Below are 72089 nucleotides of genomic sequence, written 5' to 3'. Positions count from 1 at the left end.
CGTAAAATATGTTTAAATATGATATTTTAATTTATGGAACTTTCGTATTTATTATTATTATTGTTGTTGTTGTTGCTGTTGTTGTAGTGGCAGTAGAACCAATTCTCTATTGAGTATTATATTGTACTTAATATATAGTAGTGCCCCCCTCTGACGTGGCTTGGTCGTAAAATATGCTTAAATATGATATTTTAAATTTATACAGATTTCGTATTTATTATTATAGAGACAACTCTCTGTTGATTATTATATTGTACCCAATATATAATGGTGATTTCAAAAAGTTAAATTGCATGCAATCTGTTAGAATTGAAAACAAAACATTTAGCACTCCAACCGTAGTCATTACTGCTTGAGCTATCGTCAGATGGATAAGAAAATGTTCAAATTTAACCAACATTGACCTATAAATGTATATTTGCACATATGTACAAGAGTACTTCAAGTCGACCAACGCTTACCAAGGTCAATTTCTTTTTTCAATGTTGACCCCTTAGCAGCTATTTTTGCCAACTAAAAACCAAGTCGAATGTGTTCAACGGGTTCAAATCCCCTATATATCAAGTTTCAAGTTTGTAGACCAAAAAATTGAGAAAAGAGTTTAGAGGAGACCATTTTGTACACACAGAAACAAGATCAATTTTATATATTATATATTAATATATTATATATACATGTTCGTGGGTTAGAATGTTTTAATTTCAAATGCTACACAGTTATGCACAATGTAGAAAATATGCATAAATAGAACTTATTGTAATAGTTAAATGAAACCAATCATCCAATAAGAAACCATAAAATAATGAAATGAATTAATGAAAGTTCGTTTGTCAAAGAAATATGTAAATTAGTTCATCTTTATGAATTCACTCACATATCAATGACTGAGTATATTAAGAAGTTCATTTTAATAATTTTCAAATAGAAAAAGTAGGTTTTTAATATCAGTGTCAAAGCAACAGAAAACTCATCTTCATATGTGTACACATAATCAGGTACTTATGCAAAATATGGATTGTGCTCTGTTTTAGATTCGATTTTCAAGTTAATTTCAATTTTTGCAGTAGTTTTTGTTCATTGAATAATGGATTTAAAATCATACATTCACAAAAGACAAATTTTATATATAAAATGGAAGTTTAGATAAATACATATATATAAAATGGAAGATTATATACATAGGAAAACAGAATGTTTCTTAATGTTTTGAGAATCCTTGTGAAACAATGGCGGAGAGGTCATTAGTAGGGCTGTGACAACAGCATATTTTTTTCATTGTTTTGACTCTTGAGTATATATCCGTTAATATCATATGTTTTTATATAGACTGATGTGGTTCTCGGTTGATTGACCATGTTTTACAGTGTCGGATATATACTTGAGAGTCAAAAGAATGAAAAGAATATTCTGTTGTCACAGCCCTAATCATTAGTTGAGATATTGAAGAAGTCCGAGTCAATAATTTAAGGGTCGTAATCAAAGCTTTTTCACTTAATAACGAAAAAAAAATTACATTTATTTAAAAGTTATTAATAAGAGTTAATGTTTAGCTAATTCTTATTGTAATAAGTTTGATGAGAAACGTTAGGAGTTTTTAAATGAATAAATTGTTTTTGATGAACAGACGATAATATGAAAGAGTTAATGAGTTGTGTGTATATGTGTCCTTTAGGGTCAAAGTTGTTATGCTTGCATGTGTGTGTGTGTGTGTGTGTGTGTGTGTGTGTGTGTGTGTGTGTGTGTGTGTGTGTGTGCGTGCGTGCGTGTGTGTGTGTGTGTGTGTGTGGAGAAATATATTTATTTTGCTTTCCCATCACCCGACGAGGGAGAACTGGTGTAAAGCAGATGTTACCTCTGCCGTGGACATTGCCTCAAACGTTTTATAGAAATAAAACTCTGGCTTGTCATGCATTCAAAGTGGATCAAAGTGGCAAATTGGATAAATTCAGAAAAATGTATCCGATTGCCTTAAAATATTTTTATTTGTTTTTATTAATTCAGATGAATGCGTGTGTCATGTGTGCAGAAAAGAGTTTAAGCTATGGCTGTGTTTTATGTGTTAGAACATGCAATACAAACTCCATATAAAGCAAGACAAACAAGAAACATTTAAAGTTTGAGATAATTTTTATACACAATAAAATCTTAGCTTTAATGTGAGTGTTCGAAAGTTCGTTTTTATGCATCAGAAGTGTTGGGGATTTGCATAAGTCCCCAGAACAATAAATGAAAAAGAAATATTACTTTTTTGTAGGCAATGTGACAGTCTGTATAAAAAGAAAGAGAGAAAGAAAGTAAGGAATGTGAGAGGAAAAGAAATAGACAACGTGTTGTGAGCGAAATAAGAGAAAAAGAGAATCAAGCAATGTTCTTTGGTGCCTAATATAGCCTGTTGTGTGTGCTACTGTATTCACTCTGCGTGCATGCTATTCATGCCCCCTCTCTCTGTCTACCAAAGAAGTTCTTTTTGGCCTTTTTTATATTTTTAAGAGGCTGCAGAAACTGACATAAATAAGCTTTTTATTCAAGCCCTTGATTGGTCAAAAATTCATATTTTTAATAAAGAGAGTGTTTTCTAATATGTCGGCCCTTTTTCAAAAGTCCTACTTTTTGAACCCAAGGGGTTTGGTGTGGGTGAATGTGGCAATGACCACACAAATGAAATTTTAGCAACATCCGTGTATGAATAAAGGGAGAAAATTGAAAGAAAATTGAAAGAAAATTGAAAGAAAAACGTGTACTTATTCCTTTTTAGGAGGGGGATATCTTCTCTTTAGTTTTATGTGGAATTGTAGCAGTCGTTAGCAGAAAAGTGGTTTTCAGCTTTCACTTCTCGCTTAACACTCTGTCTGTCATGTGCTTCCTTTTTGGTCTTTTTTTTTATTTTTCTAGTTCGCAAAACATCGGCTATTTATATCTTCTCTGCTGACTCGAAAAACATGTTGGCTGTCCATATCTTATCTGACTCGAAAGACAGTTGGCGAGATGGGTCAGAGGTAAGGGCTTAGGCTCATTACCATGGGGTCCCGATTTCGAATCTCGCTATATTCAACCACTCTGATGAGTCGTAGACGACGAAACACGTGTCAATGGATAATTACATTTTAAAAATAATATATATACCGCTCCCCATGTGGGGGGTACCAAATTTGTTAAAGGGAACATTATTCCCAGCTCGCATTTAGGTAAAAATGCGGTTTCGTAAATAATTGAATTCATTCAAAACATATCGCTAAAACCAAAACAAACAACATTTAAGTAAATCGCGATATATCCAGACAGTTGGCAAGATGGGTCAGAGGTAAGGGGCTTAGGCTCATTACCGTGGGGTCCTGATTTCGAATCTCGCTATATTCAGCCACTCTGATGAGTCGTAGACGACGAAACACGTGTCAGTGGATAATTACATTTTATATATATATATATATATATATATATATATATATATGCATACTAGCATTTCAGCTTGGCGTTGCCCAAGTGTTTGGAGGTGTATGTTAAGCAAAAAAAAAAAAAAGTGAAGAAGTGGTAGTAGGAAGGCAGGTTCGAACCCATACCGTGAAGGAGGAAAAGAATGGGGGAAAAACGTGACGTCTTTGCTGTTACGACCACCGTCGAACCGGAAGTGACATAGGTTTAAATTAAGGCTAGACAATCAAAAAGAGGGGATGACTTTTGAAAATATTGGCAAAAAAAGCGACCCATTCCTGTAGAAAAGTGCTCAGTTGAGGGTGAAAAAATTAATGTTTTTAGCCAATTTTTCGGTATTCGTCATCTGAAAGGTCGAGCTTGAAAACGATACTGATCTTGTGTAAATCCGTCGCCTCTGTCGAAAGTTTTAGGCAGACATGCAAACGTACATACATACATTTATATATTGGTAGCTCAAATTTTCAACCCAAACAGATTAAAAAGCTTGTCCTATCTCTGAATACCCTTTATGTAAAATTTCAAATGTTTAGACCAGAAATTGCCTGAGTAATTTGGTAGAGACTGCAGATATCAATGTTTTTTTAACTTTGACCCCTATTATGACTCCTTAACATTTATTGTTTTGGGCTCAAATCAAGTTATTAAGTTAGATCCATGTCCAAGAAACCTATATCTAAAATTTCAAGTGTTTATACCCAAAATTGGCGGAGGAGTTTGGTAGAGTTCTCAAAGGTCAAATCATTGAACTTTGACCCCTTAACAGCCAAATTCCTGGCCGAAAACCGATCACATAGATTTTTCCAAATCTCAGTACCTTGTATATCAAATTTCGAGTATGTAGACTAAAAATTAACAGTTATTGCATAGGGAAATGTACACAGACAGACAGACAGACAGACACACAGACACGTTCACTTTTATATATATATATATATATATATATATATATATATATATATATAAAAGGTCGTTCCAAAAGTAAAGCATCTTACTGTTTTTAACTTAAAAATTTGAAGAGCTAAGAAGATGAGAGTGGTACTATTGAAACGAGAGACCTTATGTGCTCCAGAATTTATTTTCTGCATAGTCGATGAGTGGCAAATGATAACAGAGATATTGTTATGTGATTAATGATTTATTTAACATATATACATTATTTAACATATCCATGATATTACTACATTCTATTTCCGAAACGAAAACATTGTTCAGAAAATTGTTACGTACAGTAATACATTTGTTACTTGTATCTTTTTGTCCTATTTATTTCATGGCCATTTCTTGTTGTTATATTTTGATTGTTTTGCGTTTAATTAGCGGGAGATATTGTTTATGTCTGTGTGTCCAGTTTGTGATGAGTTGATGTGATTATTGAAATGAACTTGTTTATGGGTGGATGTTCAGTACGCTCTTATTTGGATCCTGTTTCATCTTTTTGAAGATCAATCTTGTAGCTGAAGGATGTATGATCCCGGTTCTGCACATTCACTCATAAACGTTGCTGGTTTCGATTTCCTCATTTGGTTATCCAGCATTTATACATATTTTTCAGGGACGACTACTGGCAAATCATAAACTGTTCCATCATAACACATTTTCTGCATATCCTGTCTATGTTCTAGTTGTTTGTGCATATGGTCAGGGTTGGGAAATCTTAGGTTTGGAATTTTTGCAATTATGTTTGATCTCAAAATGTGATTGTTTAAAAGTTTAGCAAGGCTTGAGAGTTTGTGGTTTATTGATGTTGTTCATAGGCATGGCATTGCTAAGTTAGGGTCTGTAGCATCCACTATATCTGGCTGGAACAAACTTCTGGCAGGCACATTTCAAAGCAATCACCGTTTTCAACTCGCATGTGTTTCAAGAACACGCAAAGACACAGCATCATGATTTGCATATCTGCATGCATACAATGAAAGGACTACAATTACGCTCCGTGCATAGCGATACAACTAATAGTCCGGAATATTGCATTTTCTTTTTAAATAAACAGAAAAGAGGGTTGCCTTTTTTTTTTGTTGTTCTTGGCCTTCGGGCCGTGATCAAAGTGTAGTATCTGTCTGAAGATGCTGCACTGAAGGTAATTTGTCCCAATCAATAAAGGAGAAACCTTCTATACTGGGACAATTACTATTTTTGGACCCAACCAGAGTGCCCCAATACCCTTTTTTTCGGGGAGCTGATTTAACCCAACTTTAAAAACGACCTCATGTCACATTTTGGTTTGGTGGGAAAGCAAATAAATACTAAAAGTCCGGAATATTGCATTTTCTTTTTAAATAAATAGAAGAGAGGCTTGTCTTTTTTCTGTTGTTCTTGGCCTTCGGGCCGGGATCAAGGTGTAGTATCTGTTCCGGCAGATACTGCAAGCAAAGACCATATGTGGGGGCAGCCCCACATATAAGACCTTAGTCAATGTAGGGGCAACCCTTCATACCAATTGTCACTATCCATCTCCCCTACTCCCTGGGGAGTTTGTCCCCATTTCCTTCACTCCTCACATTAAAAATCGGCCTTGTGCCTAATTTGCTCGGTGGGGGAGCAAATAAATATCCTGTTGTTCTTGGCCTTCAGGCCGGGATCAATGTGTGGTATCTGTTCCAGCAGATACTGCAAGCAAGGACCATATGTGGGGGTAACCCCACATATCAGACCTTGGTCAATATGGGGGGTGGCCCTTCATACCAATTGTCACTATCCAGCTCCCATTTCCCACCCATTGGGAGCTGGTCCCTTTTTCCCTCCCCTCTCCCTCTCTCTCCACATTAAAAAACGGCCTTGTGCCTAATTTGCTCAGTGGGGGAGCAAATAAATACCTCAAAGTGTAGTATCTGCTGGAACAGATACTGCAAGCAAAGACCATATGTGGGGGCAACCCCACATATAAGACCTTGGTCAATGTAGGGAAAACCCTTCATACCAATTGTCACTATCCAACTCTCCTACTCCCCAGGGAGTTGGCCCCCATTTCCCCTTCACTCCTCACATTAAAATTCGGCTTGTGCCTAATTTGCTCGGTGGGAGAGCAAATAAATACCAACCCCACATATAAGACCTTGGTCAATGTAGGGGCAACCCTTCATACCAATTGTCACTATCCAGCTCCCCTACACCCTGGGGAGTTGGTCTCCATTTCCTCTTCACTCCTCACATAAAAAATAAGCCTTGTGCCTAATTTGCTCTGTGGGGGAGCAAATAAATACCCTTTTGTTCTTGGCCTTCGGACCGGGATGAAAGTGTAGAATCTGTGCTGGCAGATACTGCAAGCAAAGACCATACGTGGGGGCACTCCCACATATAAGACCTTGGTCAATGTAGGGGCAATCCTTCATACCAATTGTTACTACCCAGCTCTCCTACTCCCCGGGGAGTTTGTCCCCATTTCTCCTTCACTCCTCACGTTAAAATCGGCCTTGTGCCTAATTTACTCAGTGAGGAAGCAAATAAATACCCTGTTGTTCTTGGCCTTTTAACAAGATCAAAGAGTAGTATCTGTACTCAGAATACTAGGCTTTCTCTTTTTTAAAGACCAGCGACCGCCCACTTGACCAATCTTTGGTTAAGTTCAAGGGTTTTCTTGTTTGTCCTCTTTGGGTGAGTGGTCCTTTAGGCATTGTTTTGTTTGCTTGTTTATTGATATTTTCGCTTTTCGATTTTTTGCAGATAATCCAGTGTCTGGCCCCAACTTAAGCAGCTGGCAGGGCTAGGGGAAACCGACGTGCCTTTTTAGGCGAAGGTCTCCCTGGTTTCCAAATTGGCGGGTTGGGAAAAGGCACTGGGTCAACACCTAGAGGAGGCAGGTCTCTGCCACCATGGGGGACGCCCCTGGTGTAGGGACCGTGTCGGGGGCACGACACCTGGTGGTACCCCAGTGCCTGCGTTGGGAGGGGTTACACTCGCGTTGACTGCCACCTTTTTCTTTGACATGCCCGCCTCTGGAGGTCCAAAATTTGACATGGGTGAACCATTGGAGGAAGGGAGTGCCCTAGACGAGAGTATGCCGTTAGGAATGTCCAGTGGGGTCCCAATGTCTGGAAGAGTTGCAACCCAGGCGAGAGGCTCTACTCAAGATAGTCTCAGAAGCTAGTTACGGGAATCCATGGGAGGAATATGGACAGTGCCAAGAAAAAGAAGCCCCCATCCATTTGCTGGCTAGGAAGAGTGGGCTAGGCAGATGAGGACCTCACAGTCTGTACAAAACAGCCCAAGGAAGGAACATACACAGTTGTGGAAATGACAGTCTGCAGAGGTTATACTTGCAAAGGATGCACCAAACAAAGTTCTTCCAATACTGAGAAAGAGCAGCCAGTGAATAAAAGTAAAGAAAAGAGTCAGGAAGAAAAGGGGCCAACTTGGGGACCCCAGCAACAAAAGATGTTGGAAGAGTACAAAGAGAAATATCAGAATTTGACGGAGGGTAACAACATAAAGCTGGCCCCAGGTACTCTGGAGAAGTTACAAGAAAGGATTGTCTCTCTCGTTACCTTCGACGAAAAAAAGAAGGGCTAATGATAGTGGAGCAAAATATACTGGCAAGGTATATTTTGTTAGAAGGAGTTTTGCAATGTGGGATCTTCTTCTTCCAACAGCAGAAGATGCGACCAAATTAGCAAAGACCGATACCAACTGGAAGGGCCTAAAGTTTAAACCAGAGTATATGGCAAAGAGAAGGATCAAAGTGATAGTGCTGGGAGTCCCATGCTGCAAGAGTGCCGAGCATATCAGTGCAATTCTCTCGCAGTATGGTGACGTCGAAGAAGTACTTACAGCACGCGGCCCATGAAACATATTCACAGGGAACTATCACCTAAGAATGTGCATTGACCGGGCAGGGTTTAAGGCGATTCCGGCTCAGCTCACCTGTGAGACATGGATGATGTCTATCATCGTGGAGGGGAGGAGACCAACATGCTGGGACTGTCACGTGCCAGGCTATATGGCAAAGTTTTGCCCCAAAAGGGTCCAAACAGCAGCGCCTTCCCCAGTAGAGACTCCAGAAGTGAAAGAGAAGACACCAGTGAAGCAGGTAGAGACAAAAAAGGCGAAAACAAGCTGGAGTACGGTGGCAAGCCGAAAAAAGGCCACCGCCATCAAAAGAGGGAAGGAGACAGAGGAGGAGAAAACAGGGACGAAAAGGAAACTCACATCCCTCCTCAGAGATGGAAGGTGACTTCGCTGATGAAGAAAAAGAGAAATCCACCAAGGAAAAGAAGTAAAGAGTTAAAGATGACATTGCTTATCTAGAACCCCAATCCTCAACCCAGAGGAATGAGCAAACTCCTCCTCTTTTTAATACCCCGTGAAAGAGATGGAAGTGCCAGAGGAGGAGGAGGAGGAGGAGGAGGAGGAGGAAGTGAATGAGAATAAAGAAGAGAAGGAAAGAAAGGAGGAGCAGGAGGAGGAGGAGGAGGAGGAGGAGGAAAAATCAGGGGAAACGACGGTAGTCACACCCACACCCTCTCAACCGAAAATAAGGACCGTCAAGACGAGGAAGATGCTCTTTTTGCCAGGAGATAGAATCTGTAAGGTGGATAGTGGCGACGCCCAAGCAGACCTGAATGCAAGGCAAAAGAGGTGTTTACAACAATTCACAAGCCTTACCCACGTGGACAGAATGGAGGTCCAAAAACCAACCAATTTTCCCGAAGTACTGATGTTAATCACCTTTGTGAGAAAGGAGAAAGGAGCTAGGGTGAAGGCGCTTTGGAGAATGATAAGGGAGGCAAGATCAGCTATTCCAGGGATGAAATTGGTTGAAGAAGATCACCCATCACTAACTCTGATTCAGACAAAATGTGAAGGGAGGGTCCCCCTTCATGTTCACCCTTCCTTCTATAGAGCATTGAAGTTAACATTTTCCCCTTGACATTGGGGGTCTTGTCTGGAACTGTCAGCACACAACAGAGTTGTTGGCCGGCTGTATCGGGCAGGCCTGTGGCGTCCTCATCCCCGAAGACTTTAGACCCGTACTAGACGAATATTACTAGTTAGGGAATAATGGCAAATTTAAACCTAACTAGTTTAAATGCGAGGGGCATGAGATCCAGAAGCAACAGATTCTGTCTGAATCACCGGGGGAGGGAGATGTGAATGTGTCAAAAAAGTGTGGCCTCCTGTTCAAGTACCTACTTGGATAGGACATTAGTTAGAAGAGGCGACATAGATTTCTTATCTTGTCCCACGTTCCACTGGCTAGGTCATTCGGACCATAAATTAGTAATGGCCTGTTTGAGAGTAGGTAATAGGACTAGGTTGGCTGGCTACTGGAAGTTGAATGCTTCCTTACTGAAGATGAATGACTTCCGGGAACAACTGACAACACTAATTCAACGGGAGTTAGTGGAGGCGGTTACCAGGAGTAACTGGTGGGTTAGACTTAAGGATACCATTAGGCTCTTTTGTGTCCAATATATCCTTGTGTTAACTAGGGCACAGACCAAAGGCACCTAGATGATAGGCTGACCCGGGCGGTGGCTGGTGGGGACCCCCTAGAGATAGCAGTAGTTAAGGGGGACCTCCAGTGCTTGGCTAGTGAGCATTATGAAGGTCATGTAGTTAGAGCTAGGTTAAACAGAGTCTCTAACAAAGCCGTGAACGTTGACGTTGTTGAGCGTAAGGCTGCCTTAAGACGCGGCTCGGATGGGTACATTCAGAAGGTGAAAAACCTGGAAGGACATACCCTCGTATCGACTTGAGAGATTTGCAATGGGTTTCGGCAACATTTGGAGGAGTGCTTTGCCCAACTACCTAGACTCCGCAACCAGGAGTTTGGAGCTATTTAGTCAGCTCGCCCTACCTTACTGCAGTCCGAGCAGCTAGCTGTGATGAGATGGTTATGGAGCATGAGGTCATTACTGCGTTGAAGCAAGTTGGCTATAACAAATCTCCAGGGCTCAATAGTCTATTCTACGAACTGTATTTGAGGCTGTCGCCCATGTTTGTTCCTCTTCTGATGGGTATGTTTAACCACTGGTTTGCTCAGGGATCCATCCCTGGGAAGGTAACCAAAGGAGTGGTCACACTTCTGAAGAAAAGAGAGCGGCATGGTGGAGAGGACTTAGATGATTATAGGCCCATCATTCTGCTAAATACAGAGTTGAAGATTTTGTCTGCAGGTTGTTATCGGCGACTTGGTCGAACCGCATCAGACTTGTTCTGTAAAGGGGAGATCGATTCAAAACAACTTGCACTTGGGGCGCACGATCATAGAGGGGTTAGAAGATGACACAGGAGCCGCGCTGATCAATTTAGATCAGTCCAAAGCGTTCGATAGGGTCGACCATGGTTTCTTGGAATCTGTTATGGAGACCGCCGGCTTTGTCTGAACTTCTGCAAGTGGATTTCCATTCTGTATCGTGATCCTGCGGTAGCGGTACAAGTAAATGGTAGGTTGTCGGAGTCCTTTAGGGTCTCTCGGTTGGTTCGCCAGGGTTGTCTGCGGTCACCTCTGTTCTATGTCCTTGCGTTGGAGCCCTTCCTTCACAAATTAAGGGACGAGGTGGCTAGATCAGTCCTGCGCAGCATAGCTCTACCTGGCGGCAAATTCGCCAGGGTGTCCATGTACGCTGATGATGTCACCATTTTGGTTGGGCAAAGGATCGATATTAAAGCGGTGATGGAGGCGATCACTGAGTATGAAAGTATCACAGGGGCGATAGACAATCACAGCAAGTCCGTTGGCCTGTGGTTGGGTGCCTAGATCGGGGTAAACTCGCTTCCAAGTGGGTTCGGTTGGATGGATGGCCTGGTACGGATTCTCAGTGTGTGGTTCAGGCCTGGACTCCAGTTGGACAAACATTGGTCGGAAGTACAGACGAAGGTTGAGTCGTCAGTAAGGACTTGGATTCGCAGGGGCTTATCCCTGAAGGGTCGTGCGGAGGCATGTCAAACTTACGTCTTTCTGTTGATCCTTTACCACTTGTCAGTACTTCCTCTGCCTGCGGACCATTGTAAGGCTTTGGAGCAACTTTTTTTCAAGCTTCTTTAGAAAGGGGGAAAGCCGTATGTCTGTAGACAAGTCTGTACACAGAAACTCAGTGAGGGAGGCTTGGGAATGCCTGACTTATTAAGTCATAAGTATGCCGAAAGATTGGCGTTCCTGAGTCAGACACTGCTTAAGGAATTGCACTGGATACCAGTTGTGGAGCAAGCTTTTCCACAGCTCATATCCTCCCCTGCTGCTGAAGGTTACAGAAGACCGGTGGGGGAACGGCAGTTCCTCTCCAAATGCCGAGCCACCCTTAGGGCATTGCCAGGGTCCAGTGACCTCGCACGGCCTAGGAGGAGGCTATATCGGGATTTAGTGGTGGGTACTGCTAAAGATCCACTAGTTGAGTGGCTGCACATGTCGAGGGAGGAGGTCCTCTCTCAGTGGAATTGCACACCAGCCAGGAGCTTTTTAAATAATCCAGAATTCTCTGGCTTGTCCAGAATGCGTTGCCACTTTTTGGCATGCTTGCCAGGGACTGTAAGAGGGATGAATACGTTCCCTTTTGCCCCCTATGCGAGGATGACAAGGTTGAAACAAGGGATCACGCCTTTTTTATTTGCAGCAGAGTTCAGAGGCTCTGGGAGTATGTCGGAGAGGTAACGGCTCGCATCGACCCGAGCGGTTGCTGCCACTTGATTTGGCATACATCGTCGACAACATGGACCCGCCGTTTACTAGGGAAAAACAGTTGGTGTTTCTCGCGATCCTAGCTGTAGCTAGGTTAGTGATGTGGGTTACACGTCTTAACATTGTCTATGGGGTTAAATCTGTTTCAGATCGGGATCTGGTCACTTACTTTAAGCATCAGCTTAAAGTAAAGATCAGATGCAATTGGAAAAGATTACATCACATAGACTTTGATAGGAGATGGGTGCACAAGACTAGTTTGTGCATCCGACGAGGTGCTAGGTTTAAGTTTGTTTTCCCACCCTAGTAGTATTGGTCAGGTGGTGCTAAGGTTCTATGGAACCCAGCCCTGAGCAAAATTTTTAAAGTAGGGTTAGTTAGGTTGTAACCACTTCGAGTGGAAAATACTTCATTAGGTGCTAGACTAGGGCAAGTATGATAATTGATCCTGTCCTCGATTTTATGTTTTATTGGCACTAGGAGAGCTTCCAAAGATGCCCAGTCCACCCTTTGTTTTGTCCCCAGTCTATTGCCCCTATATGTACATTTATCTTGGAAGACGCCACCAATTCCCTATATCGCCCATCCCTATCTAATTTGTTTTCAAAATATCGTCCCTAGGTCCCCCACTCCCCACTAGGGAACGACCTGCTTGCTTTCGACCTTCGGGACCGGAAGACAGTGGGCGCTCCATATATAGAAGTAGGTTGGGAGGATCCCTTACTAACCTGCCCCCATAGGTATTTTGTTTAGTTGTTTTATTTTTCTTTCTTTTTAAGTGTATCTTAGTTTCCCCCCTCCCCATCATCTCATCCCTCATTTAGTTTTATTTAAAAAAAAAAAAATCCTTTCTGTTTGTATATATAATTTTTTTTTTGTTAAACATGTAAATATTCATTTTTTTCAGATTGTATATAAAGCCGACTCATATGCTGGGGAGATTTTAAGTAGATAAACTCCATGGTAAGAATGAGGTATTATGGTGATAGTGTTTTAGTTTAGGGAACTCTATAAAGTCTTTTCAAAGATCTAGCTCTTAGTTAGAATGACCCTCGACCCCCACTTCTCCCCTACCGGCTCCATGTCTAAGTGCTTTAGACCCCAAATGAGGCTCTGGCAGTAGATAATGCCAGGGCCGGGGCCAAACACTAAATAAACTGTTGTTCTTGGCCTTTGGGCCGTGATGAAAGTGTAGTATCTGTCTACAGATGCTGTACTGAAGGTAATTTGCCCTAGTCAATGGAGTGGAAACCCTCTATACTGGGACAATTACTATTTTTGGACCCAACCAGAGTGCCCCTATTCCCTTTTTTTCGGGGAGCTGGTTTAACCCCACTTTAAAAAAAGACCTTGTGTTACATTTTGCTTTGGTGGGAAAGCAAATAAATTCTAATAGTCCGGAATATTCTCGAACTCGACTATATAAGCTTTTGTGCATGTAAATCAAACGAGTCAGTCCAATCCAGCCAGTTAAGGATGCAGTTTTACCGGTAAACAACAATGCTGCCCGACTCCGCCATGGTGCGGTATAAAAAAATCACCAAGATGACTTTGCGCGCATCATACACTTAAATTCTCAACATGGAAAGTACCATATCTAACAAGAATTAATTCTTTTCAACAAGATATTTTGAACTGCTGTTTGCATACATAATGAACACACACACACACACACATGCAATACACATACAGGTTTTAATGACCATTTACTTTTCCTTGCAAAAAAGTAATCACACGTGTTCCCTCTCAACATGAAAATCTGTAATCATGAACTTTTGCCTTCTCTAGGAGATACTCATTGACAAGGACTGTCTAATGAACACTTGATGCAAAAACCTTGACGTGGAAATAATTTGAATACCTTTTCTTAAACATGTTAATAAATGTTATTTTATCCCAGTACAGCGATCTAGAGTTCTTATTCGATTGTCATTATTTTTCCGAAGTTATTCACGCCTTTTAAATTATTATTGATGCAGCTGTGAAGTGATAAAACCCTTCTGTAAGTCAGAATCTGGTGAAATTTATCTTTAAAGGTCCCAGTGATACTCTACCACTTTAGACTTATAGATATCCCTGCACTTGCAACCTTGATCTCTAATATCGACGAATTCCGACTATGAATTGGTGAATGCCGACTTACCCCACATATCCTATATCTGGTGACTCCACCGTAATCCTACAGATCTTTTTCTGCTTGCTTTACCTTAGTTATTCTTCTTTTGACCACGTTGTCAAGTTCCTGTCTTTTTGGAGAACTGGGGTTTTCTAGGTGCATCTTGTATATTTTTGTTGAACGATAGTCTCACATTGATAGTCTTTATTGCATTGATTGGTTTTAGTGCAGGAGTTTGATGTGCATCTTCTTTTTTTGACTATATAGTGAAGGGTAATTAGTTTGAGCTTTTCTAGTGAGAGTAGTCCCAGAACTGCTGGTCCTTGCACAATGTAAAAAATTTGTTGTGCCGGTGTGATTCGTTGTATTTACATTGTAAGTGGTTACATATTAGTGAACGGACGCTAGTGGTTGTAAATACATATGCAGATTTGTTTGCAAAAGCTTACTTAAGCTATTCTTGTCTTCCTTTTGTCTGTCCACTCTCTACTCGGTTCTCTTCCTTATCTATTTCTTAACACTTACATATAAAAATTAGGTTAAAAATGCAATCTGTAAAGATAGCAGGAAATATTTTTTGCAATTGTAATTTTTTTGTGTGAAAATATTAAATAAACAATGGTTATATAAGTGGTTCGAGAAATTAATTTTTCTTGGAGTTATATCGATTTCGTTAATACGGACTTTAGGGGATTTTTTTGTAATGTTTCTGAAAAAATCAATTTTTCTTTTTACAATTTACGCTACTTTACTGCTTTAATTTTCATAAAACATAAATAAATTAATTCATTTTTTTTTTACTACTGAAAACCATAACTTTAGTAAAGATGATTTTTGTTTAAACAAAATAATACATTTCAACTAAGATTTAAATAAAAATAATGTATTCATTATATTTTGTGATCATTATTGGATAAATACTGAAGATTTAATTAAAAATGGTTAATTTCATGATTTTTGGTGAATTTTTAAGTAAAGGGAGGGGGTCAAAATGTTCATACATTTTGAGCATTGGCTATATATTTTGCACGTACCACGATAATAAACTATTTCTTGTTCATAATTTAAAAGTATCATAAAATAAATGTCGAGAAACTTAAAAATAAAATATTTGATTAGATTAGGTTTCATGGCGATAAAATGAAAGAAAGAAAAAATAAATAAATAAACTAAGAAAATAAGAATTCTAATGACAGATTTTTCCCAAATTTCAAAGTAATTTTTCTTTGTTTGACAGCTCTTTGTAAGGGGAGAAAACTATAGAAAAAAATTGCTAAAAATTATTTCCCTTGAAGTTCTGTTTTATTTTCATGTTTTATTTGTGCTACTAATCTCTATCTGGTCGGGCTTCTTTTTCTTCTCTCTCTCTCTCTCTCTCTCTCTCTCTCTCTCTCTCTCTCTCTCTCTCTCTCTCTCTCTCTCTCTCTCTCCAGATTTCCTTGTCTTCCATCAACTGCCTCAAATCTTCATGATCACAGTTGGCGTCATGTGCAATTTGCTGGATGTACGTAGATCTAGGTGTATCAGAATTTTTGACACCCCTAACACGAAACTGAGAATAAAATATAAAAATCTCGTAATTTCTGTTAAAAGTGGGTTGTTTATTTTCTTTATGGATTATACTTCCAAAATAAACTATTAAAGTTGTTTTAAAAGTAATTAGAAATATTTTTTTTTTAACAGTAATGAATTTTCCGAACTCAATATTTTTCAATTTTTAAATTTTAAAAATCTATCAAAATTTTTCTATTGATTCTATTTTTACGATATTTTCAGGGTCAATGTGAAATCTTATGTTATTTCCAATAAACCGAATATAATATTTTAGACAAACGTTTTTTTTTAATACACGCCACCCCCTCCATTTTCAAGTGTCTATTAAAAAGTAAATTAATTTACTCACCAAAAAGTAAAAAAATTACTCACAAATTGAAGAGAAATGGTCAATAAATAATATATTCAAATTTAAAACAAAAAAAAAACGTAGTGTTTTTAGAATTTTATCTGTTAAGTTTGAAGTTTAAAACCTTTTTTTTTTTAAAACCACGTTATTTTTTAATTTTTTTTAATGGAACCTTGGTCCTTTAATTGAAAAAAAAAAATTAGGGCTTGAATTACATTTTTCGAGGAGTTATAAGCTTGGAAAGACAGGGGGGTTGAATAATTCACGCCTCCCATTTTGAAATGTATATAAAAAAGTAAATAATTTATGTACCAAAAGTCTTATATATCACAAATTGAAGAGAAAAGGTCAATAAATAATATATTCAAATTAAAACAAAAAAAAAGTACCGTTTTTTTTTAAAGAAATTTACCTGTAAAGTCCGAAGTTTGAAACCTAAAAAAAAAAAAGATTTTTTTTTTTTTTTTTTTTTTTTAATGAAACCTTGGTCTTTGCTCCTTTAATTGAAAAAAAAAAAAAAAATTAGGGCTTGAATTACATTTTTCGAGGAGTTATAAGCTGGGAAAGATGGGGTGGAATTATTCCTTATTTTCACGAAATTTCTGAGTCACCTAACGTAGATCTAGCACGAGCATAGGACGGGCATAAGAGTATTTGTTCCGCAAAACAAAATTAAAATAATATTTTTGCTGCACTGAACGCCGAAACTGATGAAAGTTATAAAATGTATCTTTGAATGATTTTCACTCGTTATGATTTATTTAGCTTTTGCATTTCCCCCCGATGATTTATCCTTTTTAGGATAGCACTCATTTGTATAAGACATTTAAAATTCTTTCATAGTCGATATTATTTAATTATTATCATTTGATTATTCGTATTTATTAACTGTAATCGTGTTCGTATGGGATTATTGTGTGAGTGTCAAGGCAGGAGATATAACATTTCTAAATAACGGATTGATATCTTTGTGAGCTTTAGTAGTGATAAAATCATAAAGACGAAAACTTTTGACTAAATTTCCAGTGATATACCATGAACTATATTTCACTCTTCTAGATATGTTTTTTTTTTAAACATTTTTCTTTCGATTTTTGGTAAAACATGCAAATAACTTTTTATTTGTTAATAAATTATTTTGAAAGCAATTTTTCTTTAATAAAAGTAAATAAATGCCGAGCCACTCTAAAGATCGGTTGTAATTAGATTTTATGGTCATCAAAAAAAAAAAAAAAAAGTGTTAAAAAAAAACGAAGAACGTAAGAAATATAATTGAAAAAAAAAAAAAACCCCTTGAATTTGAACCTAATTTTACTTTACCCAAACATATGCATGCAAAGGGAAACAATCATTAGAATTTTGTTTACAATTAATTCCCTTTTATTGTTACTACCACGCTCGATCCAAGATATCTCTGAACATGCAGAGCAATTCCCTTGTTTATTTTTTAGTTTATTTTATTATTGCTATTTTTTTTTTGTTTTTTATATGGAGGTCACCACTTATCAAGGCCCAGAGGCCACTCAGGGATAAGGGTTATTGCGTGTACAGTAATCAATGAGATAGTATTGTAGTAATCATTAGTATTGGAGATTTGATAGAGTGTCTTAAGAGGGCGGTTTGTCAGGAATTTGTTTATGTTGGATTTGAAGACATTCAAGTTGTAGTCAGGTGGGAAACAGGCAAACGGAAGAGAGTTCCACAGTCGTGCACTTCTGAGAAAGAAGTTCTGCTCATGGAATCTACGTTTGGATTTAGGCACAGATAAAGAGTGGGGAAAATTATTGACAGTAGTTTCAGCCAGACGAGTGTTTCTCGTGAAAGATTGGCGAGAGGGGACGAGAGATTGGAGCTCAGACGAGCACTTGCCATGGAAATAACGATAAAACAAAGACAGGCTCACAACGTCTCTTCTGTGGGAGAGAGGCTGCAGGGAAGAGAAAAGAGCACCTCCCACTAAGCTACAAAGTCTATTTTGTACTCTGTCAAGGCAGGATAGGCTGTTTTTAGCAGCTTCTGCCCAGATGTGGTAGCAGTACTCCTCCTTGGACGTACTTGGCTTTTATACAGATAGAGAATTGCATCAGTAGTGAGATATCCTATTTACTTGTCCCCTCACGAGGGCAGAGTTAAACACAAGGTCAATTTTTATTGTGGGTAAAATTCAGCTCCCCAAAAGGGGCACTCTGTGTAGGAACAAAAATAAAAATTGTTTCAGTCATGGAGGACTTCTACACTGGTCGAGGACAGAAAAGGTGAAGTATAGCATCAGAACAGATACCACAGTGTGATCTTGGCCTGAAGGCCATGAAATGGTTTTTAAAACTTTTCCCAATGAAAGCATTTTTTCTGCTAATAATTTACTGGCTAATAATACCACACATATTTTGAAGTATGAACTTATGTAACTCTGACTGAATCGTGAGTAACAAATCTTTACATTTGGTGATATATATCCAAACGTCAACAGGTACAGCCAGACCCTAATATGTTTCAATGACAGTTAGAGAACCTGATTCAGTCGACTATACAGCAATTAATTGAAACATATGTCTCGTTGCCACCTCCAAATTTTTAATTATAACACTCATTTGGTCATTTATTAATCATACTCTTAATGTTATTTTCTTTATTGTACCTAATATTTAATTTAATTTTTGCATGTTTTCTGTCAGTTTGGCCTCCTGTTGCTTTCAAGATCGGTCCGCTTTCCGAGAAAATGTGCATTAGTTTTTTTTTGCTTTTTGATCGCCAAATTTATCGGAGAGGGACCTATGCTTCCAGTGGCGTCCGTGCTTCTGTGTTTCTGTGTGTTCATGCGTCCGTTAGTCCAGACTATTGCCAGATAACCGTCCATTAGTTTTTCCTAAAATTTTGCCACAAATTGTATTTCAATGAATAGATGTATACAGTGAAAACTTTTTTTTACAAAAATTCCCGTTGCATCTCCAGGGGCTCAAAAGAAGTCAAAAATGCCCCCAAAATGGCCAAAAATGACACATTTTGCCCCATAACTTTTGATCCATCCATTAGATATTTTTGAAACTTGGCCAAAATGTGGAGCCCATTATTCTTAATATAAATCCAGTATGGATGACTCTGGCAAAATTCTAGTTCGCATCTCCGGGGACTCTTAGTGCTAAAAACGCCCCTTTTGGTGGCTCTTTTTTCATATTTCTCAACAAAAACTTGATATGTCTGTCTATATAGTGTTTTTTCACGGTGGTCAACTCAAATATACATGTGTTATAGCCTGAAACTGCACTTTTATCCATTTACACTGGGGTTCGGTGGCAAAATTCTGGTTCACATCCCTCTGGAACTTTTAGGGCTAAAAAAACATGCCTTTTTGGAGCTCTTTTTTCATATTACTCAAGAACTTGATATGTATGTCTATATAGTAGTTTTCCATGGTGTTAAATTCAAATATACATGACAAGGTGTGAAACTGCATCGTTTGTTCATTTTCACTGGGATTCGGCGTTCTCAGGAGCTCACAAGAGGTCACAAATGCCCCAAAATTGCAAAAAATGACCCCATAACTTTTGCCCCATCCATTAGATTTTTCTGAAACTTGGCGAAAATGTGAAGACAATGTTGGCCTTTCACGCTTCTCACATTCATCATTTCTTCACTATATTTTGTGATGTCATCTCACATGCAGCACAAGAGGAGGCCACACACGCGCGGCTTGTTTTTTTTTCTGATTTCTTCTTATTAATTCCGTCTTATTTTTTTTAATCTATGATCGTTTTCAATAACTGTGCCCCCTTTCTTTCTTTCTCTCTCTCTCTCTCTCTCTCTCTCTCTCTCTCTCTATCTCTCATCAGATCTATTTCTGCAAGTACTTAAACATCTCCTCATTCTGTCTTGTTAACATCTGATACTGTTAATCAACAATGAATAGCAACTTTGAGCTGTAGTATCTGTTCTGATGCTAAACTTTACCTTTTCTGACCTCGGTCAATGGAAGAGAAATCTTTCATGACTGAGACAATTTTCATTTTTGTACCACTGTTTTGGGGAGCTGGATTTCACTACATTAAAACCGACCTTGTGTCTAACTCTGCCCTCGTGGGGAGGCAAGTAAATAGGAACAATGAATAGCCAATTCAGATATCCTGCTTTATTCATCTTGAAGTAATCCCTCTCTACCCCCTCCATTTTTACTCTTATTTACCCAAACAAGTCACAGTACCATTTGGACGTAAGTGGGGGTACCACTTGGGACCATATATACAGGGACACTATGCAGGGAGTTAAACTTCTGCATGTAAGTACAGTCAGGGAAACAGAGCGGGAAGGAATTCGAAAGTCCAGCAGTCCAAGGGGAAAAAAAAACTATTAGAGTAGAAGACCTTCCAGCATTTAGGGATTTCTGCAGCACCGCTTGCTGGGTTAGTCGGGGGTATTTACGTCGAGAGGGCGCAGGGGGGTTCGTAAGAGCACATCCCATTAGAATAATATAAAACAGACACTGGGGTGCAACATTGCGGCAAAAGGACAGTGGTTGGAGTTTGATAGTGTGGGAACTATGAAACTCTCTTCTGGACCTTGTTTAAGAGTGAAATATTAGTGATAGATGCACCGGCCCAGATGTAGCAACAATACCCCATGTATGGGTGAATAGTAGCTTTGTAGAGATTTAGGATACTCTCAGGTGTGTGTAGTTTTCTAGAACAGTAGAGAGAGTCCACATTCTTTGCAGCAGCTTTGGCAATGTCTTCAATGTATTTGTTCCAATTCATGTTATCTGTGAATGTTGCTTGTTTTATCTCATTCTATAATTTTTCTAATAATACCTTTTAGGGTTGCATATCAATCACTAAAATGAGCATCCATTGAGATCAGCTAATAGTAACTTTATAGATTTTCTTAAAAAAACAAAAAAACTGAACTCTGTGTATGTCTTAGTATTGCGGTGACGAAAATTAGTCTAAATAGCATTAATATTCTTCATCCAAACATTCTGCAAAGATAACCAATGCTTTCGGGGTCACTAATATGCAGTGTGATTACTGAATATTGAGTGTACCAATATATGGTGTAGTTTATCTTACCTGGTATCTTGAAGTGTTCCTTTTCGTTTCATCCCCCCCCCTTCACTTCGGAAAAATAATGAAACGATGGGCTGAGTGTTGAGCATACGTTCGTGGGTTCCTTTCAGGTTGGAGAACTGTAATTTCGTTGACCAGGTCAATAATTTTTTGAATCCTTTTATTTCTATATCTTAGAAATTTTCTGCCTTTTCTGAAGAAAAATATTGTTTAATCAAAATCCTATGAAAGTTCTCGCTCATTAATTATCTTTGAAGTTTTATGAGATTTTCAATTATATTCTACCACATATCTACTGAACACTGGGTAATAGGTGTTTATCTCCCTCCAATCTCAGGAAGATGTGGCACAAGGTCGGAAGATGGGAATTGGAAAACTAGTGCACAAAAAGGAGTATACGTTGACCTACAAAAATGCCGAAGCAGCCCCATCGGCTTTCCCTGGTAGGAGCGCCTCAGATGATTAGCAACAAACTAATGCTGCCTCGAAGAGAAGAGGTAAAGTCTAGGAGGGTTGATCTCCTAGAGCTGTTCAGGACTATACCTCAACTTGTTGGATTCAAGGTCATCCCCCTACTCAAAATTGTTGAGACACTTGTAGTCTGTCTAAACTATACGAACGAACTGACTAAACCAAGATGGCCGACTCCTATTTATATCACCACAAGCAAGGGAGGTAACCATGTAACTGAAGCAAGGGAGGTAACCAATGTCTACATTAACATTGCTGCTGTCCTCAAGTGAATAATTTATTTCTGATTTAACAAGTCCCTTAGAAGCTCAGACGAAGCTCCTGCCTTGGTCAAACAATCAGAGACCTGATCACAATCCTTGATCCATTCTATCTGTATCTCTTCTCTACTCTTCATTTCCTTCAGCCTTGCTACATCTATTCTCAATCGTCGATCGCTTACCAGATTGTTGGAATTCAATGTCTCCACAAGTGATGCATTATCTGTCTTGCAGAGAACGTCTGGCAATTTAGATAACTGAAATACCTCTTGTATCATAACCGCAGTCAAAACACCAGCATCAGCTCCCTCATTCAGAGCAAGAGTCTCTGAGGCCAATGGGCTTTTTGTCACTCTGTCCAATTTCTTTGACCCCCAACACATGGGGGCCATTTTGTCAGTACTTCCTCCAATAAAGACAACAAAACCACCCTGTGAAGATCCATCTTCCAGACTGGCATAAGAGGCATCAGTATAACACAAAATGTGTAAATCTGAGGGCTTTCCCAATTTTGGAAATGTTATAGAACCCTTCTTGGATTTCAATTTTGATAAGGCTTTATTCGCCTCAAATAAGGCTTTTACTTTGGGATGCTTTCCAGTGTTGCTCATTTTACACACATCAAAAGCTATATCAGGGCGTGTTTGAGTTGAAACCCACATCATCTGACCTGCAAGTCTCTTCAACTCATGCTTTTCTTCTTCATTCAGTTCATCATTTTTCCTCAGTATCCTCCCTTTGCTTATTTCTATTGGAGATATGGAAGATACATATAGATCTTGTTCTACAGTGATCCCATTTTCCTGTTGATTAACATTCAGTCCAACATATTTGAATGTTCCACTTTCATGAGATCCCACCTTAAATTTTTCTTTCAATGTTGCAATCACATCCCTTTCAAACTCTGTGTTTCCACAGAAAACAAAATCATCCACGTGCATAGCAAGAATTCCAGTCAAATTTCCTTTAATATCATGCCACAAAAACAATGCATTATCATAAGCACTTGCTACTCCTTTTAATTCAATCAAAGCCTGAGTAACTCTCTTGTACCATGCCCGTGGAGCATCATTCAATCCATAGATGCATCTTTTTAATTTCCACACTTGAGATTTAGGACAAACATCAGATGGTGGCCTCAGGTACACATCTCTCTCTAAAATACCACCTTGCAAAAAGGCTGAGGTAAAATCTATGGTCTGCAGCATCCAATTCTTTATTGATGCGGTTAGCATGACCATTCGCATAGCTTCACGGCTACATGTTGGGGAGTCCGTTTTCAGATTACTATTTTCTTCATAGCCTCGTGCTACAAGGCGAGCTTTCATTGTTTTCTGATTATCCTTGAATTTTTCAGTAATCACCCATCTTGTGGATATTGTTTTTTGACCTGTGTATGGCACACATTCAAAGAGGCAATCCCACAACCGGTCGCAGTGGAGCTTTTTTAAATCTAAGGCAAATTTGACAGTTTTCACAAACCTCCTCAATCGCCTTTATAAATTCCTTGTCATTGAATTTGCCACTTTTTTTAACCAAGGAAACAAGTTTTTCCTTCGAGGCATGAGCAAACTGTCGATGAAGTTTTTCTGCTTTTTTTTTTTTCTGTGAAAGAACACTGACCAAAATTCTGAACATGTAATACAATGTTCTTAGTACCACTATGATCCAACAACTTATTTGTTAAGGGGAGACAATAGTGCCCTGAAGTTGTGGTCTTTAGTTCAATACATTTATCAAAAATCCAGCACATATCTTTCCGGAAATCTAGCACTATTCCTGCTGTCTTCATTGATTTGTGACTTAATAGAAGAGGCAAGTCGTTTTTCACAATATCTGCTTCGATATAAACTCTTATACCTCCGAGTGTAACCGGAAATTTAGCAACTTTAATTGCTGTGACAGCCACTCCATCACCAAAACAAAAACTCCGGTCTGAGTTCGTATACTTCACTAGTTGCAGGTCACTTTCATTTAAAGTATCTAAATAAACATCAAGCCACACTTCGCCAGCCAGTTTGCGAGTACAAGCAGAATCCAAGACTGCCATTCCAAATGTTTCCTTTACAAGATTTGAGATTTTTTCATTTGTACTGTTCAAATAAATATTTTCTTGAATGAACAACGTAATGTGTATTTGTTCTGTCGCTTCCGTAAACCTGGGCGTATTTCTAGGACACTCTCTAATTAGATGGTTCGGAGACTGACATTTGTAACACAACAACACGTTTCCACTTCGGTCACATGGATTAGATTGTCCTCGACGAAAACGCCTTTTGTTGTTACCCGGTTTAGAATAATTATAGTTGACGATTTCGGGCTCTGATTTCACTGCCGGTACATTTTCATCACGATAAATGTCACCAAATACTTTCTTTATCGATTCCTTCATGTTTTGATACGTCAAAACAGAACACGTTGTCCACGCTAATTTTTCGTTCTCTTCCGATATGTTAACCGCGTTCAAAACAAGAAAAGCTTGCACTCCTTCCGGTAGAATAATGTAGAATTTTTTTAATCTTTGGTACAAAAACTCATAACGAACAAGAAAGTCATTTATACTGGTACCTGACGATCTTTTATAAGTGTAAAATTCCTTAAAAGTCATGTAAGCGCGCGTGTGTTCATCCTTTAAATATATGTCATCCAGTTTCTTTATTAAGATCTTCAAGCCATCTCGTCCGCCGATGTCACTTGTTGGCAATTCACGGACACATTCTCTAATATTCGGTGGTAGCGTCAAAAACACTGCTGGCCCTTTTTTTTCCTCAGAAAGATCCGTGAACAACGACCACATTTCAACGTCTTGTTTCCAGTTCTCGTAAACATCCTCCCCCTCCAACAATGGAGGTTGTTTGTTCGAAGTTGCCATATCCGATATCCGATCTGTCTAGTGCTACAGACAAGCTGTACAAAAAAAAAAAATTTTTTTTTTTTTTTTTTTTTCGTTTTGTCGCACACAGAGGGATATCTCTGCTACCATTTGTTGAGACGTATCCTCGACTTGGTATAAATATAACTTACTCAAGTGATACCAGGTAACCTTGGGTAGTAAGGTGAGAATTTATTGGTTTTATTAATTGAAAATCCTGCTGCAGTTAGTATTTAATATAAAAACAAATCACAATTCTCATTTTCTCAGTCAGATGAAATCTATGGAAACGTTCTACCATGGAGTTACTTTGTGGATGATATGCGGATGTCGCAATATGTTTGATGTTCAGAGATTTTAGATTCTCTTTTATTATCACATTTATAACTCGGTTAACAGTGACTGATTTGATTATTGTTTATCTTTTGTGGAAATCTCTCCAGATAAGGCATGAAATCACTTGATATAAGGAGTTAACAAGAACAAAAGATGATTGTCGCAAACACAGGAGATGTTTATCGAACTTAGTTTTGAGAAGACCAAGATTATAGATACGATATAGTAGTCCCTCAATCTCGATTAAGTGGGTGTCAAGGATATTTATTCTGGAAAATTTGTCATCCACTCCACCATTGATTCCTTTTCTAGCCTTTTAATGATGCGGATAATAGATACAGATATTCTGTTTCTTTAAACTTTGTCAGTATCAAGTTATACTCCCGTCTTATTAATGAATATACTAAGTATATAGCTTTATCCCTGAAAGCTTCGTTCTTTGATAATTTAAGCGTTATATCATGTTGTATAATCGTTTAAATGCTAGTTTTAAATGGCGAAACTTTTTTACTTGATAGTTTTAATCGATATAATGCACTGTATATCTTCCACCACCAGTCAACTCAGGACTACAGATATGCGTTGAAAACTCTTTCTTTTGATAACCCAAAAAGCTAGACTCGAAATTGATACAAATATACATGACATCCGAATGTAGTTTTCTGGCACCTCTTTATCCATGACCACCTCACAATATTTAGTCAGAAGATTTAACCTGGAAAAGTATGTAGTTTTTTCACAGAGGAGCTAATGTTATCCACTAGTTGAAGTGGGTATCAGTGTTTTTGATCACAATAGGTATACTACTAACTGCTGGCATGATCGTTTGATTCGACTCGTCTAATTATGATGAGGATGTTGATGTTTTTTTGGTCATTGTCTAGTAGTTATTTGATTCTTGTGCTGAGCTATCTTGAATTACGACACACACGTGTCTACTTATCAAGGGACAACAATCATTTTTGTATGCTTCACATGTTTATTCATTTTTCTAGACATAAAAATAGTGAATCGTGGTTGTTTAAAGTACCTCAACTTCACTCTCGATGAGATTGAGGAAAGTGAATGTGGAGAAATGTCTGCCTTCTTCAAGATGTAGCAGAAGAGGAAGAGAGAGAGAGAAAAGCAGAAGCGACCTCACCCCTTCCGGTTCTGATATAATTTCCTACGACTCGGTTGTCTATAGTGACAAGGGGAATGTGGATAGCTTGGTAGAAGTCGTGATGAACAGAATCCTTACAATCGGTGAGTGGGGGAGTTAGAGCTGAGTTTCTAATTATACAAACATGCTACATGAAGAAGTTGGCTTTAGTATTGCTGGTAGCCTATATTCGGTTATTTTGTTGTCTTGCTTTTTATATGTGATATCCTGTGATATTGAGCAATGCAGGCAGTTTTGTTAGGTACTCTTATGAGCAACATCTGCAGTATAAGATCAATAACTAGAAGAGTGTTAAATTGAATCTCTAAGAAACTCGTCAATCGTTTGTTTGATTGGCCTGTTCTTAACAATGACTACGAATAGTCATTTCTCAATTTATTTATAAAACATTGAGTTTCATTGTGATTGTAAGGGGATACTGTTTTTATAACTCTTTATTTGGACTAGTTTCGAAATATTTTTCTATTTAATGTGAGTTCATTTTTGCGCTTGTGATAATCGAAGCAGCTGAAATTTGCATAAATCTCCTCTAAGAAGATAAAAGATGTCTCTCAGTAGACGGAACATTTTTCCCGGTTGATAATCTGATAGCTATCAGTACATAACGTCGGTCTAATAGCATACCAAACGGGTCAATCAACTTAGTCTGTCAAGGTCTTTTTTTTTTAATTTGAATTGATTAATTTGTAATAATTAGGGATATGACAAGAAAATATTCTTTTCATTATTTTGACTCTCGAGTATATATAAGTTAATATCTTATATGTTTTTAGATAGAGTGATGTGGTTATCAATTGATTAACTGTGTCTAACTGTGTCGGATATACACCCGAGAGTCAAAGCAATAAACAGAATATTCTCTTGTCATAGCCCTAGTAATAATTTTCTGTTTGCCATTCATCACAGTTTTCGATTTGGAGTCTTACGGCATCGTCCATCTCAGGAAACCAGAATTATGCAATGACCCAATGTATTGTGACTTGAGTGAGATTCGACATGGATCAAGACAATAGTTTCTGTATGCCGGCTTTAAGGAAGAATCATTTTGTTAACCCAGTAAATGATGTCGTTATCGGTGGTATCATTAATCGGTGCTTGGTTGAGAGCAATGAAGTGTATCAATTGTGATTAGGCTCTATCTTGTTTTTGAGCTTAACACATACGCTGATGAAGAAAGTATATACTAGGGGCGTTCCAAAAGTAATGCATCCTATTTTTATTCCACCATGGGTCAGAGGCGATTGCAAATTATATTGTTATGATTACTGAACTTATGCATCCACGAACTAAACTTTTTATTTTTCTATTGCGGACATCGACGGTGTGAGACTAAGAAAGCAACTCCTGTCACGAAGTGCATCAGAAGCAGAGATACGTCATTGAATTGTCGAAAATAGTGCATTGAGAATGGTGGTGACTCAAATTCTGAAGTACAAAAAAGTCGCTCGTTTTAATGGTACCACTCCCGTCGTTGTAACTTTTTAACATTGAGTTAAAAACATAGGAGGCTTTACTTAAGGAACAACCCTCGAATGACAAAGTGAGCTCATGCACAGCCATCGTTCATCTCTAGACAAAAGTGCATTGATAATTGTAGTGACTATGTAGAAAACAAATCTTGAGCATAACACATCATTTGTTTTAATGGTATCACTCCAGTCTTCATAGCTTTTTAACTTTTTAATTAAAAAAAGAGACTTTACTTTTGGAACTACCTTCGTATAATTAGGACGTCTACAAGTTTTGAAATTGGAATATTTTAAAATCGTCAAAGAGAGTACGATTCTATTCAATTTTTTTTAAATAAACAGTGATTTTTTCAGTAACATAAATTTTCCGTCATCAGGGAGAAAAAAAAACTACGTTGAGTATTTATATAAAAAACAGATAAATTTCGCATGAAAAAATATAGCTAAATGTTAGTTAAAATACGTGATGAATCAGCTGATTTGTTTCTTTGGTTACGTGAGTTGATAACGTAATGAGATAGTTTAGAAATGCACATAGAGTTTTAGAGCGGAGTTAGTCAGAGTGGGAGAGTTGGACAACTTAATACGGAAGATATCGTCTCCGATTTGGAAGCTAGGAGAAACGCGACCATAGCATGATGTAGAACATACAACGCATTGCAGGTCCGATGGGAAGTCGAGAATAAAGTTTATATAAAATAAACTTGGTATTTGGCGTTCCTTCGAAGGGAGACATTTGTTTCAGGACTGCAAGAAACAGACCTGAAGAGCGAGAGACCTATTCGTCTCTATGAAAATGTATGTTTTTCCTTGTTCTAGACCAAGCAGACAAATATGTTTATTCGTAGTTGTAAAAGGTTGTCCCACGTTGTTATAAAAGATTTGTTTGTTACGATGTAAACAGTTATATGTGAAGCAACCACATATACATACAACTAGAGTAACATTTTAAACACTAAACGTTCACACACACACACACACACACACACACACACACACACACACACACACACACACACATATATATATAAATGTTTAGAGGTACAGAATTTAAATAAAGTTTTAAATATAATGGGCGGAAGTCTCTCGAGAGCTCTTTCAGCTATCACCTCATCAGGAGAAAATCGATAGCGTAAAAATAATACTATGTCGAAAGTAAAGTGTTCTGATGGGGAACTATTCAATGTGCCAAAAATTGCGGGGACACTAAAATAAAGTTTATTAACGTTTAAAAAACGATTAAAATAATGGCACAACGAGGGGGAAAAACGGGAGAAAAGATTCACAGTTCCCCAAAGAGAAACAATGTGTTAGATGTTTCTTTCTGCCGGCACAAAGAAGGTTTCCGCACCGCAATAGAGACAGACTCCAAAATCTTTAAATGGTTTCTGGAGTCTGCTCTATGTAGCACCTCGAACCGTTCAATTTTATATCTATCGGCACAGCACGGGTTGTCAACCAAATGCTGGCTAATAGCAGAGTCCAAGGCTGCAGAAGGAGGGAGACTACCAGACCCCATCCTCCCTTGTCTGATCTTCGATGGAACATGCTGTTTTATACGAGTCAAAAGATGCAAGGATGTCTAGTCTAACATTAAAAGATCTTTTTTCTGTTATATGAGGCCACTTTTCATTTTTTGATGCTTCGCCAGGGCTATCAAGAGTATTTTTTATCGTGACGCCATCACTAGATGGGGTGACTACCACGGCTTAAGAGAGTCCCATCTACCCTTGAGAGAAGGTTAGACAGCGCCAGTTTCTCAATCTGGTATTTTACACCGCGTGGTAAAAGTTCCAGATTGTGAAACGTTCTCTCGAGGGTAGATGGGACTCTCTTAAGTCGTGGTAGGCACCCCATTTAGTGATGGCGTCACGATAAAAAAAAAATACCCTTGATAGCCCTAGCGAAGCATCAAGTATTCAGCTACTAGCAAGATCTGAATTATACTACAAACTCGTGTAGTGAGTTCAATCTCGGCTGCGGCCGCGCTGGATGGCTGGATTCTTTTCGTAAAAGCAACGAATTATTTTCCATTTGAAAACAAGCAATTAAGAGAGAGAATTTATTGCCGGGAAAATACGGTAAAGTAAGAGGTATTTATATTTTTAACAGTAAATTATTAAAATTTGAAATTTACGAAAACAAAAACTATATGCGCTTCAAGAAAGAAATATTGATTTACCTTTGAAGATAAATAAATATTTATTTATTTTTCAAATACATCTTTAAATAAGTTTATTATTATTATTATTATTATTATAAATTATTTTTTCTTTGAACTGTATTAATTTTTAACGCTTCAGTGCAATATGCTTCGTTCAATGTAAACAAAAGTAAAAATGTTTTAGTTTAAAACCAAAAAGCTTTCCCATCCAAAGTAGGAAAGCTCGAATTTTATAAAAAGAAAACTAGAAACGCGGACATAAATGTAATCATGTTAGCAGTAGCAAATAATTTGTAAAAAAAAAAAAAAAAAAAAAATTATAAAAAAATCGGTACTCATACATTTATTGATCCGTGCTGAAATAATAACGTTATTATTTAAAAGGCCATTCTTAACATGGGGAGGGGAGGGTGTTTTGTAACTATTCTGAACTTTCACTTAACAATTTAATAAACAAAAGTTAAACTTAAGCAGACAAGGAACAGTACTGAAGCATTAACATTATTATTTAGAAAACCATTCTTAACATGGGGAGGGAGGATGTTTTCTAACTATTCTGTACTTTCGGTGCTAATGCAGAGAGTGATCCGCTGAAATAATAACGTTATTATTTAAAAAGCCATTCTTAACACGGGGAGGGGAGGGTGTTTTGTGCCTATTCTGTACTTTAACCTTACAATTGAATAAAAAAAACATATCATAAAGCTTTAATTAAACTTGGAAATACGATTTAAAAAATAGCGCGGATCAGTAAGTGCATTGGCACGCCCAAATCTTTTATTATTGGCAGTCCGATTGTTCGTCAGATCTTGTTTGCTAAGACTTCAGACATTTTTCAGTACAAAAGCCTGTATTCGTATTTATGTAAGTCGTGTCATAATCCTTTTAAGCATTTAAAAATATCGTAAACTTTTCTTAAATACCTTTTCTAGACCATTGGAAAAAAATTAAAATTAATTATTTTCTTATTTTTAGTGTCAGGGATACAAGTTGTTTTTTTTTGTTTTCAAACAACGATTAAAGTTAAATCCTGGGTTTTGTTGGAGATTAAGTGGTTATGCGGAACGGACAATAGCATTAAAACAACTAAAAAATAAATAAAACAAACAAAAGACAGAAAACATGAAGAAAGACCTTTACATGGATTCATATATTATTTTACTAAAACTGAGTTAATCAACGCTTGTTTCTGTAAGGCTTTTTACACTTGTTTACGGAGTCGAACTTACCAAATGATACTTTTCCTTGAACAGAAGTTACGTAAACACTAAATAATTAAAATTAGCTAATTTACTCACCTGCATTTATTACCATGGAACATGAAAACTGCAGTAACACCAATAACTGTACAGACACTAGAAACAGTTTCCAAAACTGGGAAAACGACGAGAATAAAATGGAATCAAAGATGGAATCTACACCATACACGCACCGATACTGATGAAAACAGTCGACATAATGTAACCTTGCCGTTACTTTTTATCTGTGTCGTTACACTTCAAACATCTCAGACCCACACGCTGTCTGGTACCGTCGCAAAGGAACAAACAAATAAAACAGGAAAGAAATAAAAATCCGACTCAGCATTTTTTAAAAGTTCAAATGAAACGCATTTATTCGTGGTTCTTCCAAAACAACGCGGTTCATTATTTTTCCACCATCTTTTCGCACACACATGTGCTTTTTAAAATTCTCTGTCTCGTCGTCACTTGATGCTGGCCTCAGCCAGCGCTTTATCGCCCTCGACTTTACACGTCCATCTTCCCCGGTGAGTACTTTGCTTCTCTTCAACCACGTGGAGTATTTTTTCTCCTTTTCTTGTGACGCAAGCTTGCACACACTTGCTAATTTACATAGGCGCTTTAACGACTGCTGCTGCTAATATTTTCGCTAGCCAGCTACCCTTGCTGCTGCTGATTTTCTCACACGCGTGCCCATACGCGCTCTCTTACAATAATAAAATCGTAGAGTACGGAAATGAATCCGCACAAATAGATGACATTGATCAAACGCAGATAAGTTGAAATAAAATGGCACGAAACACAAGCCCAAGTAAAAGTGGATGTACAAATACCAGGGTTGTTTCATGACACACGATCAGCTCAATAGGATAGATAGACTCCTTAGCACGTGTCCACGAGAAACCAACTCGGAGAAGGAAAATTGTGATATAACAGTTGCCTAGGACGCTAATCTGTACATCTCGAATCTGTCACTGAACATTTTTTTTTTATCGCGCGAGTTGTTGCAGCGTTGCACAAGCTGAACATGACTATCGTTTAACATGGTCTTCGCTTGCATTCAACATTTATCCTTGGGGTCACTTTGATAACGATGAGACTATTGATCGTATCATCGATGACCATACACGCCCACGAGTTGTCAGCCATCATATCTCTCTATTTAGATATTTACAAAATATGTCACGTGATTTTCCCCAATCATACATGAATGCCTTTCCATTAAACCTAACATAGTAATATGGGACAAGAAGCAACCTTGGTAGAAGTTAGTGTTCCCAATGATGCCGGGTTAAACAGAGCCGAGAAGGAAAGGATAACGAAATACCAAGGTTTGATGTGTGACATGAAAAGAAACTGGAATCTTAGGAAGATGTACAGCATTCAAGTAATTATAGGAGAAACCGGACCCATGTAAAAGAATGTCAAAAACTACCTGTTAAATATACCCGATGAACTAAGTGCAAGAGAGATACAAATAATTGCACCATAAAGGGCGATTTAAGATCTCTCAGTTGGAATATATGAGATAGCGGATGAGTCTCTTGCATCCGGTAGGATCCCCCACCCCCTGTTTGAACAAAACGATAAGAATATTGAAAAAAATATAGCAAAAAAAAAATGGGAAAAGCAAAAAAAAAAAAAAAAAAATACTGCTAGTTTTACAAATAATCATAAGTTAATACGTACACACTTTTCTGGGTTTTACCATTTGAAAAAGAATTGAAATAGAATTTTTACCATTTGAAAAAGAATTGAAACATAATTTTTACCATTTGAAATTGAAATAGAATTTTTACCATTTGAAAAAGAATTGAAATAGAGTTTTTGAGATATTTCACGCATTCAAAAAATATCACCCTGAAAATATGTCTGAATCAAATGCCAGGGTTTTAATTATCATGGTCACATTTTTAATATTAAAATACCCTCGTGGTTTCATTCGAACACAAAGTCTAATCAGATGAGTTGATTTTCGTCGAATAACCCTTACACGCTCACCCTTTTCCGTATAGGTCAGCCATGGAAAATGTCAAAATTCAAAGTGATTAATTTTTATTCCTTGCGGATTAGCATCTGTCGTTTTCAAAAAGTCACGATTGCGAAGTGCTAATTCTACTGTTTAAAAAAGAAAGGTCTTGCATCCCAAACACAGACACGTGAATTCTATGGATAAAATAGAGGCTACAAAAAAAGTAATAATAAATAAAACAAAACACTAGGCACATTATTTTCTTGATGCAGAAAACGAGCTTCTATAGAATGCATGACAAATAGGTCAGTCGGCCGCATCACATTGATTTTCAGAGCGGGAATTGACTATTGAATGTGAGTTATAGTACATACATCATCCAGAGTTCTACTGATATATAAACCGCGTCTTCTTTGTCGTGTGTTGCAGTACTTTTAAAATTTCCAAATCTGAACCACGCGTCAATGCACACTTTGAGTGAAATTGGGAGAAATGAAAACATTCAGAAGTTGTTGGACGATATGACAGAGAGAGAGAGAGAGAGAGAGAGAGAGAGAGAGCGAGAGAGAGAGAGAGAGAGAGAGAGAATGCTTTGACAGCTCAAGACGGTTGCATTATGGATATCAATTGTGCAGCATCTTTTTTCTATTGCGATTCAACAACGGAGTTAGGACAACGTTTGTGCAATTTCCTGGTTACCATTGAATTCCAAACTTTGTGCGAGTTTAGTCAATTCAAATATTTTCAAATATTTTCAACACATTCCTTACGTCAATATTGTCGACATATTTTCTATACGGTGATTTTAAAATAAGATTTGCATATAAGAGGAGTGGTTACGATAAGAAGGACGAATTGTGGAGGAGAAAATTTCAACTGTTTGGCACAAAGAAAACACGTCAAAGTTGAGAAGTCGTGCTAATAACGTCAATGTCGTGGACGTGTTTTTAATTTCTTTTTATTTTCCTTTTAGACTACAAGCTATTTCGCTAAGAAAATAAAGTTGATTCGACCGTGTCGAGAGTCGAACCTTTGATCAACAGATCGTATATTTCTTCTGGTTTCGATATCTTAAAGAAAATAAATGTCGCTGTTTGACATATTCTTAGACCTTTTCAAAACGACACGTTTCTCAATTCTGTACTCATTCGTTCCAAGAATCAAATCTACAGGTTGTCTGTGAAGTTTGGAAAAACAGAATAATAGGATGTTATTATACGAATTATATTTCACATTGTCATCCTTCTGCAACCTAGCAGGTTTTTTGCCGGAATGATATAGTGTTCAGCTTGTTTCTAGGATGTGAACCCTCCCAGGCATTATCCCTTGCTTCGGAAAGGATATTATTGCTGATTGTCTTAAGCGCGATTATGAATGAACGCAGACGGGTCTGTGCTCGGTTATTTTCCTGCCCGGCTAAAGTACCGTTCGGAGGGGCTGATCTGTTGTATCTCCCAACCGTAGACCACAACTTGCCGCTATAGAAAGTAAATAAATCTCAACCAATTTAAAAATATATTTTACCTACATCCAGAATTTACAGACACCGTGTTGGATGAGTGATTCACCTCTGCGTTTTGGAGTTAATTATTTTTAATTTATTTTTGTTAAAGGTAACATAAGTTTGAGTTCTCTAATAATCCTTCATCACCAGTGTTGTAGACCGTTAAGAATCTGGAAGAAAGACAGAAGTCGGTATTTTGTAGAAACAAAATATATTGAACGGAAAATACAACTAATAAAGAGTTGTTATATGTCAGTCCCACAGCTAAACTTGTATATAATATATGTATAATGTAGAGAGACGCATTTTTTCGATCTTTATTGCAAGGGCAAGAGTTCATTGTTATTCTTAAGGTGGGCATCTCAACAATTTCCCAAATAAAATGACCGTAGAGTAAATCGTGAGTCAAACGTTCTAATTCTTTTGTGAAATCGAACATTGATGATTAAATGTGTTGTTGTTATTGCCGCTACTGTTGCTGTTGCTGCTGCTGTTTTTGTTGTTGTTGTTGTTGTTATTATACTGCTGTTATTGTTGCTGCTGCTGTTTTTGTTGTTGTTGTTGTTATACTGCTGTTATTGCTTGTTGCTGCTGTTTTTGCTGCTGTTGTTGTTGCTGCTGTTGCTGCTGCTGTTATTGTTGTTGTTGTTTCTGTTTTTTTTGTTGCTGTTGTTGTTGTTGCTGTCTGTTGTTGTTGTTGCTGTTGTTGTTGTTGTTGCTGTTCTGGTTGTTGTTGTTGTTGTTGCTAAGCGAGTTGAACTTCATCATAAAACTCACGAAGATTGTGCCTCAGGATTGACTGGTCTGCATGAAGTCCTCCTTGTTGTTCGCAGCAGTTCGTTAACCTGCAGGATTACAGTTATTATCAGTGACATCAAGAGCAGCAATGGTTGAATGAAAAAATCGGGAAAAGTTTGGCATTTATGAGATTTTTCTCTCAGCACCAAAGTCAACAGAATCTCGGCCATTTCTTAAATGGCCTTTTCCCTGTTAAGCCAGGTTTTGCCATTTCTCTTTGAGATAGAGTTAGTTTATTGCTAATCGCCTGATACGCGTCTACTGAGGAACCCCCACGGAGCTGCCCAGCATTTTTTGCGGACCAAAGTGCCCCTTCTCGAGGTCGCTGGCTCTTCAATACAATTCGTTTTTTTTAACTTTCTGGAGCCCGATATCTTCGCTGATCTTGCCTTGCCTCTTGATTTGGATAGCTTCTCTTAATTTCATTAAAATCGAAGCATAAAATAGTCTTCTGTAATTGTGGTGCCCTTTGCCAGAAAATTTGCCATCACTACTTTGTTCTGGTCCCAGAATACTGTGAACAATACCTTATCAGCAAAGGGCTACACCCTGGCATTCTTTAATTCGACTCATATTCTTGGCACATCTCCAAATTAATCCTTGAGCATTCGATGCGTTCTCGCTTCTAGAAAGGTGTCAGCAACCTAGGAATATATTAATAGTCATGAATGATAGTTTTCATGGACCCGGTACTAATCTTAAACTATTGGGCTATTTAGCGTCGATCTTCCAAAACTTGACTCCAAACAAACCTCAACTTGACTGACAGATGCCTCATCAATAGCAGAAGGGGGGAAAACAAGTTTAGGAGCTGCTTTCACAGATTTCTATGTTTAAATTTACGATGCCAGTGTTTTAAAAGGTTATATTAATGGAACAAGTTTTATCATACATTTCTTTCATTTCAGTAAAAGGCTCCTGAGGTGTGCGCCTAAAAAAACAAAACAAAACAATAAACAAACAAAAAATAACCGCCCCCCCCGGATCACTGCGCGACACTCCAAAGGTTCCATTTCACACCCGACGCAATTCAAACACTTGTAAATCAGAAACCGTAATTAGTCCAGAGCTGTAATTTGCCACGTAATCCATAGAAATATAAATCATTGCAGATGCAAAATTTGTGGTAGGTAAGACAACTAGAAGTGGGTCAGTAGAAGTACTTATTGAACGCCTCTTCTTTCTTACATATTTCAAATCACATTTGAAGAATTTCTTCTTTGAAACAAATGAAACTTGCTAACCCCTCAAATAACTAAAACATAATGCAATTTTATTATCAGATTACATGAATTTTCTTTATTCGTGTTTTTTTTAACGGCGAAAATTTTACATGGTTTTTCTTAAAAAAAAAAAAACAAAAAACAACTAATTCTGCATTTTTTTTTTATTGATGTGTGAAACTTGATACGAGAGTGTATGTTAAATAGATATGTCTAAATATATTTTCTATGCGTGTGTTTCTTGTCTTTTTATAACTTTGGTAAATACAATGAACTATGTATTGAATAATGAAAGCAATTCCTATTCCAGCAGCTTCTTTCCAATAATTACAGACTTGTGGATTTTTTCCTGCTGACTGTTTTCCTCCGACCAATAACCTTGAATTTTTTTCAAGACTAAGATCAATGCTATCTGCGTTCATCATATCTCGTTTTTTTTTTTTTTTTAGCTCTTTTCATCAACTGGTTTCATACAATTTCTGGGGCGACTTCCATAAAAAATTAAATAAAATGTAGAAAAGCTAAAATGAATTTTTAGAAATCTTATTAAAAAAGCAAATTGTAAACATGACTATGCTTTGTATTATATGTCTCTAAACCCTTCACCCGACAATATGCAATTACCCGGGCAACGCCGTGTATGATCAGCTCGCATGTAATATAGCACGCGCGTTGCATGCTGGTATGGCTTTGTGCCAGCTGAAGTGAAGATCAACTCATTTGCTGCTGTTTGTGTAGGATTTCTAGATCGAATTGATCGCATTTGGGGTAAAAACGCGCTTTTAACAATGGACGGACTTTCTAGTTCTTGTTCTACCCTATCTCATCTCTTTCCCCCTCTTCTTCGTTATTCCCTCTCTCCCCTTCTCTCTCTTTTTCCTTATTTTCGCATAGGATGAATTGGAGTAGAGAAATGTTTTCTTTTTGTTCTCTATCTATATGCATGCGGGGTACCTTGACTCAAGCTGAAAACGCACGTTCTTTATTATAAAGAAAAATGAAAAAAAAAAAAAAAAAAAAAAAGGATTGATTTTTTAAGATGCGTCCTGGTATCATTGCAGAAGGTTTTGTTCGTCCGTCGGCCAGTCGATCTGTCTCGATTCAATTTGAAATACTCTTTCCATCCCTAAACACAAAGATTGAATGGGCGCATTTAAGTTTAGATTCGTTTAAATATCTAAAATACGACCAAATGTCGGTCAGTTTGTGTGTCATGATTTATTTGAAAATATCATTTTCGTCAGTTTTTCACGGTTTAATCTAAAATAGGATTTTCATTAATCTTTTACGCTTCAGTTTGAAATAGTATTTCCGTTGGTCATTCATGCTTCTTATACTTGAAATAGCACGTTCGTTAGTCTGTCACACGTAAGTTTGAAATATCGGTTTCGTTCGTTTGTCACACTTAAGTTTGCAATATAATTTTTGTTTATTTGTTGTACTTAAGATTGTTATTTCTTTTACAAAGATGTCACCACTTATCATGGCCCGAAGGCCACTCGAGGATAAAAGTTAATGAGTGTACGGGGCAATATAGTAGTAATCGTTAGCAGTGGAAAGTTGGTAAATTGGATTACTTAAGGGGACAGCTCATCAAGAACTTGTTCATGTTGAACTTGAAGTCGACCATATTTTAGTCAGCTAGAAAGCAGAGAAACGAAAGAGAGTCCCACAGGTGTGCAGTTTTAAGAAAGAAACTTTGATCATGGAATCAACTTTAGGTTTAGACACAGATCAAGAGTGGGGCAAATTATCGGTAGTGGCTTCAGCGAGACGAGTGTTTTTGTGAAAGTTTGGCAAAGGGGAGGACCATAGATTGGAGCTCAGACAAGCACCTGCCATGAAAATAACGATAGAGCAGACAGACTCGCGACGTCTTTTCTGTGAGAAAGAGGCTGCAGGGAAGAGGAAATGGTATCACCTACTAGGCTACAAAGTCTATTTTAAACTCTGTCTAGGCATGATATTGCTTCTAGCAGCTCATGCCCAGATGTGGCAATAATACTCCATTCTAGGACGCACTTGGTTATTATACAAGAATAGAATTGCATCGGCAGTGAGATATCTACTGGAGCAATAGAGCGATCCCACCATTTTTCCAGCAACCTTAGCAATGGATTTGAAGTACGAGTTTCATTTCCGATAAGGAGTAAAGGTCGGACCCAGAAGCTTGTCAAAACATGGAGCCTCCCCAAGACGAGAGCCATTCATTTCAATTTATGCAATACGGGGGTCAATTTCATCGATAAACGCGCAGATTAAATGGATGTTTCTTCGGAATATTCCGTCTTGTTTCGTACATTTGATCCTAGCAGTTTAATAAAATTGGATGGAGGAGGAACGAAATAAATCAATGTTAAGTTTTACGAGATGCTTCGCTTTGTGGATGCTATTTCTTGGATTATGAAAGTTGTATAACAAGGTCATAGTACTAATAAAGATGTCTGCCTGCGCTAAGTTTTAAGTAGATATATATCGAAACCAAGGTCACGGTTGAAGGCACATCTATCTGTTACATTATGCCATGCTGTGAAAAATGACGACGCTTTGATTTGTACAATATCAATCAGTTTTATTGTTAATGTCTATGTGGCAACAAAACGAGAAGAGGGCGTGTTGGTGGCGCGTTCGGAATTCAGTTACTCTCACTACGAGCCAAAAAAAAAAAAAACAACAACAAAAGCAAACAAACAAAAAAAAAGCAACAACTGCTTTTCGTCAAGTCTTCTTATTTTTATTAGTTTGTTGTGACTTTTTCGACAACTGATTCTGATTTATGATAATATAATTCTGCTTTATTGTTGTTGTTTATTTCTGGCGGCGGCGGTGGCGAAGGAAGGGTGGATCGGTTGATTTGGTTCGAGTGTGTTCGCCCAAACAAACAACTCCCATTCTCTTCATGTAGTTTACTGTGACCTTTTTGAGAACTGATTTGATTGCATCACTCGACTTCAATAACCAGGACGATTTATTCCGATTGTTGTTTGGATAAACTCGACCTTTGCTATCCAACATATCTATCTATCTATCTATCTATCTATCTATCTATCTATCTATCTATCTATCTAGCTAGCTAGCTAGCTAGCTAGCTTCAGTTTCTTATAATCCGATTTACATTGTAAATGTTTTTACTCATCACGTTTTACCTTATGTCTGCATTCTCTTCTTTGTATTATATATGTATATTTTCTCTGTAAGCAACGTAGTATTTTAAAAATCTAACTTATGTTGGCTATTGTGATTTCTTTGTTGCGTTTATTGGTTGTTTTCTTGTCCCTAAAATAATCTTTCGAAAGAATCATATGTTTTTTCTAAATTTGATGATTTACATCTACATGTTTGTATTTTGCATAAGTGTCTTCATACATATGCATCTATATTTATATGTCTATCTCTGTCTATCTAAATATATCCATATTGTGTGCGAATTGTATAACGGTTGGTAACATCAACTATATAATTTTACATTCATTTACACGCAAATGCCACCAACTCCAACAGGGAAAGTATAAACCCATCACTCTCTCAGTTAATTGAATCGTTTTTCATATGTTATTATGCTGAATCGGCACTTACCCTAGGTGGGTTGAACCGGCTTTTTCCAAGGGAGAAAGTTTCATGGGAGTATGAAATTCACGAGCGGTCCCAGTCGTATGTACAGCCTTGGCCAAAATTATAAAGCACTCATGAAAAATCGAAATTACGATTCAAATTTATATGTTTAAAGGTTAAGAATAGTAGAGTAAACATAAAAAAATCTATTCTAACAACAATTAATATTTTGTGTAGTAGAGATTTAGAAGGCTATCACAATGCGAGGAATGAGATATAGTCGTTGTTGGTGAAAGGAGATGAGAACAAGTGGCAATTTACAAATCAATAAGTACATACATATATATTTATATATATTATATATACACATATTTATTATTTTGAATAAATAAATATATGTATATATATAAACATAAACATATATGTATGTACTTACTGATTTGTAAATTGCCACTTGTTCTCGTCTCCTTTCACCAACAACGACTATATCTCATTCCTCGCATTGTGATAGCCTTCTAAATCTCTACTACACACCTATCCCTCCCATACAATGCTTCAGGCAAACTACATATCAATCCTAATTAATATTTTGTATATCCTTGTTTTGCCTTTATAACAGCTTTTATCCGTTTTTGCATTTTATTGACCAAATTGTTGCAGGTGGCAGGATGTATTTTTGGCCATTCTTCATGGAGTTTAGCTCTAATTCTTTTTTTGGTGAAAATTTATGCATTCTCATTCTTTTCCCTGGATAGGACGACAAAGTTTCAACAGGATTTAGGTCCGGGGATTGAGGGACCATTTCATGACTGTAATCCCTTTTTTCTCCAACCAAGCCAATGGAACTTTTGACGTATGGTATCGGGTATTGTCTTGCTGGAACATTACATAGAGGGTTGGTAAACCTGGTCCAGCAGGTTAGTATAAATTGTGGAGTTCATTCTGACTTTACATATGTACAACATTCCAGTACCTGAAAGAAGTCATGCAACCCCAAAGCATTATGATTTCTCCTCCAAATTTGACAGTTGGGACCACACAATCAGGATGAACTGCCTCTCCTTCTCCAGAAGCACCACAAATCGGATGAAAAATAGCATTTGTTACAATTTTTGAAAAATGTTGTACATGTGTATTCACATAACAATTCCATTTGTTTCTTCCAAAGTTTAGGAAATAAAAGCTGTTAACTTACTTCAAAGTTACTTTCGTCAGACCAAATAATTTTGGCCGAATCATTAGGTGTCCAATTTCCATGGATTTTTGCAAATTCCAGTCGTTTTTTCTTGTTGGCCAGGGACAGATTTGGCTTCATCCTTGCTTTGCATCCTTTTATCCCACTTCTAATAACCTTCTTCTCACTGTTCAAGCTGATATGTTTCTGCTTGTATCCTCCCTAAATTCAGCAGACTTTTTACAGCCTTGTCCTTTTCTGTTCTTGAAAAAAATTTTTTCCATCTTTTAATTGTTGTTTGAACCCCCTTCCTTGAACATTCCATCTATTCTGAGAATATCTTTCACCAGATAAAGCAATAATGTGTGCCCTTTTAATCTCTTAAAGCTGCTTCTTTGGGAGCATTTTCAATTAAATATAATATTATTGGACAAATAAGAATCAAATATTACCTGAAAAATAAGAAACAACCCTTATGATAAGGAATCATTTTGAATATTGGAATGAATTTAGAATGAAATTCAGCTAAAACGCTTGAGATAGAGTTTAAAGCAAAACAATACTACAATCTACTGTTAAATATTCTTTCATTTGCTCTCAATTCTTCATTATACGATTCTTAACATTTATATATATTAGGTTTAAATTATTATCTCAATTTTTTATAGGTGCTCCATAATTTGGACCATGTTTTTTATTCCCGTTAGGAGAGATAGCGACGTTAGGTTTTTGCAGCTCTGCAGGGATGTGTTGACGTTTTCCTACATACAGGACACATACAGGCTTGGTATACCAAAATAGTCACATATATGATATTGGCCAAGCTCAACGTTGCTTAACTCCGGTGATTGTTTCACCGTGATTATTCCGTATATACATATACATTTCAATATATTGACCTGTAAAATGATTGAGATGATATAAATTTTTCAAACAAAATGTCATCTGTAAACTTCTTTGAAATATTAATTTGGAAACTCTTTTTTGTTATTTTTAATGCGAATTATTGTCTCCCTATGTTCTAACCGACACCACATACAAAACTTTGTAATGTTTCCCAAAATGTTATGCTTGACATTGCTTCTTATAGTTATGTGTTATGCAACTATTTTCCTTCTTGATGATACCACGCCATATAAAACGTAAAATTGCTATTAGGTTTAGAAGAAAGTTTTTGAAGAATTTTTAATTTTGATTTCAAATGATGTATTTTCAAATACGTTTTCGTTATAATACCTTTACTTCATACATCATTAAAAAAAAAAACGTTTTTCGCTCTATCTAATCGTTAAAATTAAAGACAACCATTTCTTCTTTTCAGAACGTTAAATACAAGATGGATAAAAGCAAATTCGCGCAAATTTCTCATTTCAATTCCAGCTAGGCCGAAAGGCTGCTGAAACAGCTCGCGATATCAACGAAGCGTTTGGCACAGAAACCACTACTAAACGCACAGCACAATGGTAGTTTAAGAAATTCCGTGGCAGCGACGAGAGTCTTGAAGATTATAAGCATAGTGGTCGGCAATCGGATGTTGACAACGATCGAGTCTTAGTCGAAGCCAATCCACGCACAACCGTTCGAGAACTTGCTTCTGAATTAGATGTTACGTATACAACGATTTTCAACCACTTAAGAAAGATCGGAAACACAAAATTCTTGGTAAATGGGTGTCTTACGAACTGAAGGACAACCAAAATAAACGCCGTTATGAAGTGTCCTCTTTCCTTCTTTTACGCAACAAGAACGACCCGTGTGTCGACTGGGTTGTAATTTGCGATGAAAAGTGGTTTCTTTACGACAACCGGCGACGCTCAGGCCACTTCTACTCCACGACAATGACCGACCGCACGTTGCTAAACTGACCCTGCAAAAGTTGAAATAATTGGGCTACGAAACTCTTCCTCATTATCCATACTCCCCAGAACTCTTACCTACCGACTACTACTTTTTCAAACATCTCGACAACTTTACGCATGAGAAATGTTTAAAAAACCCAAGCGATATCAAAAACGTCTTCATCAACTTCATCGCCGCCAGAACGCAAGATTTGCTAATTCTGATGATGCTTATTTCAATCAATAAATTTTTGTTTGAGCCAAGATATGTTCATCTCAATTTAAAAGTTAAAAACCGCAAGAATTCTATTGTCAACCTAATAGTTTTGCTTGGAATGTGAATTCGTGTAGCATTTTGAGAACTATTTTCTTCTAAAGATTTGATCAAAATTAGAACACGAAGCAAAAAGGATTTTACGTGACTGACTTTTATTGCTGATGTAAAAAAAATAAAAATAAAAAAAATAAAGGAGTAGTTGTTCACCTGTTCTTCATACCTATTAATTAATATAACGCAGTGTCAGGTTCCTAAGAATGAGTAAGTATTTGAGAGGATGAACCACTTTTCTTAAACTCTTTCTCACAAAAACAAAGTTGGACGAATCTCGAAGCTTCACCTACACGTGAAAAATTATAAAATATATTTCTATTTCTATTCGTTGTTGTGTGCTTCAGACATATTTTTGATTTCTTTTCTTTAAAACAAAATAAATAAAAAAGAGAGAGGTCTATTATCAAAATCATCAAATACATAATACAATTATACCAACAATTATCAAATACATAATACAATTATACCAACAATAATACCAACAATTATCAAATACATAATACAATTATACCAACAATTATCAAATACATAATACAATTATACCAACAATTATGCCAACAATTATCAAATACATAATACAATTATACCAACAATTATATCAACAATTATCAAATACATAATACAATTATACCAACAATTATCAAATACATAATACAATTATACCAACAATTATCAAATACATAATACCATTATACCAACAATTATCAAATACATAATACAATTATACCAACAATTATCAAATACATAATACAATTATGCCAACAATTATCAAATACATAATACAGTTATGCCAACAATTATAAAATACACAATACCATTATACTAACCCGATAAAATTTAGCAGTAAGTTCATGTGTACTGATTTATATGTGAAAATCTTGTGAAAAATAAATAGATATACGAAGATTTATAATAATATAAATTAACTTCTGCTGTTTTTTTTGGGGGGGGGGTCATACGCACGCCACTTCATCATCCCGGTATTCTACATTGCCATCAGCCGTCTTAAACGCAAACATATAAAAATATTCAAAATATGAATAACAATAAAAGTATGGGGTTCAAAGAAGAAACCAGGGAGCTTTATGTGGCAATCATTACTGTTACTGATATAAATTATTTTAAACGTAAATTGCATCTAAAACTTGGATGTATAATATTTAAAAGAAATTCTAAGTTAATATGACTTGACTATAAATAATTATTGAATAAATTCATAAGCGAAGCAGAAACGATTAAGGGCCGAGTACTTGACGTCTCCCTTTTCTGGCTATTTACAGTGATTGAGCTTAAAATTCCATTTAAATATAAAATATTAATATTTTAACTGAAATAGGTCATAAATGTGTAGGTAAGCAAAATAAATTGTTTTTGAATCATTTCTTCATTGTATTCCCTTTAAAGTAATTTATGCTGTTAATAGCAATGATTACCCTTCATTTATTCTCATGCAACGTCGGGTTTTCCTGTTAGCTTTTTAAAATCAAATTCACTAAAAAGTCAAGCCAAATAAGTCTTTGTTGATTTTATTAACATTATCGCCCCCTCCCCTATTTCAACTGAAATGTCATTACCAATGTCAAAGTAACCTGTTTAATAATTCATATTGCTAATAAAACGTTTGATTCAATTGTACTATAGAGATTGTTAGAATATCTCCCGTATTTTGTTTGGTATTCGTCTAAATTTTGGATAAAATTGATTGCCGGTCTTTAATAATATTCCTTGTTCTAAAGATAAACTTTATAAGTTACTGCTAAAAGCTTTAAAAAATCGAAGTTAATCCATTATTTAATCACTGGCAGCCACAATATTTATATTTTATTTTTATACTCATCATCATCATATCATATGGATTCAAAGATTCTATTGTTGGCATTGGTATTCCCGATAATTTTCCTAGAACGATATTAGGTACTTACGGGAGGTACCACGAAAAGGTTGCCAACATCCTAAGTGAAAGTGATGTTTTGGGGAACGAACTTGACTTCATTAACCACGAGACCATCGTCACCTCCCATCTTTATACTAATGATTCACCACTACCGAGGCCAAAAAGCTACTCAAGGATAAGGGTTAGTGAGATTTTCGATTAAAATGATGAAACAGCACTGTGAAAGGATTGAAAAAAAAAACGACCAGACGACATAAAAAATTGGAAAGATTTGGTATTAAAAAAATTCAAGTTTATATACGTTAAAAACAACCACAATTTGCATTTAAGGACAAAAAGTGCCATTTCAAAGCAATAATCGATTTTTATCCAACATTTTAGTGAACGCTAGAAATCTAAATGAGAGAAATTAGTAAACAAATGTTTTTTCTTGCGAATTTTTAACATTTTATTTCAGTCAGGTTTCACGTGCATTTTCAACTTAGACTTTTATACTTCTTTGATTTCGAAAATAATTAGCAAGTACCCCATCCAAGGAGCTTGATCTCTCCCCCCCCCATCAAAAACTGACCTTTTGTCTAACTTCACCCTCGTGGGGAGGCAATTAAATAGATACAATAATTATACCAAACCGACATTGTCGTTCATCATGATCACGGGAGGGGGTGTTACTAGTACAACTACTGCTACTCACACAGCTGAGGGTGCAACTATTGTCACTGATATTAATCTGGCTCTCGTCATCCTCAGTAGATATAGTTACCACTTACCAAAGCAAGATGCCACTCGAGGACGAGTTTCAATTATATGAAATGATTATAAGTACCAAGGTTCAAATATTTATGGGGACGGTTCTAGATAGGAATCTGTAAACATTAGCTTCGAAAACGACTAAAGTTGTAATATGCGGGGAAGTAGACCCCTAGCAATGTGTTTCACGGGCGAGAGGTTCTGTACATGAGAATTTCACTTTATGTTAGCCACATGGCTATGTTACTTTCAATTCATCTAAAACCAAGCTCCTATCTTTACATAATCAACGCTCTGATCTCCATCTGGCATCAATTGAAATGGATGTCTCTCGTCTAGGGGAAGCCCCATGTTTTGATAAGCTTCTGGGTTTGACCTTTACTCCTGACCTGAAATGGAACACGTACATAAAGTCTGTTGTCAAGGTGGCTGGAAAAATGGTAGGATCCTTCTACCGCTCCAGGAGATATCTCACTGCTGATGCAATTCTCTATCTATATAAAAGCCAAGTAGTCCAAGGATGGAGTACTGCTGCCACATCTGAGCAGGAGCTGCTAAAAACAGCCTATCCTGCCTTGACAGAGTACAAAATAGGCTTCGTGGCCAAGTGAGTGATGCCATTTTCTCTTTCCTGCAACCTCTCTCCAACAGGAAAGACGTTGCGAACCTGTCATTGTTTTATCGTTACTTCCATGGCAAATGCTCGTCTGAGCTTCAATCCTTGGTCCCCCCTCGCCAATTTTTCACGAAAAACATCCGTCTAGCTGAAACCACTGTCAAAAATTTTCCCCACACTTTATCTGTGCCAAAACCAAAACATAGATTCCATGAACAAAGCTTCATTCTTAGAAGTGCACACTTGTGGAACTCTGGTCCGTTTGCCTGTTTCCCACTTGACTACAACTTGAATGTCTTCAAGTCCAACATAAATAAATTCCTGATGAACCGCCCCCTTAAGTAAGACACTTTATCGAATCTCAACACTAACGTACTGTACACGCAATAACCCTTATCCCCGAGTGGCTTCTGGACCTTGATAAGTGGTGACCACCTTGTAAAAAAAATCATTGAGAACGAAAGGAAAGATTTCCTCCCTTGTGGTAGAAGGCTGGTTCTTGCTGTAAATGACTAACAAGGAGACGCCGTTATCTCGGATCCCGGTATTTTACATAACATTACCTCCTGGAGAGAGAGAGAGAGAGAGAGAGAGAGAGAGAGAGAGAGAGAGAGAGAGAGAGAGAGAGAGAGAGAGAGAGAGAGTAGATTTATCACATGTCGCCTGAAGTTTCAACAAGGCAGTTTTTATTTCATTATTTTAATGTCGGTCGCGAGCACCGTCATGTTCAAAAGATAGTCACACGCCACATTAAGCTCGAGCTTGAGATGTCATATCCATCCCTGGTGAAGAAGCAGAAATATCTGGGGAGGAGAAGTAGGAAGTAGGACACGTTTTTTTGTCCCAATCCAGAGTGTTCATTTTTGGAAAGAAGCTTAGATTTCCATCCCCCTTAAAAATTGATCCCTTGCTCATCGCGGGAAGACGTAACTTGGAACAATTTTTTCTTATTTACAGCTTCGCTTGTAAAAACGTTGATTCCGAGAACGAACTGAAAGTGGACGGAGTAACACAAAAAACGACCACGTGAATGTGTAAACGAGTTCGTCTTCTGGAAACTTACCCAGCATTGTTTGGGAGCCTTTTTTACGTCGTTTCTTTTTACCCATGCCATTTTATTGTACCAAATTTTTGTCATGTTTTAAATGATTTTGGAGGTAAATTTACATTATTACAATATCTTTTGGTCATCAAAATATGAATTGAGCCACATAAAAAAATGATATAAAACTATAACTGATTTTGTTAAGGTAATGTTTTGCTTGATTTTTTTCATAGAATCATCTCTTATCAAGGCTCAGAAACCATTTAAGGATAAGGGTTAATGAGTGTCAGGTGAGACAACACCGTGATGATCGTTGGTGATGGAAATTGAATGGAAATTAATCAATTAAGGGGACGGCTCAACGAAAAATTATGTTATACTTGAAAACAACCATGTTATAGTCAGCTGGGAAGCAGCTCCGTGGTATTGTGTTCCACAGATGAGCAGTTCTGGGGAAATACACCTCTTGCTCTGTTTGCCCCTTCATGTTCAGTGTGGCTGGCGCTGGGGCTGGGATCTTTTGACTCGTTATCATCATCATTACTATCACCTTATTTGCCCTACAGCAGTTCTGACATGAGTGAGGAGATGAGTGAGGAGTTCTTTGCTCGTTTTCTTCAGATCGAGTATAGTCTGACTTAGAGAAAGGACGTTGACATCCTTTTCTGTATAATTTTAACGTTAAAAATATAGAAAACCTTTTGATTGTTACTAAATTTTCAACGTAATTTCATTCCCCATTATTTAGAATGGAAGAAGCTTTATCAACAGGGAAATTATTTGTCTCTAGAAAACCAGCGGAAGAAACAGGTTGTGTGCTTTTTGGGATATTTTCTGTAAGAGACAGAATCTCAATTCGGCGACAAGCTAGACAATATGAAGACGTGCAGGTTATCGGCTGTCCTTATGTGGTATCCAGGAAATAAATTCACTCTTTGTTCAACGAACTTAAAAGAAGAGACAGCTTTGGAATATAATTTAACACGAAGTGGTTAGAGAAAGAACTTCATTTCGTAGAAATACATTTTTATTTAAAATAATAATAAAAAAAAACATTAGGGCTAGAAAGTCGCAGAAAATTGAGAGAAAAAGACTGAAAAATGAGAACATTTTAAATACCTAAACATATCCTCGTATAATGTGTTTGCATGTTTCTTGCCTTTCAGGTTTTTATGTCAAGTAAGATCGTCCTCTTGTTTTCAATAGGAAAAACCATAATATTTCCCAATTTCTTCCTATAATTTGTTGCTATGGTTTGGATGATAAATTTAACTTTGTCATTCCAGTCGAATGAACTAATTCTAGAATAGTCTCTCAATTAAACACACTTTTTAAGTATTTGTTTTGTAATTGTTGCTTGAAAGCTAATTTTTTTTACTCTGACTTTAGGAAATAAAAGCATCGGCGTTTTATTTCTTTTTAATAAAACTTGGACTAAATCAATATACTTTTCAGGTCTAATTTTTCATTTGCTCCTTTCATATTTTGCTCCCCTTCGTTTATTGCTCCTTTTGCTTTTATTTACGAGACTTTGCTTTATTTCCCCTCCATTTTTATTATATATTTGTTACACTATGGTGTAAACGTAGTTTCGTAACAACCCTACAACATACCTTAATAGGGAGTACAGGAAATTTATGATTGTCGTTGTAACTAAACGAGTGTTTGCCGTAAGTGTTTTACAGAGTGAAGCTCAGTCGAGCACTTGCCCTGAAAACAGCGATAGAGCAAAGATATCCTCGTATAATGTCTTGTTTATATAATTATTGGATGTAAATAGCTTTAAAAAGATTTCAGTCTTTTAATAGATGAGGATTTTCTAAAAAAAAATAATAATTAAATCCCATTTAAATGACTTTCTATTAGAAAGTTTAAATGTTTCCTAGTTCCGTCCTAATTTAGAAGGGTCACGAAGTAATTCATTCTTTTTACAACTATTAATAATGGATTAAAATGGCTGACGATATCATAATATTTCGAAATTTGATAATCCAACACTGCATCTCCATGTTGTTTTACATGTATCTTCAGAAAATGTGCTCCCATGAACGTATTGCTGTTGTACCACACCACCCCTCGACTCACTCCACTAGCTTTAAAATTATACTTATTGTCCATAGAATCCCCCAGATATTGGAAGACTCTCAAACCTTATTTCCTCGGGTCATTGCCTTTGGGATTCCTTTCCTGTTTCCTCGATACAGAAATTTAAATGTAACGTGAACAAATATCTTGCTACTCAACTCTCCAACTAAGCGATCCTCTATTATAGTATCACCTTACGCTTTGGTAGAAATATTCCTTGTTTATGATTGAATATATATATATATATATATATATATATATATATATATATATATACATATATATATATATATATATATATATATATATATATATATATATATATATATATATATATATATATATATATACCTTCTATTCTAATAGTTTCTTCTCTCGGATTGCTAAACTTGGATTTCGAATTTCCTGCTCCCTGACTGTACTAACCTGTTGAAGTTTAGATATAATGTAAACAGATATCTCGCTGCTCAACTCCCCACAATCCCTTATTAAAAACAATTCCAAATAGTAGCCCCTTATGTCCAAGTGATAATATGCCTTGTTTGGGGTAAAAAGTCTTAAAAATTACTTTAAATAACACGGATCAAATATTAAATGAGCTTTATGTAGAAAAATGTTGAGAGATATTCTATATGAAAATGAAGTGATTCTGGCAAAGGACGGTTAAATTGTCGCTTGTCGAATTTGGTAAGATACTGGAATAAAGCATATAGAAGAAGCCACACAAGACTGAGATAAAATGGTAATATATGTATTAAACAAGTATAGGAAATGTCTTTAAAAAAATTCATTTCGCGGATTGAATCAACTAGGAAATACGTCGGTTTAGATGTCGGTCTTGAATGCATCGATGTCAACTGTTTGGTAATCACGTTCAAAAGGTGAGAGGAACGTTTTTTTGGCATTTTCTCTCGTCAAACACAGCTTACGTAGAGGACGGACAAATTATTGTTTGCTGATTGGCTAAGGAGAATTGCCTTGTCTAATCATACTGGAATACTAGCGCGGGGGGAGGGCGCAAGCTTTTCCCGGTCGTAAAATACGCTTAAATATATTTTAATTTGTCCAGATTTCGTATATAGTATTATAGAGTCGCGATTTTAAAAGTAACAAAGTATTTGGGTGCCATCAGCTAGAATCGAAACTAAAAACAAAACTGTAGCATTCAAAGCTGATGACGTTAATACTGCACCAACGTGACGCGTATATTAACTGATTACAAATAAACTAAGATGAATGTACAAAATGTATAAAGATTTTTTTCAATTTTGGTTTTTTTTTTTTTGACACGTTAAAAACTATTTTAATCGACTAAAGACCCAGAAAAGAAGAATCCATAAAAACTCCAATCATTTGAGGCCCCTAGCGTAACTCTGCGACTTTTAGTTTCGGAAGAGATAGAGTTTGAAAATATAGAGACAGATAGACAGACATAGTGAGCTTTATAAATTAGATTTGGGAACTCAAAGAATATTTATCAAAGAGAAAAGAGGAGATCTTTCTTATAATAGTGGTTAAAGGAATTTTTCAGGAGAATTAGGCTTTATTAAATTCATATGACGTTTTGGTACAACTTATCTATTATAATAAGATCTTATTCCTGTTTGTTCGTTTGTTTATTCACAATTTGGCTAATATATACAAAATGTACAGTTTCAGATATTGAAAACTGACTCTTATATACATTTATTCCTGCATAGTTTATCTATATATACTATTTTGTTTCAAAGGAATCGATATTCAAGAGGTTGTCTCATTTGTATATTACATTAAAGAAAATCTGTTTTAATAATTAGTTCTAAATTTTTTATGGAAATTAGTAATAGTTTTTAAGTATTCTGTTTAGAAATATTATATAAAGTTGATTTATTTAATTTATTTTTAATTTAATTTACATTTAATTTATTTTTAATTATTAATATAACCAACATCAGTAGCGTTTAAAAACAAAAGTAAGTTTTCAATTAACCATATGAGTTATTTCCCTTGAAGCTACGAGATTTTATTTCCCGGATTGAATTTCATAGATGAAGATAAGCATGTTTAATGCTTCCAAAAAATCCAAGATATGGTCACCTTTAGGAAAATAGTAACAATTTGGTATATTTTAAGTAATATGTAACTAAACCCTCTACCCGCCAATATAATTTTTTTACCTTGTAACGCCAGGTATGTACAGCTTATATATTTATAAGCATTATAGGTTTCTCAATTGTTCCTACAAATAAATACAAGAGATTGCTAGAAAAAAGCTCGTAACTTTATGCCTAAAAATATAATTAATTTGCGCTTATAAGTAATACATGGAAATATTCATACATATATATCGTGGATATATAAAAAGGTGAACTTACAAAATCGTGTAAAGCATGTCGACAAAACTGGCCTGTTTAGTTTAAAAGATTGACTGCATGTCACAGAACTGGTCCTGATCAAATAGGAGGGGTGTTGCTTCAGGGATTAAATCCGAAAGGGTGAAAGGAGCAAGTTATTTGGCAAACATATGTCCTCCCCACCTTAATGTTCAGACCAAAAAGGGAAGATCAGGAGAATTGGACTTGTGAGCCACGTTATTCATATAATCGAGCACAAGATTAAATAAACAACTAGCTGATCGCCCGTCTCTTATAACGTAACCTGGGACTCCACGAATTAGCAGAAAAGCAACCCAAAGATCTTCGTCACAAAAAAAATATCTACTTACATTAGAAACATTACACGTGGATAAGAAAACACTATTTTTTTTTTGCTGTATCTCTGACTATCAATTCAATAGCTTTACTTTTTCCTTTATAATGTTATCTTCGATTAAATATCTTTCTCAGTTTTGGTTTTTACATATCTGAAGAAGGCATACAAACTGTACCGAGATGTCATATATAAGACATCTCATAATTAAATCCACTAGATGGTATACAGAGTAGTTATAAAGACATTTGACGGAAATGGAATTCAAAACACTCATCAAGAACAATAAATTCAGTGAGAACAGAAGTTCCAAGACAGACCATTGGAACAACTTGACAAGCAGAAGAAAATTGGAGAATTGTGTCGTGAAGTTCGGAAAATGCGTTTAATCAAGCGACTGAAGCTAGGCAACAAAACTTAAATAAATGTGACAAAACACAAAACTTAAATAATTAAAGAAAAATGTTTCTTCGTTCCCTACAAGAATCTAACGATTTATACGAATTGTCTAATAGAGGTCAAATGTTGAAGATGAAAACGTATTTTCTCATAACACTAAATGGAGCGCTATTGATATGAAGTTATCGATGACACCCGAAAACGTTTGAACATCTTTATAATACGGATTGTGCGAATTGGACGAATTAAAAAAAAACCCTTTGCCAAATGCACTTAACGATTAACCTGCTTATTTTCGGTTTTAAAGAAACCGGAAAACAGTTGGTAATCTAATATTTAGAAAGGGCTGGATTAGTTTTACTAATCGCTGCACATTTTGCATTCATAGGTAGGCAATATATTTGCTGCACTCTATCTAATCGACCCCTCCCCCCCAAAAAAAACCTGGACTCGATTCTCAGCGATACTCTCCGCTCTAACCAGGTTTCATCCGGTTCTCGAGAACTCAACGGCTCGACTCTCCCAAACATCTTAACATCCGGCCTTATATTATCTCATTTATGCAAATTAATGCGCATTCGAACCTGCTGATTCGTCGTCTTCGTCTCCCATCGCTCGGGTTTCGAGTTCGCACATGCAGCCCACCACCGTGACTGCAGTCACACTCACTTTTCACTACACTCTATTTCGAAGACATTTTAAGGGAGTGTCTCTGAATAAATGTAATAATTTTGCAGTAATTGAAAATTTAAAAACAACTTCGTGAAAAACGCTATACTTGTGTTGAGTAGAAAAAAATTGCATAGAAAGTTGTATATTTGTGAATAATGGACTCCCATTTTGTCCACGCACCCTGTTAGCACATTCCTATAATTTTTACAACTCTTACCTCTTCTTCACCTTTTCGAACTTCTTGCAAGAGAACGTATTTTACGTTCCATTATACCTTATTGAATCATATTGTGAAAAAGCCCAACCTTGCACGACCTTTCGCTACTGTACTTAGTATAGCCTTTGTTCAAAGTCTTTTTCTTCTCATAGAATTTTCGTTTAGTTTTAGGCACAGATAGAGAGTAAGGGAAATTGTTGACAGTTGTTGCAGTTAGATGAGTATTTGTTCAGAACATCTTGCAGTCCCCTAAACGTAAAAATAATCCAGAGATAATCCGTCCATGTTACTTAGCGTGTTGTCTCGGATATATTCTAAAATTCATAATCCGTTCATTAGTTTAGAAGATAATCCTGTACATAATAACTATGGCTGTGACAATAGAATATTCTTTTCATTCTTTTGACTCTCGGGTATATATCTGTGAAATATACGGCATAATTGCGTTGACGCACCGGTTCTCGTCAGATCACCAAAGTTAAGCAACGTCGAGCCTGGTTAGTACCAGGTGGGTGACCATTTGGGAATTCTAGTTCTAGGTGCTGTATGAGTTCTCCGCTTATCTCGGCATTTGTTTCCAGTCGTCCTGTACGCACTTCACTGGCCACTGGTATTAAACAACGTCAATTAAGGAGAGGTGTGGTTGAAGGTTGCGCACCTCACGTCACAAAAATTTCACGCGCAGGCACCCCTTCGTGGGTATCCATAGTCTATCAAAGACTGAATGTGCCCTTGTTGTTGTTGTTGTTGTTGTTGTTGTTATATATCCGACACAGTTAGACACATTTAAAACCACACCCGTCTATATAAAAACATATAAAATATTAAAGGATATATACTCAAGACTCAAAACAATGAAAAGAATATGCTGTTGTCACAGCCCTAATAACATATAAAAATATACAAACATGCAGGTTTTTTTAACGCACTACCGGGACCCATTATCGTGCTTTGGTTGCATTGCCAAAAAGGCCGACCCTGTTAATAATATATTTAGCATCATGATTGTCTCCCGACATTAGGTGGCATTTCTGAGGAAGTAGATTTCGTTCTGTCATTTGACGTTCCTTTATGTTTCATCTGTCGATGTGGAACAGAAAGTGAAGATAAGAAATTGTAAACGCTAGAGGCATTTTATGACTTTTAACAAAAGAATCTTTAAAGCAAATGGTCACATGACAACCAGATTTACCGCCACTGTCGTCGTCGCCACTGCTACTGCTGCTTGTTATCGTAACGATCGATTATGATTTTCTCCTCTGCAATTATCTGGCAAAATGGAAAAATACATAGTGGTCTACAGCCGTATTCTGGTCAGTGGGGAAATTGTTCTTATCCAGATTTCCTCTTATATTAAAACACAGAATTAAAGAGAAATCAGTAAAATGTACGTACCCGTGACGAAACGAAAATATCATATCCAAAAATCACGTAAATTAAGAAAATAAAATTTTATGAGTAACAAAAGATCTCCGTGTTGTCCGCCATTTCGAAAAAATCTAACCCTCTCAAAAAACAAAAAACAAAACAAAAACAAAAAAAAAGGAGGTGAATAAACAATTCAAGCTTCGAGATTTACGTTGTAATGCGCACGAATTCCCATTAATCACTTAAAAATAATTTTCTTTATGAAAATAAAAAAAACTATTTGTTCATTCACACAATGTTTGAAATATGATATTGTTCTTTCGTCACAAGTACGTATATCATACAGGTTTTTATTTATTTTTGCTGTTTTTGTAATATATAAAGGGATGTGGACAAGAAGCGAAGAAATAAAACACCGTGACACACCAGCAGTGTTCAACACGTGTGGACATAGTAAAACTCTCGTTTCGAACTGAGCGATGTCACCTGGTAAATACGTTCCATATTGTGGATAGTACTACTAATCTTTATCCAACTCCTCCTTCCTTCTCTTCCCATATTCTTTTTTTTCCTCCTCTACCTCATTTTTCTCTCCTCCTCCTCCTCTCTCTCTCTCTCGCTCTCTCTCTCTCTTTCTAACTTAACAGAAGGAATTATTTCTTATGTTTTCACTGTTTACAAGACGCAGATTAAAGAAAACTCGGTAAAACCCGTAGGAATTAGGTTCTTCTTCGGAAAAATCGGTTTGATGCATGTACTCATAACGAAACGAAAATATCATATTAAAAAAATCACGTAAATTGATAAAGTAGATTTATTTTATAAAGAAAATCATTATGCGATTAATTGGAATTCTTACAAATTGCAACAAAAATCTCGCATGTTTGAATTATTGTTAAGTTATGCGCCTTGTTTCTTTAGAAAGTTTTAAAGATGGCTATGCGAGACAGTCCAACATTTTACTCATAAAATTTTATTTTGTTTAGTTAAAAAAACCCTACTTAATCAATTTACCTGATTTTTGCAAGACGATATTTGCTTTCCATAACACAGGTACATACACCATACAGATTTTTCTTTATTTTCGTTTTTAGGGAGGAATTTTTTACAAGAGCCAGGAATTCTGATAATGATTGGAGATTCGCCGCCGCACCAATCCACTTACTTGCTTGTCACTGTGCACGTCTCATCATTTTAAATAGTCATTATCATTTTGCGACTGTAGTCGAGATGATGGAGTTTGGTGAACTCCATCATCTTTTTATATGATTGTTAATCTGTGCGCACGCCAGCACTACACACATTGGAAAACAAAGGTACTGACCTAACCTTCCATCGTACATAAAGCGACTTGGTAATTCCAAATGGTTACCCATGTGGTACTGGCCAGGCCCAGCGTTGCTTAACTTCAATAATCTGGCGAGAAATGGTGCTTCAACGTGACTGTGCCGTATCGTAGGAGGAAAGGTGAATGTTGTAAACAGAGTGCAAATGATAAAAGAAGTTATGTCGAGGAATGGAATGATGTAAATAATTCAAAAGTAGGAGAGAATGGGGAAATCAGAAGCGAGAGAAAGAGAGAGCGATAGAAAAAGAGAGGGCGGTACAGAGAGAGAGGGGGGGAGAGAGAGAAATAGATAGATAATAGATAGCTAGCTAGATAGAGAGAGAGAAAGAAAGAGAGAGAGAGAGAGAAAGAGAGAGAAAGAGAGAGAAAGCGGGTGTCTCTTGTGATTAGAACTTTAGTAAAATACCGATGAGAAAATCGATAACTATAATCGAACGTAGTAATTAAAAAAAATTGCAAAAAAAAAAAAAACAATCAAAAAAAGAAACAAAACGAAAAAAATTAAGACTGAAAAATCTACGTTACACAATTCAATAATCACAAGAAGAACATTTTTAACGCTTCGGCGTCGTCGAAGTGTCATTATTTCGACGATTACTACCGCTATTACTATCACTGCTGCTACTGCTAACAACAACAACAACAACAACAACAACAACAACAACAACAACAACAACTACTACTACTACTACTACTACTACTACTGATTTTAACGATTAAAGAGGAACCGGCCAAAAAAGGGTAGGGGCAACATATAAATAATAATTTGTTCGATAAACGCCAAAAACACGAGTTCAGTTCTCCGAAAAATTTACTGTTACACACACACACACACACACACACACACACACACACACACACACACACACATCAAATACACGACACGCATACACATCAAATACTCAGTATACACATATATCTATATTTGAACACACATATGCATACCCAGCTACACGTAAAGATATGAAAATATACCGAAGAAAGAAATCTAAAACAGATCATTGAATATGTAACTGCAGTTTTAAGTTTCGCTACTATCATCAGATGGTTAAATATATGTCAAGATTATTACGCTCTGTGATTTTCAAATTGAGCACTTTTAATTATAAAATGGTCAAATATTATGCTGGCATTGTAACATTTGTTATCCTCGTCTTTGTTGATCTAAATAAGCCCTGCTACCGATATTGAGCACTCTCTTATATAAATATAGTAACCAAACAATTATATTTTTATCTATAAATATATGGGGTGAGTTGTAAAGATAATAATTGCACACACATACACATATATGTATATACACTTGTGCCCGATATTATTCATAGCCCCCTTGAAAATTAAGTTTATTAGGTGTAACTTTGTAAGAATTTATTGTTTACGTCCATATTGATACATATTCTTAATAAACCTCTTCTGATCATTTTCGTCATTTTAAAATCTCGGGATACTTGTAATAAAAGAAATATACAACTATTTATAAAATCTGCAATGTTCAAAAATAATCATACCCCCTTATTTTTTCAGTATTAATCGAGTTTCTGACTGTTTGTTTCCTGTTTGATTCTTATTTTGAATGCTTTTATACAACCTTTGATTAATTTCATTTCGTTTTTTGCATTTTTCAGAAATTAAAATGATATCAACTGAAAACCAATAAAAGAATAAAAATTATTAGAATGGGGAAGAAAAAAGAGCTTAGTAATGATCTTAGGACTAAAATTGTGAATTCACATAAGGATGGTTTAGGTTACAAGTCAATTTCCAAGAAATTTGAGGTCCCTACAGCAACAGTACAGAGCATCATCAAAAAATTCCAGAGCCACCACACAACAAACAACTTGATTGGTAGAGGAAGGAAAAGGAAACTGTCTGCTAGAGCCACCAGGAATATTGTAAGAAATGTTAATGCAAATCCAACGACCACTACTAAGAACATTTTAGAAAATCTGGAGTCTTCTGGCATAAAAATATCAAGGCAAACATTGCAAAGGACTCTGCATGAAAATGGTCTGAAAGGAAGAAGACCAAGAAGGACTCCATTGCACACCGGAAAACATCTTGCAGCACGTCTAAAGTTTGCTAGGACCCATGTGAATTCTCCAGAGTCCGTTTTCTCAAGTATTTTGTGGACTGACGAAACAAAAATTGAATTGTTTGGCCTTTTGGATGCTTCTTACGTTTGGAGGAAGAAAGGAGAAGCTTACAACCCAAAGAACACCATACCCACGGTGAAACATGGTGCTGGTAGCCTAATGTTTTGGGGCTCCTTTTCGGCTAGTGGTCCAGGTAGTTTGGTCAAGATAGATGGAACCATGAAGAAGGAGCAATATTTTGAGATACTCCAGAAAAACATTAGACAGGATGGGGAGAAGCTCCATTTAGGACCAAACTGGGTCCTTCAACAGGATAATGATCCAAGACATACTGCCAAAATAGTCAAGAAATGGTTTGAGGATAATCAAATTAATGTTTTGGAATGGCCTAGCCAGAGTCCCGACCTGAACCCTATCGAAAACCTCTGGCACATATTGAAAACTGAGGTTAAAAAGCGGAAACCTAGAAATTTGAGGGATTTGGAGAACTACTGCATTGAAGAATGGTCAAAAATCAGTGTTGATGCTTGTAAAAACCTTGTTGATAAATATCCGAAACGGTTACAGGCAGTTATCTTCTCTTCTATTCTATATAAATAAAATGAACTCATTTTTTCCCCTCCGACTTTGACGTTTATAGGACTGCACCTGTATAGATTTGGTGCAGCCGTATCATTCAAAAACTGAATCACGACATCTGCCGTATGTTATAGGGTTGTTACATATCAAGGATCTCGCTGATCACAGTTTCCTATATTCTGTCTGGTGAGAGTCCACTGTAAAAATCGGTTACATTTAATGGAAGTAGTAAAGTAAACTCTCTCTACCAAATTCATGCTACCACCGCCACTCACTTACACCGTACCAGAACGTTCACAGGAGACATTTAAAACCGATCACCGGTTAGAATTTATCTAAAAATCTCTATATAAATAAAATGAACTCATTTTTTCCCCTCCGACTTTGACGTTTATAGGACTGCACCTGTATAGATTTGGTGCAGCCGTATCATTCACAAACTGAATCACGACATCTGCCGTATGTTATAGGGTTGTTACATATCAAGGATCTCGCTGATCACAGTTTCCTATATTCTGTCTGGTGAGAGTCCTCTGTAAAAATCCGTTACATTTAATGGAAGTAGTAAAGTAAACTCTCTCTACCAAATTCATGCTACCACCGCCACTCACTTACACCGTACCAGAACGTTCACAGGAGACATTTAAAACCGATCACCGGTTAGAATTTATCTAAAAACTGGACTGTACTTACACTGAAACGAACCATGCTTACTTTGCCATTGGTTAGCATAAAACATAAACACAATTTATAAAGCATTTATTATAATAAAATTAGATTCAAACAGAACACAATCCGTTACCTGGAATTGAATTCACAATTACATTACGTCGATTTCGTTATAACCCGCGTGGTTAAAGTTTAATGAAAACCTGAATTGACATTTACGTGAAACGCACCAAACTTCCTTACTTACACAAACACAACTTTCGTTTCGCTCTTCCCTTACGTGCTTTTTTGCTTTCTTTCTTTCTTTCTTTCTTTCTTTCTTTCTTACCTTTCGTTGTGTTTTTGCTTTATGGGTGATGGTGGTGGGGGTACTTCCCTATCTTTATCTTTCCTTTCGGTCTTTCCTTCTTTCTTTCTTTTCTCTCCATTTTCTGCTCTTTCCATTGTTAAAACGAAACGAAACAACCGGATATTCCAGGTTTTACTTACACTCTATCACTCTACGACTATTACTTAAAAGTAGCATTTACTGCTTTTGGTAATAATTATTAATTGCTTATTTGTTTTGTTTTCATTAGGTTTTTTATTTATAACATCTTTTCCCAATTCAATGTAACATGTTTATTCAGCTCGAAAACCATACAGTGTTTACCGATGTATTGGAACATTCGAGATGGCGTCTGATTCTCTCTTTAACACGGTAAGTGTGGGAAAAGATGTTGTAAATTTTGTATAGTTTTTTATTTATAACACCTTCTTCCATACTTACGGTGTTAATGAGGGTGTGAGACGCCATCTTGAATTTTCGAATACATCGGTAAACACTGTATGGTTTTCGAGCTGAATAAATATGTTACATTGAATAAAAACACGAAAAATATATCTATCCAGTTTGGCAGAAAAGTAACTTATCTTGGCTTTGATAACATTTATTTGTTATATATTTGTTTTTTTTTTGTTTTTTTTCACAACTTTCTCGAATCTATGTGTACAGTAATACAAACACCCATTTTGTGTTTTATATAGATAAAGTACAATTGTTGAATGTTACTGTTTGGATTATATTCGTTGGGGGGGGGGGCAATTAAATAATTAACAAAGATTAAAATGAAGCGAAATTTAAGGTTCCGTTCCAGTTTTACAACAACCGTAAAACAGTGCATACTCAGCAAGTTTTATCGTATTTTATTTATTTTTTTTCATAATTAATGATGGAAGTATTTTTCTGTTTATTTTCTTAACATCTGTTAAAAAAAAATAAATAATTTGTACATTCTCTTGAAAAAAAGAATCAAACTTTTCTCTACTTTCACATGTGTTCCATTTTAACAAACTGAGCCACAGCAACGCGTGGCCGGGTACAGCTAGTTAAGAATAAAGGGCATGCTATTGACTATTAGTAAGAGAGGTATGAATAATTTTGAACTAGTGCCATTATTGTTTTTCTTTGTATAATGTTTCAAACTTGCATAATTTATTTATTTGTTGAGTTTAAATTAAATGCTTATGCTTGATTTATTGTTTGAAATCCCTTTAATATTGTCTACCTTCTGGTTTGAGCAATATTCTTATAGAAATCTCAAAGATCCGAGGGGTATGAATAATATCGGGCACAAGTGTATATACAAACATATATACATGTACACACACACACACACACACACACACACACACACACACACACACACACACATATATATATATTTACATGTATATCTCAAATAAACGTTTTTTGTCTATTAATTCTATTTTCGATCCTTTCCAACTTCCGAATAACAGTCTACGCTAATGGCGGGAACTAGCTGATGTAATCACCATGTTTATAATAAAGTCCGAGTACTTTCCAATCCTTCAGGATTCATCGTCAGGGATAAATTAATCTAACTGGTTTGGAACAATTTATAAAGTTTTTTTTTCATCTTCATTGGTTAATTATTTATCCTTTTTTTCCATTGGTTAAAAAAAACTTAAATTGTTCAAAGCCAGTTAGATTAATTCATCCCTGACGTTGAATCCTAAAAGATTGGAAAGTACTCGGACTTATGATAAACATGGTGATTACATCAGCCAGTTCCCGCCAGAAGTGTAGACTGTTATTCGGAAGTTGGAAAGGATCGAAAATAGAATTAATAGACAAAAAAAAGTCTATTTTATTTAATGAAATGTGCCATAGAGTAAAAATGCTGCCTAAATATACATATTTACATGCATATATACACAAATATATATACGAGGTGCATTCAATAAGGTTCCAGACTTTTTTGCACAGGCATTTAAAATTGTCATTGACTCTTGAAAATTTAGTATGTTATTGCTATACATCTTATGAGATGACTGACCAATTTTTATGATTCCAGGTTCAATTGAACAACTACAGCAGAAATTGAAATACACCCTACTAAAGCCTGATTGTCACAGCTGGTGAATTAAAAAAATGCAATCAGGACGTGAAGAATACAATTCTGCTTTAAAATTGGAAAAAAATGACACACAAACGTATGGAACGCTTAAGACTGCTTTTGAACCATCTTGAATGAACCGAGCGTCAGTTTTTGAGTGGCATTAGAGATTCAAGGAAAGCAGGCAGTCTGTGAAGGATGATTAGAGATGTGGGAGAAGTAAGGAAATCAGAAAACCAGAGTTGATTCTTTAAATAAAGAATTTCATTATTAAGGACCGTTGTGTGTCTATAGAGACAATACGTGCACAATTTGATGCCAATGTGGAAACTGATCAATTCAGATCCCGCAATTTTTTATGTTCTGGTGACCTCCGAGGAAAGCTGGATTTACCGCTTTGAACCAGAGACCAAGCGATAAAGTTCCCATTCGAAGCATGCTGGCTCTCCAAGATCCAAGAAGGCCAGACAGTCAATCTATCCGGAAACATATGATGATCTCTTTTTTTTGACAGCACGGGCATGATCTACATGCACTGGGTTCCCACTGGGCAGACAGTCGACAAGGAACATTACAAATTTTATGTAGGAAAATCAAAGAGGGAAGATATAACATATGAGAAATATTCGGAATCAAGTTTCACATTGCTGTTATTTCAGATCATTTGAAACCATAGAAGCAAGTTTTAGTATCCCCTCCATCGAGGCCAGAGGTTTTGGGGAAAGATCAGATATTTTGTAATTCATATGCAAAACTAGGAAAACAAATGGCTGTGATTGAAACATTTTATGGTTGTAAAAAAGTGTCAAAAATAGGCTTTGGATGATGGATGATTCCTTTTATACACGACCAAAAGAGCAAATGTCACATAGCCCACTACACAAATCAGGTCATTACCTTTCCAACGAGTCTTCATTTGTTAACTTCTAATCAATAGTCGCTGAGATTTGACACTTATAAAATTGCCAAAAAAAGATTAAGAAGAAAGTTAAATCGACCGAAACGTTGTAAAAATGACACTTAAGATGAGAACAGTAGCCAGAAGAATCCAAACAATACGAATAATCAATCCTCATCTAAAAAAAATCACAAACATAATATATTCACTAGTTATGGCATATATTGCAGCTTCGTTGGAATCTCCTTATACATATGCGAAACGAAGGCTTTGATTGAGGAACCAATCATAGATTAGTAGAAAATGTAAAACTACGTTTGATTACTTGTTGATTAAACCTCAAGTTAATCTATAGACCTACAACTTTTTTGTATGTGTGTATTGATATCCATATTAAAAACCGTTTTTCTATTTATTTAGGTATTCGTTTGCTTTCCCACGAAGGAAAATGTGACACAAGGTCGTGTTTGATGCGGGGGTAAATCAGATAACAAGAGGGAAAAGTGGGTACTCTACAGTATCGAAAAATAGTAATTGTCTCAGTATGAAGGGTTCCCCCCTACATTGAGCAAGGACCAATTCGCTTAACTTAAGTGAAACATCAGAAATGATACCACACCTTGATCCTGGCCCGAACACCAAGAAAGAAAAAAGGCTCGCCTTTTTTCTATTTATTTCATTATTTATTTGCTTCCTTACTGAGCAAATTAGACACAAAGTCGTTTTAATGTGGAGAGTGAGGGGTGGGGAATAAGTTCCTCCGAGAGGGAACTGGATAGTGATAATTGGTATGAAGGGTTTCCCCTACATTGACCAAATCTGCCGGAACAAATACTACACTTTGATAAGAGAAAAAATATCTTGGCTCCAAAGGCCAAGAAGAAAAAAGGCGAACTTTTTTTTTCTGTTTATGGTATTTATTTGCTTCCCCACGAGTTCAAATTAAACATGAGGCCGCTTTTTAATGTGGAGAGGGGGAAGGGGAAGGGAAAGGGGGACCAGCTCCCTCGAGAGGAAGGGAAGGGGAGCTGGTAGTGAGAGCCTCTTGGTATATAGGGTTGCCCCTACATGGACCAGAAACCGATTGCCGCCAGGGCAATGGTCTTTAATTGCAGTATCAGATACTACACTTCGAGATATTAAATTTTTTATCCACAGGAAAAAAATACAATTGGGAAAATGAACAAAAAATTTAGGCACAAGGCCAACTCAAAAAGAAGGGGGATGGTGAGGTTGGTTGGTCCATCTACTCTCTGTTGGAAATTTTAAAGGATTTCTCTCTCGGCCAGCATTTTTTAATCATGGATATCCTTTAATGTATTTATGCGTGTGTGTGAGGGTGTGTTCCAGATACTACACTTTGAGATATTACATCCTTTATTCAGGCTAAAATTACAAAGTAAGTTCCAACTGAATAAAAACTTAGGCACAAGGCCAACTCAAATAGGGGGGGGTGTTCGTTGGTCATCCTTGTCACTCCAGAAATAAACAAAGTTTCTCTTAGCTAGTATTTTCTTTCACCGCATTCACCCTTTCGTACTTGGGGACGTCCTACTTAGCGCCCAAATGTATAAAGCGTGTTTAATTAGCGTGTAAATACAAAAAAGATACCAATAACGGTAAATCAATAAATTATTTGGGTCTGGGGCGGGGGAAGAAAAAGTACAGAGGTGGTTAGTAGGACCCTCCCAACCCCGTCTAGTTGATAGACTGCACGTTCACTTTGGTTTGTAAAGGAACCTCAGCTCTTGCGGGACAGTCTCTAAGTGGGGATGTCCTCTAGATGGGACGAAATGGAGAAAAGAAAATTTGTGGGTAGGGTGGAGAAGGTTAGTGATTGATTTCTTTCTTTCCAAGATGGGTGAAATTTAGAGTGAGGGGTGAAAAGAAAAAACAGACTTGCTACATGTATCCATCTTTCAAATGCCGCAGATGCAGTCTTCTTCTATCACCTCTGATCTTCACCCGTAGTTGGTGTTTAAAGAAAGCGGTCAGATCCTAATCAGAAAAAGACAACACCCCCCGACCACCCTGCAGACGCAACGTCCAAATCACCATTCTCGTCACGGCCAGGATCGTAATGCAGACCATTTGTCTTTCCATGTTCAACGGCGGCCTCGCGTTGTCAACGACATTGGATACGGTAATCGGGCGAGGATGTTCGGGATCGATGCGAGCCGTCACCTCGCTGACATACGACCAGTATTGGCGGAGTTTGCAGCAATCGAAGAAAGCGTGATCAGTTGTTCTACAGCCGTTGTTTCGCAACGGGGACAAGCAGGTGACTCCCCAAAAAATAGAATGGCATTGTATGTTGTTAAGTGGAAGTGCATTTCGGGCCAATCGTCAGATCAGAGAGAACTCCAACTCAACGCGGAGCGGATCTCACTTTGCTGCCAACCCAAACGCGCGCATAGCGGGTCGTCGGCGCCCCCCTCACTAGATCCCTCTGGAGTTCCCTATGGGAAGCAGTCACAAGATTGCTGGACCTTGGTCGTCGTTTTAGCGTGACACGGCACTCTTTTAGAAAGCTGAATCTTCCCGCGGCCTGCGATGACTCTCGACAGAGGGGTCGAGAATGAGGTCGGAAAAGGCGGTAGTAATCGCGGGGTGCCACGGTTGATCTTCTTGAAAGTAGTGGCTCAGGAAGGCCAGCCTCTCGACGTCTCGATGACACTTAAAGTACGGCATTCCCAAACCTCCCTCACACGGACGTTGAATGCAGACCTGTCTGCTCACCTAGTGTCTTCGTCTGTCCCAAGGAGCGAGGACAAGAGTTCGATAAGAGCTTTTAGGTGTTGTGCAGGCAAGGGAAGTACGGCCAGTCGGTAAAGGATGAGAGGGAAGACGTATGTGGCGCATGCCTCGGCTCTACCCTTTAAGATAAGTTTCCTAGGAAGCTACGAATTGACCACAGCCTCCACCTTTAACCGTACCTCCGACCAATTCTTATCAAGCTGGAGACCCGGTCTGAACCACACGCCGAGGATCTGAACCAGGCCATCCATCCAGCTGAAGGGCACCGGAAGATTTGTGCTGCCACTCCAGGCGCCCAACCGCAGTCTGACCGACTTACTGTGGTTTATCTTTATCAGATACTACACTTTGATAACAGAAGAAAGATCTTGGCCCGAAGGCCAAGAAGAAAAAAGGTAAACCTTTTCTGTTTATGTAAAAAGAAAATACAACCTTGTTATAATTGTAAAATTACATTCATCTGCAAATGATCTAGCTATCTTACATATTCTTTTAAACATTTATTTTAGTTAATTCCCTATTAGTTTTTTTTCGGTTTTCTTATGGGGGGGATTATCTTTAGTTAACTATTACATGTTATTATATTCATGCAAATATTCTACATGATTTATACTTGCGTAATATTTGCGTAAAACGGTTATAGTATACACAAACCTCTTTCTGCATATTTTTATATATGCGTATATATATATATTTGTTTAAAAAAATTTGCCTACCAAACTTCTCTGTCAGTTTTTGGTTTACATACATGAAACTTAATATATAGGGTATTCGAACCCATGCGAAACTTTATATTTGGGTTTTAGCCGTAGAAAATCGGTGCAAAAGTGTGAAAATTAAAGAAATGGAATTTGCCAGGTGAAGGTCGAACGACAGTATTACGAATATGCATGCGTAACGTAATAGCTATTGGTTCGTGCCTAATTTTTAGCCTTGAAACAAACATGTCTTCATAGCTCAGGTATTAACTTCAAAGGAAAAAGTAAATCGTAAGCTAAACGTTTTTATTTCGATTCTCGGCAGTGGCGTACGAGTCATTTTGGATCCACTTTAATATAATAATAAATACGAAATCTACATTAATCAAAATATCATATTTAAGCATATTTTACCACCGGACAATGCCAGCCGGCATGCTAGTACGTTCAATTATAGAACTGACTCTTTAAAGGTTCTGCAATAGCGAGAGAGAGAGAGAGAGACAGAGAGAGAGAGAGAGAGAGAGCATGTGTGTGTGAGGGAGAGAGAGAGAGAAGGAAGGAGAGAGAGAAAATGTGAAGTAAGCCACCGATCAGAAACATGAATAAAAAAAGACTAAAAAGTATTTATTCAAAGTATCACAACGAAAATGTAGCAATTTCTCCAACCCATAATTTCTACCTAACAAGAGAAACATAACTTTACTTTCCCCTTTTTTTTCATTGTGACTTGTGTACCAAAAATATTTCATATTATTCACGAGGAGTTTTCTTTTGTGTTGCCGTCAGAACCGACCATTTATCGAAGTTCTTGATTTAATTTCATTAGCATGCATACTCTTGTGATCTTTTAGACATAGCATGGACTCAGCAGCATTTAATCAGCTCTACAAAATCTGAAGAAACAAAAAGAAAAAAACACTCTTAGATCTAAGATTATATGAAAACAATGCCTTGTCTACTATATAGAAGTGAAACTTGATTTCTCAAAATCAGACAAGAAGAGGAAATAAGATACGTTTGATTCCGATTGCCTTAGACAAATTCTAAAGCTCTGGATAAATGAATAGTTCCTTCTATTGCTCTTCGTTCTCAGCGCAAAATGTATTTTTACAAATGAGTCACCGCTTATCAAAGCGCAAAGATCACGCGAGTATAGTTAATGGAGTTTGACAGAGGATTATAAAAAACAAAAACAAAACTACATTCTCTGAACATATATACCATGTCCTGGATAAGGCAAGGAGGCTAGATATATGTAAGACCTTGGAAGGGTCTGCTTGATAGTCTTCTCATAAAAATCAAATCATATGATGTTACTGAACGAATACTTAACATAATTAAATCTTTTTTTTAAATAAGAGAAGAATCCAGATTGTCCTCGACGGTCATATGTCAAAACAATACGATAAAAATGTGAGTGTATCTCAGGAGTCGATCTTTGGACCTTTATTATTCCTGATATTCATAAATAAGATTTTCTCTGAGATAGGCATATTTGCTGACGACATCACGCTCTATAATAGAAACGAAGGGAAAATGAATGAACACATATCCAGGGCAATAACGGAAACCTAGATAAAGACCTCCAATCCGTAGTGGTATGGGGACAAAAATGGATGGTAACATTCAATGCTGCTAAGACTAAGTTTCTTTCTTGTAATAATTTCGAGAAGTCTTTTCACTCATTAATAGCCACGGCTAATGATACACTACCTGATAGTACTTCGTTCAAACTCCTCGGCTTAACGTTCACAGAAAACATGAATTAGAACATGTACATTGAGGGCATTGCCAAGGCCACTGCAAAGAAGGTGGGCTCTCTCTACTATGCTAGAAAGTTACTTAAGCCTGAGAGTATCCTGTACATCTACAAGGCCCATGTATGGAGTATTGTTGTCATATTTGGGCTGGTACATTTTCTACTAGTTTCTTACTCCTAGACAGGATTCAAAAGAGAGTCGCCAACCCAATAGATCCCGAACTGTCAGTTAGGCTTCAACCTCTGTCTCATCGACAAAATTTTGGATCCCTCTACTTGTTTTACAAGTATTGTAATGGTAGGTGTCAGAACTACAAGCCCTTGTGCCCCCTCGGCGTAAATACCCTCGAAAATTTCGACAAACAGCAAAATCACAGGCTACACCGTAGAGATCCCCAGATGCCAGAAAGACTTCAATTCGAATAGTTTCTTCCCTAGAACTGATAGACATTGGAATTCCCTTCTGGGTTCCATTTTCCCTGACTGTATTGACATGCAGAAGTTCAAATGTAATGTAAACAGACATTTTGCTGCTTAACCCCCTACATACTATTCCTGCAAATTGTATCCCAGATGGTAGCCCCCTACATATAAGTAGCACTGTGCCTTGTTTGGGGTGAAAATGCAATAAAAATATAGAAGAGATTAAAAAAAACGCAGGCTACACCTTTATATCAAAATATCTTTTTACGTTTCTCAGGCTCTTTCTCTATCTTTCTTTCTTTCCTTCTCCCTCGTTTTCCATCACTCTCTTCATCCCCTTTTCACCTTCTCTCAGTCCGTTCTACTCTCTTGTTTTAATGTATTTAAAATATAATGATGTAAATCATTCTCTTTTATATAACGGTTAACATTGAGAATAGCTGAAAAATAACCCCTCTTTGTTGTTGTTTCTGTTGTTGTTGTTGTTGTTGTTGTTGTTGTTGTTGTTGTACGGCATCCACCCTAGACGAGTTGAACCGGCTTCATGTCAAATGAATATTAAATGCACAGGTTGCCACTATTCGCCCGTATATCCCTGTCAAGGGAGATGACTACGTTAAGTTTTTAGTTTTTGCATAGACGTGTTGATGTCCTCCTACATACAGCACCTGGTATTCCCAAATCGTCATTGATCTAGTACTGACCAAATTCAACGTTGCTTAACTTCAGTGATCTAATGAGAACCGACGTGTCAGCATGACTGTGCCGTATATATGACGGACTCTCCCGTCGATTTCGACGTATGAACTTCCGCCACAATAACTAAGTTACTCCGAAATCTACACAGATGATTTGTTTATAATGGTAAGGGCTTTGTGTACTTTTTGGTATTACTGTTAACCTTTATCAGTGCAGATGACTGCCACACGACAGAGTATACAGTTGACCGCAGATTTTTACATCAGAGTTCCTTCTCCTAGATGCATGTCTTAACGAAGATTGGAGGTACATCTCTCGCAATGAATTAATGCGCCCCCAGACACCAACATAGACATTTCTAAGACTCGGCACAGTATATATATATATATATATATATATATATATATATATATATATATATATATATATATGTGTGTGTGTGTGTGTGTGTGTGTGTGTTATTGAATCAGTGCCGAAATGTTTCAGCTCGGTTGTCCTCGATTAAAGTTGTTTTTGAAAGTTAACAAAATATTAAATCTCCGGGAAAATCGAGCCGAGACCAATACCAATTTTGTATATATATATATATATATATATATATATATATATATATATATATATATATATATATATATATATATATATATATAAAGCTGAACGTCTGTGTGTGTGTGCGTCTGGTCACGAATAGGTTCCTAGGCTCCTATATGGTTGACTATTTTAAAAAACTGATTACATATAATGATAGAAGATGTATCGAGGATCAGGAATGAGTATGTTTGATCTGGCAGAACGGTGGTTCATAAAAATTGTGGGGTTTGCGTCCGTGCCTGGCCCCCAAAGCATGGAAATAAAAAAATGAAAAAAAAAAGACGTTTACAAGGGTTTTTGATATAGATGTACATAAGAATACTTTGGTAGTATGTTTCAACTTAAACAGAGATGGTATAATAAAATTGCGGGGTCTGCGTTCGCGCCCGTACTTCATGGAAATATGGCACAGACTTTAACAAAGAATTTTTATATGTATTTGCGTAAGTATACTTTGATAATTATGTTTCAGTTTGAAGAAATATGGTATAATAAAATTATTGGATGTTCGTTCGCGACTGGCCTCCATAGAATGTAAATATGTCACAAAGTTTAACAAAGTTTTTTAAAAGGGGTGAGGGTCCACAATAACACCTTAACTTTAATCTTAATTCACGTTAGATTTTATTTATTTTTTTTAGTTGAATCATATTGTGTCGAATATATTCACCTCATAAATTCTCGTTCTTATTAAAGTGAAAGCCAAAAAAACAAAAAAACAAAAAAACAAAGTCGGAACTTTAGACAATTCTCGACACATATTTTGCACAACCCTGTTTTTGCCTTCTCCACTTGCAAGTTGCACTCTTTTGAAAATAGATAAATAGATAAATAATAAAAAATAAGAACGTTACTTGTTATCGTGTCAAAAGAAAGAAAAAATCCTGCTCACGTGCCATTTTCTTCTTATTCATATTTATATCTATTCTTTGCTTTAAAAAACTAAAGTAATTACGTGTTTACATTTTTAATATCCCATTTTACTGTTTCGGATTATTTTACTAAAGTAAGTAAAACTTTATTATTTTTCAAAACTGTTTTTGTTTCTTTGTTTTTAGATATTTCGTCGATATTATTTAGTAAGAGTGTTTGGCAGAAAAGCCAACAAACGACTACCCGAAAAAATAAATATACAAGAAATAAATGTTACCATAGTTAATAAAAGTTCAGTTCATGTTTTTTTTTGTTTTGAAATAGTTTTTTAATGCTCTTTACTTGAAATAATTTCAGCGAACCGAAATTAAAACGAAATTTGAGGCGATAACTACTTTAATGATTTTTTATATAAACTACACATGCCATAATCGAATATTCCTCAAGCACAAAATAATGGAAAACATTAAAATATGTTTATAAATATTCCTTATGTTGACGGAACTCTCTTAAATTGTTAACACAGAATGCTCAGGTGCCCCTCCTTCAAATTGAAAATGGGGCTCTCCATTTCAAAGTCGCTGCTAATTTTAAATTTTTTTAAAACCGGTTCGTGAATTAGTTGACCTGCAGTTTCCTTTTTCTGTAGGAACGACGTATTTTGGTACTAGTTTGGGGCATTCCAGGTCAAATGCGTCATACAGTAGGTCCAATGTCTCTTCTTCTGGTGAAGTTTCAGTTACCTCGTTCGAAGTGTGTTTGCGTATCTGGTTCAAGTGTTTCTTATGCGTGGAATGTCGTCCTCCACCATGTAGACTATACGGCCGACCCTGTTCTTGATTGTTCTTTGCTCGCATAAAATATTATTATCTTTGTGCACTTGGAAAATATTTTTTCTCCCGGTACGTATTTTTTCTTGGGAAGAGTTGTCTCTTCGGGTTTAATATGTTTTGACAATAATTTGTCAAAGACTAACCGTATTTTTCTCGCAAACATCACTTCTGTCGAAGACATCTGGGATGGTGTATTCTCGTTAGGCGTTATGCAGTACACCTGAAGAAATTGTTACAACGC

This window comes from Euprymna scolopes, chromosome 7, assembly GCF_053919585.1.
Source record: "Euprymna scolopes isolate OS-2025 chromosome 7, ASM5391958v1, whole genome shotgun sequence".
NCBI lineage: Eukaryota > Metazoa > Mollusca > Cephalopoda > Sepiida > Sepiolidae > Euprymna > Euprymna scolopes.
This window is presented reverse-complemented; position numbering follows the sequence as displayed.